The following is a 72089-nucleotide window of genomic DNA, read 5'->3' on the forward strand; positions in this document are numbered from 1 at the left end:
TACGTTTAATGGATCACACATCCATGACACATCGTTTTGCTGCTTCAAGACCTTGTCTTTTGTGGAAACTAAATCTGAGTCAAAGGGCATACGTTGTTTTCTTCATTGTCTCTTTTTTTTGACTTTACATCTAATGACTATCAAATTTGTTATGATTTTCCTTTTTTAACGTAGTTTTTGGTAAATACGGCTAGTAAGATTTTATATTTTTACATGTTTTGAGTTTCTTTTTTATTTATATGCCACTTAGCTTGGAAGTCTTGAAATGGTGTTGGTTTTTTTTTTTTTTAATTTTCTTTTCTCGGTATTGTGTGATTTTCATACATCTTGAGAATGTGGAGACAAATGCATTTCAGTATTTTTTAAATTGTTAAAATCTAGTTTCCTAGCTCAAATCTATATAGTGAAATTATTTGATGTCATAAATTATATTTTAATTCATGTAAAAAGCAGATGATGGCTTCCTTTTAAACTGAACACATTTCTCTTCCGAGATTGTTTACATTATTAAACTGTAGAAACTGATCCTCATATACTGTAAAAAAAAAAAAAAAAGTACATATATTCATTGTTTTGCCTCCAAAAAATAAAATCCATAATAAACAACGTTCAACTTTGTGATTCATTCATGCACTTCATTACTATGTTATTTATGACAAATAAATACTGTGGTAAACTGCTATTAAACCTTCCGCAGAATCCAATGCTATTCTTGGAAGAAGTGCTGAATAGCAACCTGAGAAAGAGAATTTTTAAAAACCCAGCAGTACTTTCTTTAATTCCACAAGCTCCACATGACATTTCACATTGCATAAACAGAATGGCTCAGCTGGAAACTCTCTGATTGGTTGCTGCATTGAAATGCCAGCCAATGACAAATGGCATTCTGTGTTGTATCCATGCAGAGTGCCTACAATTTTAGATGGTGAAGCTAATTGTGGCGGTTCCTTTCACTGACGGTCTGTAGCAGAACATGCTGAATGAGAGCACTGTTAATGTGCCATTCGGAGAGCTGGTGGCAATTTGCTGCTCTGCTGGTTTGTGATTCAGATGTCAGTATAATCATTCCCTACGGCACTGTGTGTGTGGGGGGGGGGGGGGGGGGATGCACATCTATCTGAGCAGGTCTGGGCATTTGCTGTCACGCCAGAGCTAATTTTGGCTATTGCAGTGGTTGCAGATTTTCTCGACTCCACCTCTTTGCTGTGAGAGTGAGGTAAATGTAGCAGAAGACGTGACATCATAGCCATTGACGTGCAGTAACTGCGTCTGTGACATGACGTAAATGCTAGCATTGACCCCGCCTCTTTTTGCCATCCAGCCAATCGGCTCTCATCCTTCCCAGTTGATTAGGCCTACACCCCCTAGGTGTTATCCAATGCTTTTGTAAAACTGTTATGTAATCTATGTCCCAGGACAGTTAGCACTAGCGCGTACACACACACACACACACACACACTCTGTGCACTGCATCCTAGGGGCAGAGGTCTTAATTTGCACAGCAACACGGTTATAAAAGCTTAAAAATAAATAAATAAAACAAGACTAGGCTCAAAAATTCCTAATTTTATATTTATACATTTATACAAATAATGAAAAAAATTTAACGTGGATTTCCAAATGTATTCACACTGTACTCTCATGTACAAGCTTAGTATGTAAGAACGCTCTATTCTGTACATTTTAAGCCATTGTCACTAAAGTATGACTTTACAAAATCTGGTGTCACCCCTAAGACAATAAGGCAATAATCTGTTACACACACTAAACGTTTTCTTTACTTATAAATTTAAGACTAGTGCAAATAATTGTAAAAGGTCATCATGTGAAGAGAAATAATAAAAGCGATCCAAATGATGGGTACATTGTCATACATTCTTATTGTCTGTTTTTGTGCAGTTTGGCGTCTAGGAAATGACACAGGTCTTGGGCTGAGATGGGGCCGGGACCGCGTTTCCTGTAAGGAAAGAGAATTTGGATATGAAAAAGAAAATAAATGACATGTCAATTGTTTGTAAAGTGCATCCTTAATGGAACAGTTCATACATTTAAAATACATATATATTTATTCTTTACAAAATTGTTTACAGAAATCATTCCAAAACTGTTTTCTTCTGTGAAATACAAAAGGTGAAATTCTGAAGAATGGTCACGCTGCTTTTTTCCATACATTCAAAGCAAAAGGACAAATAAAGGACAAAAGCACAAAAGTAGTCCACATGAAATTGAACAGTAAATTTGTGCCAAGAATAAAGGTATAGTTAAATGAAAAAAATTTGTTTTTCTAAAAATGTACTCACCCTCGAGCCATCCAAGATGTAGATGAGTTTGCTGCTTCAACAGATTTGGAGAAATACTCCACATCTTTTGAATTAAAAAGCACCATATGGGGGGGGCCAAGATGGCGGCATAAGAAGTGGATGCTTTTGCTGATGCTCCTGCCTCACTCAATATAAAACTCATCATTTGTTCAGTTGAGTGCGTAATTTAATGCATGTTGGCAATGTAACCTGAGGTACTATGTCATTAGAAACTTTTTGGCCTGATTCTTTTGTGAAAATGCCGAAACCATCGAAGAAACTCGAGAAAAAGGATCTACCTGAGGGCGCAGCTAGCGAGGATTGCCACACGAGCGACGATGTTGGCCAACTTGATCCAGCGTTATCTAGGGCGCTACAGGAGATGACTGATAAAATCACAAAGGTGATTGACGAAAGGCTTGGGTCGCTTGCGCAGACTATTCAAGCCCATTCGCAACAACTTGAGCAAACGACGGGTAGACTTAATGAAGCCGAGAACAGAATTGCTGAGGCCGAGTTGTCGGTTGATACCGCGAACGCGCGGCTTCAGTCTCTCGCGCGCCAAGTTTCGTCACTCGCCGAACACCTGGATGATATAGAAAATCGAGGGCGGAGGAAAAATTTACGTATCATTGGCCTCCCTGAAAATGCTGAAGGAACTAATCTGACCGCATTTCTTCAGACCTGGATCCCAGAGTTCCTCGGCATTGAGACAAAGTCGGGGATGCTTAAGCTGGAGAGAGCCCATCGCATCTCTATGCCGAAAGCCGACGCCAAGGGTAGGCCTCGTCCGCTTATTGTTCGCTTCCACAACTTTCAAGATAAGCAGCGGGTTGTGGATGCCAGCAGACGCGAGGCACAAAAGGGAGATCTGATGTACAACAGCTGTAAAATATCGTTTTATCAGGATTTTTCCGCTGATGTTCAACGCAAGCGAAAGGAGTTTTATGCGGCGCGGCAAAAGCTACAGCAGATGGGAGCTCAATATGTCATGCTTTACCCAGCCAAACTCCGAGTTACCATCGGTAAAGTTACTAAAGTTTGTGAGTCCCCTGATGAAGTTCTGGCCTTTATTGACTCGACAAAGTGATCATTTTGTCTTGAATGGAGGTGGACTGTACCTGATGGTTTTAGGTAGGCTTAAATAATTTTATGGATCGTTTTGTTTCCCGCCTGCCTTAGTGGTATGTCTAAAAAAGTAGGCCTATCCTAATTTTTGTGCTTGATTTCGTACTCTCTGATCTGTCAATGAGTGAGACAGGTTGCGTTAAAGTGCATGGTTTCTTGAGTTGTTCAGTGTTTATCAAGTAGCCATATCTCTTTGAGGTTTGCAAGAGCCTTTTGCGCTGAACGGCGCTTTGTTGGTGCGCATCGTTCCCCTTGTTATGGGGGAAATACCCCTTGTAAAAGTATTGTTCACTGTTTTTTCTGGTTTTTTTTGTTTCTTTTTGTTTTTTGATGATATTTGTTATAATGTTCACTGTTGAAGCTTGGGCAGGCTCTTTTTCATTTGAGTACTTAATCTGTTACTTTATATAGAGGGAGGAGCACTTCCATATATCTGCATTTGCTCTATACATTAAAATTTGCTCTATAGATTAATGTTGGGTAGTAAATTAAGAATATGCACTTGGAATGTTAGGGGTTTGCATGGAACACTAAAATTAAGGAGGGTTATGTCTGTTCTTGTTAAGGAAAGGGTAGATATTGCTCTACTACAGGAAACACATCTGGATGATGAGGCACATTTAAAGTTAAAACACAATTGGATTGGCCAAATCTTTTTTTCATCATTCACAACTAGTAGTAGAGGGGTTGCTATACTTATTAATAAGAACATCCCTTTTAATGTTGTAAAGAGTGACAAAGACCGATTTGGTAGATATGTTTATCTTAATGGGGTTCTTTATGGGGAAGAGGTATCGCTGCTAAATGTGTATTTTCCTCCAAATTTTTCCCCTGAATTTCTCATCTCAACCCTTGTTAAATTCTCTGTATATCCCTCTGAAACACTTATAATAGGAGGGGATTTTAACTGCCTGATGAACCCTTTGATGGACAAATGGCCTGTTAGAAATCCCTTTCATACTAAGCAGTCAAAGGCATTAGTAGCTATCTGTGAAGAACTAGACTATTTGGATGTTTGGCGAACTTTAAACCCGACACAAAGGGACTTTACCTTCTATTCTGCCCCGCACAAATGCCATACAAGAATTGACTATTTTTTAATTAATAAGCTGTTTTTGCAATCGGTCGCTTGCTGTGAGCTGGGTAACATTCTGGTATCAGATCATGCCGCTGTATATTTAGATCTATTAGTTCAGGGAGCCCCACAACGAACAAGAAGGTGGCGTTTCAACACTAGCTTACTTAAGGACTCGGCTTTTCTCTCTTTTTTCTGTACAGAACTCAAAATTTATCTTTCAATTAACTCTACTGATTCAGTGAGCCCATCTTTAGTATGGGAAACTTGCAAAGCATATATTAGAGGGCTGATTATTTCATATTTGTCTAGCAAGCGACACAGACAATTGGCAAAACAAAAACTTCTTGAAACTGAACTTGATAATACTAAGAAGGAATTTAATGCAACTTCAGATTCTAAAATGCTTGAAAAAAATATCTAACATTAGGACCTCTTTGGATTTGTTATTAACACAAAAAGCTAATACAAATTATTTATTTTCGAAGCAGAAATTGTATGAGCATGGTAACAAACCAAGTAAATATCTTGCTCAGCTGACCAAGGTTAGGGCAAAACAACAATTAATTACCTCTGTGTTGGACACATCTGGCAAACGACATTTTGATAATCCTTCAATTAATGATGTGTTCAGGGAATTTTATTCAGATTTATATAAATCTGAAAAATGTGTGGACAGTGCAGAGCGAATGTATTCATTTTTTAATAATTTACCCTTGAAAACTCTCCCACAAACTTATAAGCAGAGGTGGAAAGAGTACAAAAATATTCTACTCAAGTAAAAGTACCATTACATTAATGAAATTTTACTTAAGTACAAGTAAAAGTACCAGTCTAAAAATCAACTCAAGTAAAAGTAAAATGTAGCTCATTTAAAATTTACTCAGAGTAAAAATTACTTAGTTACATTTTAACAGTGGGAGGGAGTCAAAAATGGGACAGGCCAAGGGTGTCAAACTCAGTTCCTGGAGGGCCACAGTCCTGCACAGTTTAGATTTAACCCTAATTAAACACACCTGATCCAGCTAATCTAATCATTTAGGTTTATTTGAAAACTACATGATATGTGTGCTGGAGCAGGGTTAGAACTAAACTCTGCAGGGCTACGGCCCTCCAGGAACTGAGTTTGACACCCCTGGGATAGGTCTATTAATCTCAAACTAGTTGTTTTTAATTAAAGGAATCAGTTATTTAGAATAATAAAACATTTGGGCTGTTACCAGGCAAATCAGTATCAACAAACTCATCTTTTAATGCAGAGGAAATGCAGAAGATTCATTGGAAGTGGCATTTAGATCTATTACACTAGTGCAGGACAAGAATGCATTTAACCTGCAGTTACAAATGCATGAATAATGTTTTGATATACAAAACATAAAATGTTGAATACTCATTTGAAATTATAAGAAATTAATTATTTAAAAAAATCAAAAGATACTTTAAATGTGATATTAAAATGGCCAGTATGTGTCAGCAAGTCACTGTTAATAAGTGAGTCATTGCGATTGAACCGAATCATTTAAACGGTTGATTCATTCAGGAACGAAACACTGTCACGTTGCTCAGAGACGCAAAACTGTGCTTTGGTGGCTGTGTTTGGAATTATTTTCTGTTTTAGAAATAGAGCTAAAAAAGGCAATATGGTGTCTAAAACGCAAGTCTCTTAATTAACTTGTTTACTGAACTGTTATATATATATGTATGTATGTATATATTCATGATGATTTTTGGAGGAAAAGACGGCATTCTTTGTGTGATTTTGATTTAATGTATGAAATTATATAAATATGTGAATTTTCTGCCCCTATATCTTCAATTTTGTGATCATTCTAAACATAGGCGCCGATTTATGTTTTTCTCCGTGGGTGCTCAAGGGCGCAAGCCATTTAAAAAATAAAAAAATAGACTAGGCTATTAAAAAAATATTGCATTTCAGAACCTTAGGCTAATGGACAGCGGCCGATACAAACAAACACAACAGCGTCACTTCTCAAAAATACAAACAGGATTGGAGATGAAAAGTTTAACTGACACGTAACCGCTAATGCGTTCAGCTTCTTGGGAAATTAATGTTTTGTAAATATTGATTAAAAGACTATTGCGAAAGTACAGCGTTTCCATTAACCGATTGTTGCGACTAAAATAATGAGTTTCTGGGAATGTCTACCTCATTTATGTTTCGAGGTTTCTTTTGATAGTGGCATGGCTTTTCTTTGAGGTTTCGAATCCATTATTCATATAGGCTAAAAAAATATTTTTTTATTTTATGTATTTAACAAAGAACTTGTATTCTGTCCAAAAGTAGGCTACTTTTGTGTCTATTAGTTTTTCCTCTTTTAAACCGTATATAGGCCTATACTTGAGCAGAAAAATGTTCCCATTTAAACCCTGTTACGAACTTTAAGGAGTCTAGGGAATGTACCGTAACATTTACATATTAACGTACTGCTGGGTATGAAATGAGGTGGAAGAACATGACAGACAAAACTTTGAAAGAGAAAAAATACTGGACGTTTATTCACAAAAAGCCAAAGCCACTAGATCCAGTAAAATAATGTCGATATATCAATATTAATAGGTTTGGCTTTTTTTATAACAAATCTGTCCATTTTAGTCTGATTAATGATTAGTGATTACGGAAAGCATTACATGATTACATACTCGCACGGCACTGTATAGTGGGGGATGGGACGTTTTCAGAAACGCTGTGATTGGTGGATAGGATATGGAACATGCATGCGACTGGTTATGTCACTGTCACTGACAACAACATAACCAATCACAGTGTGGCAGACGCTTCATAGCGCCAACTGCAATGTTTAATTTTAAATAAATGTAGCCTACTGGCAGTCTGGCACTGGCACACGTGGGTGCTCATTTTCCGTGGGTGCTCGGTATTTTCCGTGGGTGCTCCACGGTATCGGCGCCTATGATTCTAAATGCATTTTAGGAGACTGAATCACACAGTGAAAGAACGCACTATAAGCGCGCACATCATTAAAACAAAAAATATGATATTATCGCAGATGATATATATAGCACACTCCTCACCACTGTCTTTTTGGCTAATTTGTGCAAAACCTCTTGCTAAAATGTCAAAGCTTCATTTTAACCACCAATGCAACGATGCAATTATTTAGCTTACCTCTACATTCTTGCGAAGGGTTGATGTCTTGTCGAGATTTTATAAGCTGCTAGTTTGGTCTTCCTAAGCAAGTACAGCTTACACAGCATAATAGAGCATACATATGGCCAGGGGTTCACTTCATTTCCTTCGAGTTCAACTTCAGAATATGACGGGGTTTCGTTTTCAGCGGTGTCTGCACCACTAACGCCTGTTTTGACCGTCTGCATCTTTCTTGTGATCTTAGCGCCAGTTTGCCCTCCTGCCCATTATTTACTGACGTAGTTTCCAGGGAGCGATTTTTTTTTTTTTTTTTTTTTTTTTTTTACTCAGTAATTAATGTGTTTTAAAATGTAGCGAAGTACAATACTTTAAACAAAATATACTTAAGTAAAAGTAAAATTACAGATTTAAAAAAATACTTTAAAAAGTATTAGTACACAAAAAAGCTACTCAATTACAGTAACGCGAGTAAATGTAATTCGTTACTTTCCACCTCTGCTTATAAGGACCTTCTTGATGCCCCAATCAGTAGAGAAGAGGCTATGCAGGCACTTCAGAGTCTCCAGGCCGGTAAAGCACCTGGCCCGGATGGCATAAGTTCTGAATTATATAAGGAATTCCATTATGTCCTGCTGGATCCCTTTCTTGAGATGTTAAACCACTCTTTTGAAAAAGGATTGCTACCTGATTCACTAAGAGAGGCTGATATCTCACTAATTTTAAAAAAAGGGAAAGATCCAGAGGACTGTGGATCTTACAGGCCGATAGCACTGCTCAATTCGGATTTGAAACTGTTATCCAAAATACTTGCACTTAGATTAGAGCAGGTATTGCCAATATTAGTCTGTGAGGACCAGACTGGTTTTATTAAAGGAAGGAGTTCTAGCCACAATGTCAGAAGGCTTTTAAACATAATTAATATCTCACAAAATCAAAAACTTGATACTTTAGTTATTTCATTAGATGCCGAAAAGGCTTTTGATCGTGTTGAGTGGCCCTATTTAGTTTACACTTTGCAGAAATTTGGGTTTGGAGATACGTTTTTGAGGTGGGTGCAGCTGCTCTATAATAAACCCTCATCTGCTGTCATCACTAACAGCATTAGATCTAAAACATTTCTTCTGGGTAGAGGCACTAGGCAAGGCTGCCCACTTTCACCATTATTGTATGCCCTTGCCATTGAACCCTTGGCAGAAGCAATAAGATATGATTCGGTGATTAGAGGGGTTACAATAAATGACAGACAACATAAGATTTCACTTTATGCAGACGACATTCTGCTATTTTTGTCGGATGCAAATACATCAGTTCCACGATTATTAGATGTTATACACTTCTTTGGAGAATTTTCTGGTTATAAGATTAATTTAACAAAATCTGTTGCTTTACCATTGGGCAGCCTTACCTCGGAAACACAAATGCTCTCCTCTTTCCCTGTTAAATATTCCATGTCAGGTTTTACCTATCTAGGGCTTCACATAACCCCAACATTCCAACTTTTATTTAAAAGTAATTTTGATCCTCTTTTAAAAAAAATTCATAGTGATTTGCAGAGGTGGAATGCTCTTCCCGTATCCTTTTTGGGAAGAATTGCTATAATCAAAATGAACATTTTACCTCGTTTAATGTACCCTTTAATGATGCTGCCTATTTTACTTTCTAGCAAAGTCATTAAGGAGCTTAATGGATGGCTTTCTTGTTTTATATGGAGTAAAAGGAAACCAAAGTTAAAAATGAGCAAACTACAGCTTCCTAGTCATAAGGGTGGTCTAGATGTTCCCAATATCAGACTGTATCAGCTGGCGTGTCAGCTTCGTTTTGTGGCGGATTGGTTGAAGAATGATCCAGGTTCTATTTGGCTTGATCTTGAAGCCTCACAATCTCTGTGCCCTCTTCAGAATCTTTTGTTTGTTGTCAACCCTAAAAAGTTAAAAGTTCTATATGATAGCCCAATCGTACGGAACACTCTTAAAGCTTGGGCGCAGTCGCGCAAGTTAGAGGGTAGGTTTAATTTGTCATCAGCTCTTACACCAATTCAAAATAATCCAGATTTTCCTCCTGGTACTGATGACTCTGGGTTCAACCTCTGGAATTCTTTAGGTATTGTGAGGCTGAAAGATACATTTGAGGGTTCATCACTTATGTCTTTTGAACAGTTGTCTGCTAAATTTAATCTGCCAAGACATCATTTTTTTAGGTACTTACAGCTAAGGGACTTCATTGGTAAAAAGACCACTTTGCATACTGATAGTTCCAGGACCGAAATTGAGAAAATACTACTAGAAGACACGAGACAAAAAAAGATATCTCATATCTATGTTACACTGAGTTTGACTCTCCCAGGGGACACAGATAATCTTAGACAGATGTGGGAAAATGATTTTGTAGTAAATATCTCCAGAGAGGATTGGGATTTAGTCTGGGATCATGCTAAAAGAATATCAGTGTGTAACAGAGCACGTGCTATTCAATTCAAAATAATACGTCGGCTACATATCACCCCTTTTATCAGGAATAAAATGGACCCAAAACTTTCCCCCAATTGCTCAAAATGTAAAATATCAGTTGGTAATTATATTCATTGTATTTGGTCTTGTCACAAAATTCAGTTGTTTTGGAAGAAAATCGCAGACCACATTGGCAACATTCTGGGAATGACAATTGATGTTGATCCTTGTTCATTTATTCTAGGTCTGCCAGCTGGTATTGTTTTGAATAAATATCATAAAAGGCTTTTTAGTATTTTAACTTTTGCTGCAAGAAAGAACATTTTGATGTTCTGGATAAGTGAGAAGACTCCTTCAATTAAAAAATGGCATGGCCTTGTGAAAGAGCTCATCCCAATGGAATTTTTAACATGCATACTACATTCTTCTACAGACGTTTTCAAACGAATATGGACACCCTATTTAGACTATGTTTCTCTTACTTTGGACAATTGCTTATATTTTTCTTGAAAACTGTTGTAATGGCTCACGACAAGAAGCCTATTCCTGTGAGTATTGATGTATCTTCCCTTGTAACCTATTTATTTTATTAATAATTGATTTGAGAATTGTGTATTTAAGATCTGCCTGAACTGTTGTTCTTTTTTTTTTTTTTTTTTTTTTTTTTTTTATTTATTTTTTTTATGCCTTGTCTATTCTGTTGGAAAAAAAATGGAAAATTTCAATAAAAATATTTGAAAGAAAAAAAAAAAAAAGCACCATATGTTAATTTATAGACTGGAGTGGTGTGCATTACTTGTGGATTATGATTATTATGATCAGCTCTTATTCTGATGGCACCCATTCAGTGCATAGCATCCATTGGTGAGCAAGTGACATATCTCCAAATATGATGAAGAGACAAACTTGTATGGCCTGAGGGGGAGTAAATTTGGAGCTAATTTTCATTTTTGGGTGAACTAAGTGTTTAAATATTATTCCTGAGAATCTTGTCCTCCTCAGTAGATGTGAACTTTTATGATTCTATTGTGCCATTTTACACCCACTTTAAGTAAAAGAACAAATCATCTGTGTTGCACATTTTAGGGTGAACTATTGCTTTAAGAGACTGTGAGACTCCATTTCAGTTACTATCTACCTTGTTTAGCAGCTGAGCCGACACCATCTGCTTCCTCTCTAGCTTTTTTAGCCTCTTCCAGTGTGGCTACCTTGGCCTCATGAGTTTCCTTCATTTCCACTCCTTCCTGTTGTTCAGCAGACGCTCTAGCATGAGTGTGAGTTCTCCACGTGGAAGCGAAAGAATTCCTGCAAGAGGGGTTGGACATGAGTAAAGTGAGAGTATTGTGGGCGTAATGTTGAGTGAATAAAGATCTACTAAGACATGCTAGATGTTGTATTATTGCATTTTTATTTTAAAGATTAATGCAGCTCTGGGGTGGCATGAATGCATTTGCATTGAAATTAAAATTGCATAGAATCCTATGTGAATCCATGTTTCCTCAAGCCCTTCTCTACTTCCAGCAGGCCTGCATTGTGACGTTCATGGTCGATAAAACTCAAGTATACAGACATCTGATCAAGACCAGCACTGTACATTTATGCTGATGACTATGTATCTGCTTCCTGATGGACTCTCGTCTGGATCCTGTGAACATTTAGAAGTGTAGATCAATGAAGTCCCATATGTCGTTTTGTTTACTAATCGAAATGGAGAACCTCACCTTGTAAACGAAAGAACAGACGAAATCAATAAAACCAGACTGCAGCTTGGGAAGTTCGTCCACTTTGTTCTGGTCCATCATGGGCTGGAAAGGAAACAGCATGTTCTTAACTCAGTATCAAAAATGAAACCACAACCTACCGATTCCCAGCAGATTGCTTACAAATTGTAGTCTGTAACATTCATTCATTATAAATTATTTTTGTATTATTTTAAGAAATGTATTCTGGCTACTTTTAACCTCACATATTGATTTGAATGGGATTATTGTTATGAAAAGCAAAGAGCAAACTAAACTCAGTTCCATTCTTTGTTGTCAACATCATGAAATGCATTAAATATTACATTACTCCAGGGTATAATTGACTGAGAGGTTCTTTTGTCCTCACACATTCATTTATATTACATTTACATGGCTGTTCAATACTGTGAATATTTAAAGATAAATTATATAACACACGAAGGGCCATGCAACTAAAGTAGAAAGTTCGGAGACACTTTTCAAAAGTTGACAATAGGCCTATATTCTTGCATTTCCAATCACAGCTAAGGAAAATGGGGAGCTTGGGAGCGGTCTGTTTGACTGGGCCATTGTGACCGCTCTTTCTGATTCACTGCACCGCATAATAGGCAGTACATCACGACATGACCCATGGGTACTTTTCATTCTTATTCCCTTCTCTCAGCCCCCTCCCATCCCTTCATTCCAGGCGCTTTCTCACAATAGACTGCCTCTCCAGCACTTTCCTCTCCAGGTCACCCTGCTCCCAGAATTCAGCAGCGACAGACAACGCCACCTACAGGACACAGTCAGTCTTTATAGATGCATTTGGAGAGATGCAAATATGGATTTTTACATGTAACTAGATTTCAAATATATTAACTGTGCATTAGAAGCCATTAATGACATAAACAAAGCAGAAATCGCTACATAACGATTCTCACTGAGACAGAGCTGGCACATGTCCCATTTGCAACTATAAAATTTGGCTCGGTCATTGTTCTTGGATCCACTTCCAAGAATATAATAACAACATTACCAAAAAACCATCTAAAAGATGTATGTTGATTTTTTAAAAATGCATGACATCCGGCAGAATATAATCTCACACATGTGAGATGATCTACATTACCTTCTGCTGTGAAACGCATATAATAATGAGTGTTAAACAATGCATGTAAATAACCCATCCATGGATACATTATCATATGAATGGAGTTTCAGACCCATTATGCCGGCTGAGAGCCAAGCGAATTAATTTTCCTATGAAGTCACACCCTTGGCTGCCCTACATGTTTGAATACTCAGGCCTTGCATGTGACATTGCATTATGCATTAGGAATATCTATCCTTGCTCTGAATCTCCCATGGCTTGGCAATAGCTGACAAATCGCAGGCAGTCATCATCATAGCCCTGCAGTGAAGAAAAGCAAAACTCCATGCCGTGAATTCATATTTATGTACCTTAAAAGGCACCAAATTCAAGCTGCTGCATATTATCTTCTGTAGAAGCAGCTTATTGAGCAAACAGCTATTATAGGTGATATTAGTCATTTAACAGGTTATTTTTGCACAACACTTACATGACAATCTCTTTATGAGTTGTTTCGTACATCATGTATTTGGTCCAAGCGTCCCAGCTCTCGCAGGTCTTGGACTGATCTACGATCTTCTGAAACATGGCCCTTTTCCTGCAGAGGCACATCATGATTAAATTCATGTAAATCACGCTTATGCAGCTCTGACTGCAAGACTAAATGATTCACAAAGCCAAGCACATCCCACACTGCGAAAAAAAAAAAATGAAAAGGCCAAGTCTGTTGCTATGATAGCTATGTCTATCAAATGGGTGATGGTTTTGTGCTGTCTTCGGCTCAGATTCTGGTAGATATTTAAGGCCTTGGAAAACAATTTATTTCAGTGAGGAAACTGCTTGCTGTGAGTGAGGAGGCAGTTATTTATGGGCTTATCTACTAAATACACATTCTCAATGGTCTGCAGAGTTCAAAAATGTAATGATAAAAAAATTGTTCAGAAATTGAATTAATTTTCAGCATTACCTCATCTATAAGCAGTTTTCTTTACAAACTCCAGATGGTGCCTCTCGAGAATGGAGGAACCGTGCAGCTTTGCCAATGGATTCCCAGACTTGGCAAAGTCAACACAGAAACGGAATCTTAAAACCTAGAAGGTCACAGACTTTTGATAAAAATTAACTCAAATAGGCATAAATTAATGTGCTATGCAGTTTGCATAAATTTAACGATTGAAATAATTCAAATGTTAACGTTGGCTTCTTAAATCTTTGATTAGGGTATATTTTGAATGCAAATAAAAATGCATCTAAAACCACTAAATTACATGATTATTGTACTACTAGGCATGATAACTTATGCCATCCTCTACCCCCTATCGTTTCATTTCAATGCACTTTTTTTCTCAGTGGAGGACAAAATATATATTTTTCTCAAAATGTCTGCATACAGTGAAAACGTTGTTCAGTAGCTGTCAATTTGCAATTTTCTCAGTTAATGCATGTTAGGTCAGGTTTTTAACCCATCTGTTTGCACACTAAACAAAAATGGTGCTACAACAATTGTCTTACATCTAAATAAAGTACTATTAAGTTATATTGATTTAGATAAATGTGTTTTTTAGTCACATGTTATCTTGCATAGTGACTCACTGGTGCATGACACCCCTGGTAGTGGATGTTGGCAATATAAAAGTGAGAATGTCTACATTCTGTATTTCCGAATATTGTCTCTAGGTCCGTATAATAGCGCTTCAGGTCACCTGTCTGAGACACAATAGAGCAGGTTTAATAGGCTTCAAGGCGGAGCCTCCTTAAGACACACCCCCTACTCTTGTAGAGCAAGAGGCTGACTAGTGAGGGCTCATTAGGCTCAGTGAAGCATGGGAGTAGTGCTGAGAAAGGCTCATTATCAGCCTGGCCTGTGTTTCATCCAGCCCTCCAACACTCGGCCAGCTCGCTGTGATTCCACATGACTTCACCAGGAGCAGGTTTACACTCGGCTGATTAATTAGACGGGGCCATCTGCCATTTCAGAAAAAGCATGCTGGAGATGGGCCGTATTATTAAACTTATTCCATAATAAAGGCCCACAACTCTAGCACCAACTAAAAAGAGAGGGGCAAATATATCAAATGCTCTGTTGCAAGGCTAACATAGCTGGTTTGTTGATTTGTTTGAGTTTGTTGTTTGCAGGGTGAGAACAGTAAATGTATTAATAGCTAGGACTTCACCTTTGCTGAGCAAAATGAGGTGTTGTCTCTGAAGCGAGAGCTGATTTGGAGAGTGGTTGAGATGAGATTTGTAAGGCCCCATAACAGCGTGTTTGAAATGTCATTCTGAGAAGTTTTTCTCTTACCATGAGCAGTGTTAAACATGGTCTGGCCCACATTGAATCCATGCCTCCAGTTGTGGTAGGTGATCAATCAATTTCAGCTAAGTCTTACAAGGCATAGCAATGATTGTATTTACTTTGTCTGTACAGTGTACATTTTTAGACGAATTGTAGCAGCAGTAGTTAGTGATGCTTGGTAGGACGAATGTAAATAAATCAGTGATAACTATAAAATTCAAAATGGGTGCATATCACGTTTGTGTTGTAGACATGAATTACATCTCGTTTTGAAAATGATAAAATGGGTAAAAAATTAATTGAAGGAGGGACCCAAGCCATCTAGAGACCAGGGCCAGATTTAAATCTTCCTATGGAAGAAATGTCATTATTTATATTATCGCGCACTATAGTGTTACTTCAGAGTATGAAACTCTTTCAACATTAATATAGTAAAGTCACGTGAAGAGATACATTGTATAGCAAATCTCAACTGTCTGTTTTTTTTTTTTTCCATTGCAAAATGTAACTATTGTCGTCCAATTGTTTATATAATTTTGGATATCCAAGTGTGTTCAACTATATCTGCATCCATAAGTGATATATATACTATATAGCATGTTTCAACTGCTTGATTCCTTGTATTGTCTCAAAATGTAAACTCGGTTATCGGCCATCTAAATCTGAAGCTGCTTTGAAACAAAGCGTTTTGTGAAACGGCTATAAATTTGATTTGTCAGTTTACCTTTGGGTATTTAAGACAAGTTAAAGGTTTCAGTTATTAATATAGCTGCAAGCAGCGATGGCGGGCTCAAGCCGTCAGTGCAAACGCCACCCCGGTGGCATCGGGAAAACTGTGCCCAGCAGGCATAAGCATTTACAGTAACCCTCTGGCAATCAAGTTTTAAGGGATATGGCAGTTAAAGGGTTAATCCGACCCATCTAGACTTTGAAATCACATACACAGAACAATATATATAACTTTAGTAACACTTTATTTTAATATATATAAAAAATGTATAAGGTGTGCATTGTAGCTGACACCTAAATGAACACATTACAATTGTTTTATGACTGCAAGTCTTTCTTCTCAAATGCTATTGAGCTACAAAAATTTGCGTTTGAGCCCATGTGAAAAAGTAGCATAATTTACATATGACTTACAGTTTGTTTTAATAAATATCAAACATTCAATTTAATTGTGCATTATAGCGGTCACCTAGATGAACAATTACAGTTGTTTTTATGACTGTAATTCATTCTCTTCAAATGCTACTGAAGTTAGAAAAGTGTATAACAATATCACATGTAACTTTAGAGACGGTCCCTAAATTTGAGACTCTCGAATGTCCAATGTCAAGCCAACTTTATGCCTGTTTTTGTTTTGTTTCTTACTTTTTTTCTTTTTTTTTTCTCTGTGCCGGATTGCTGATGTCTTTTACATGGGCATAGATGTCCATCCATCAATAACGAACATTCATCCGCAAACATGAGGTGCGAGCGGTCGCGAGCGCAGATGGGAGAATGGAGCATGTTTTTTTTTTTTTTTGAGCAACTGGGATGATGCCCCCTCTGGGAGTTGGTGCCCTACGAAGACTGCGTACTCTGCATATAGGGAGCGGCGGTACTATCTGAAAGATATATTCCTCAAACCGTCGTACAAGAGGAGGTGATGCTAGTCCTTCAAGAATCACTCAAAACCTATCTGTTCATAAAGCCTACATATAAGGTCTTAATAAATAATATTCCACAATACGTCATGCTATTCTAATTAAGTCATTTTTTGGGATCTTTTACGTCTCTCAGAACCTGACACATTGTAATTCTGAGTAGGGGTGCTCCGATCACGATCGGCCGATCGTTAATGCGCATCTCATCAGTAAAGCTGGTTCTAATCAGCGGTAAATTCCCTCAGGTGCGTGATTTCACATAGAGCCGCTGTTACTACACAGAGCCGTTGTTAAATGAGAAGATGCGCAAATAAACGCTGATAATGAACGTGGATTTGCGCATCTTCTCAGTTAACAATGGCTCTGTGTAGTAACAGCTGCTCTATGTGAAATCACGCACCTGATGGAATTGACAGCTGATTAGAGAACCGGAGAACTGACGAGATGCGCATAACGATCGGCCGATCGTGATCGGGGCACCCCTAATTCTGAGACTCCAGGAAAGTTGCAGTTCTGGAAAATGGTGGCACTGTTGACTAAATGCTCCCTGATTGTTTCACACCTAATTCTTCACTTTAATTCTTAATTATTTTGCAGTTTACATGTTTCTGTTCTTCTCCACCTGTTTTTTTTCTGACCCTTTTGACCCAGTAAGCATTTTGCTGTCCAGTGGTCATGTCTTTACTTTGCAATTAATGTAGTGATCTAATTTTTAATATTTCTCATGAGGATCTAATAATTTAGTTTTTTTTCAGTCTGAGTGAAATGTCTTTTTTTGGCTCATTTTATCAGTAAAGGAAAAAGTGGCTAATAATTCTGCACACCTGAATATAAGGAGACTGTTTTTCTCTTCCAGTCTTCATGGTCAACTACATATATATCACACTCGTTGCCTTCTCTAGTGCAGCTCAACCAATTCACATCCCATTCATCCATATTTGTGATATCACAAATCCCGGAAAATGCTTGTTGTAGTCCAAACAATTTGTTCGTTGTAGTTTTTAAAAAGTGATTTTTGTTAAATAAAATATCTCCTTTTGAATTGGACTTTGAGCTTCCTAACTGTGCAGAACTTTTTATGCTGAAACAGCAACATTACAGACTAACTAAAGTTGAAAAAGTGAAAAAGCATAATAGCACTCCTTTAATAGGCATTATTAAGCAGTACATAAATACAGCTATAAATATTTTGTTATTGAGCATATCTATAAAGTTCAATCATTGTTTTTTCACACTTTAAGGATCAATTTATCATTTATAAATTATTGCATTATTTACAAACCAGTTATTAAGGAGTTGTCAGTGGTTCATGAGATCATTAAGAAAGTGAAATTAAATGATTGGTGAACTATTTTAGTGTAAATATATAAATCTTATTATTTAGACACATGATAACAGTTGGTCAGTTTTTTAATAACTGCTTTATTGACATATATTCCAGCTGTAATTCATAAAAACGTCAGGTTTTTATAAAACATTTAGTAATAGCCAGCTATCTTTTTTTGTGAGCTCATCTAAAGTGAAGACTATTTATACATTTAAAGCATTCACAAAGGAGATTTAAAGAATAATTGATCTTCCAAACTGAAAAGTTAAACACAACACAGAGGGATAAAGAACACAGAAATATTTTTTCAAGAGGCAAAAACTTAAGCTGTACAGCTGTACACTTGTTAAAAAAAATTAAATATAAACTTATGCAATTATTTATTATATAATAATTTAATTATTTATTTATATATATATATATAGTACCAACACACACACACATGTTGGTCAGGTGCTCTAATTAAACATAGCCACAGCACCACCCAGTGGACGAAACCTTTACCCCCATAAAAAAAAAAATTGTAAAAAAATAATATATATAAAAACATTCAAGTGTACAGTTTCCTTTTATTGCATCTTGAAATAAATATTTCTGAGTTCTGTATCTATCTGTGTTGTGTTTGTTTATTTTTATTTTTTTAGGAAGATTGCAGCCTTTAATCTCATCAAAATAAATGTGCATATAAACCATGAACAATTGAATTATAGCTGTATTTATAAAATGCTTACTAATGACTATTAATTTTGGGAGAAGGCTATATAAAGCATGAACTGACTATTTACTAATGCTTACCTAATGAGTGCAGCTATTATGAAGTGTTACCAATGCATTTACTAATGTTAAAAAATGAGACATTATTTTAAAGTGTTACCAAATCCTTAAATAATTAAAAGTGTTTTGTTATAATTTTATTGACCTGTAAGCATTTGTTAAATAGTTCTGCTTGCATCACAGCTTGGTCTTCATCTGTGAGCTGAACAGTTTTACTGTTACATCCATGTGATTATGTCAATTCAGATAAAATGTCACAGGGTGGCAGAGGTCAGTATCAAATTAGTCTATTATTTGCAGCACAAATAAGTATTTTTAGAATTTTTTTTTAATTCCTGAAACTGTCAGAAAAGGATAAGGCCTAAGAGATTTCTTAAGCTGTAATGAAAACAGTGCACTTAGCAACAACAACAAAAAAATAACAATTTAAAATAAAGTTTTTTTTCTTCTGGTGATTAAAGAGATGTTAAATTCTCTCTCTCTCTCTCTCTCTCGCTGTCTGTCTGCCACTCAGCTCATGCCCATCCCCCACTCACACTCACACACACACACACACACACACACACACACACACACACACACACACACACAGTCAGTCAGCACACATACATTCCTCAAACAGAGGGACAGAGTGAGTTGAGATGTCTGACAGTTTTTTAATTTTCTTTTAATCATACAGTGTTGTAAAGTCATGAAACGTTGCATATTTCCTCAGAATGATTTGATCTCTGTATGAAAAAATGCTTTTAAGTGTTTGGAAGCTGCAATTTAAAAATACAAGACAATTAATGATTCCCTTTTTACTGTCATTTCAAAAAATCACCACGACAAAACCGTTCAAGCTAACCAAAATCCATTCGTAATTTAAGTTCCTCAATGTTTTTTCAACATGTAAACAAAGTTTGGTGTGACAAGTGTACTTCTCCTCTGAGCAGTATGCATTAATTCACATGGGAATCTTCCTAAAAATCAATATTCAAGTCAAAATAGCCAACTTCCTGTTGGTCGTAGCTGATGACTGTGAATTAGAAAGTTGTCCGTCTTGATAAGACCAATATATGTACTGAGTTTGGTGTCTGTAGCTAAAACTAACCCCCCCACTTTTGACAAAAGGTGGTGCTATAGAGTGCCTCCTTCACACCCTTTTAAAAGCTTTTGACATTGTCTAGCTGTCACTAATACTGATATGTGTTTTGAATTTCGTGAAATTCTAAGTATGTTATATGCCTCAAAATCACATTTTGATTTGTTGCCACGGCAACAATATTTTTAGATATCAATATCCCCCCAGCTGATTTATATCGGCTGTATTTTAACATTATTATGATGAAGTTTGAAGCAAATCGAGTAAAAATAAGATGCTGAATTCAAAGCATTTTGAAAATGACACACTTCCTGCTGCCAGTTGGTGGCGCTATAACTTTGACTCCTAATAGTCACATATATGCGATCGAAATCATACAACGAATAATCTGATGAAGTTTGATTAAAATCAGGAAATGTATGTGGATGGTATTAGACACTTCCTGTTTCTCATTTCTCGCCATAATTTCAACACCTCGCCACGAGCAAACCGTTCGAGATATCAAAAATCCCCTGGCAATTTTTCATCCCCAATGTCTTGAGATCAAGTTGACTGAGTTTGGTGGCAATCGGGTAAAAACCCTATGACAAGTATATCAAATTCCAGAGCATGTGATTTTTACATAGCTCTAAATAGCTGACTTCCTGTTGGGCGGAGCCTATGACATGCAATACGAAAGTTGTTCGGCACAATGAGATCTATATGTGTAATTAGTTTCCTATGAATATGTGCAAGTATGTGTGAGCTATACATCAACATTTCTGACTATGTTCCAGGGGGCGCTGTAGAGCCCCTGTACCACGCCCGGGTTTCAGCCTCTGCGGGCTCCTAAAGGCCACAGATTCCAAGGTGTGTGCAAATTTTCAAGAGTTTTTGAGCATGTTGAGGGCCCCAAAAGCCCCCACAACTTCGACGAAAAATATGAACACTAAACCCTAAATATCCAACTTCCTGTTGGGCGGAGCCGATGACATGCAGTACGAAAGTTGTTTGGTTTGATGAGATCTACATGTGTACCGAGTTTCGTGTGTCTACGTGCAAGTATGTATGATATATGGCTCTCAGTATTCCAGGGGGCGCTGTAGAGCCCCTGTGCCACGCCCGAGTATCAGTCTCTGCCCGGCCCTAATGGCCGCAGGTTCCAAGGTGTGTGCCAATTTTCAAGAGTTTTCGAGCATGTTAAGGACCCCAAAAGCCCCCGTAACGTTAGAAAAAAAAAATAATAATAATAAAAAATAATCCTAAGGAAAACAATAGGGCTCTCTCCCTCCAGGCTTGAGCCCTAAAAATGCATTGTAAGTATTACAATGAGTTTTTTCAGGTATTCAAATTCTTCTTAGGTTTTGACTTTAGAATAATCTTAAAAGAAAACAAAAGAACATTCTTAAGAAATGTTGCTTGGAAATATTCTTAACTTTAAGTTAGAAAATAGAAAGAAAATAGCATTAAGAAGAATTGTATTTTGCATTTTTTGTGAGTCTGGCCCCAGGAATATTAATGTGGCTTGTTTTGTCTTATAAAATAAGCAAACATCATCTCAGAACAACCATAACCTCTTACATTTTCTTTAGATACAGTATATAGTCAAAATATACCAACAGGATTTGAGTTACCATTATCACTCACCTCACATGGTATATGAACTTGACTACGACAACGAGTTCATAGTACATCTTGATGCCACACTTTACCAGGTCCAACTCACACACAGCTATAAAACAACTAGACTTTAAACTATGTTTTCATTTTTTGTGTTTTACCAGAATATCCTCCAGCTCATCCTCATCACATTCATCAGGTTCTTTGTCATACACCTCTTGTGTGTTCTGAACATGAAAAAAAAAATCAGTTTTACAAGGTTGTATTCCATGACTATTTTTCTATGCTCATACAACCTATTTTAATCAGGCAATCAGTCATACTGTCATATATGACAGAACTGCTTTTCCACATGATCAAGATACTTTATACCATAGGATATCCTGCTATAACCAGCTTTACCAATGTAGTGTAATTCATTTTAATTAGTGCACACTAGGGACTAAGTCCTGTCAAGTTGGAGAATCATATTAGATTCGCATTTACATTCATGTTCACAAATAGGTTGATATTCAGATTCATGTTTAGGTTCAGATTCACGTTTACATTCGGGTTCAGAATTGCTGTACAGTAGGTTGAGATTCAGGTTTAGATTCCTATTTACATTCAAGTTTACAATTATGTTCAGATTTGTGTTCACATTCACATTTAATTTAGATTGAGATTCCGGTTTAGATTCACCGTTATGTTTATATTCACAATTAGGTTGAGATTCAGATTCATGTTCAGGTTCACATTTAATGTAGATTTAGATTTCGGATCAGATTTAGATTCACATTTACATGCAGGTTTATTACTGTAAGATGAGATTCAGGTTTAGATTCACACTTTCATTCAGGTTCACATTTAATACAGGTTGAGATTCAGGTTCAGATTCACATTTAGATTAAAAGGTTCACAAATACTGGAGGTTAAGATTCAAGTTTAGATTCAAATTTTATTTCACATTTACTGTGGGTCGAAAATCAACTTCAGATTCAAATTGAGATTCATATTTACATTTAAGTTCACATTTAGAATGGGATTCATCCTCAGATTCACACCAAAATAAAATTCTGAGTCTGAAACTGACTGAAATAACAAGAGAGCAAGAAGATTAAAACATTCTGCTAGTCAAATCAGATGGAAATTAATGAGAAAACTAAAAAACCATAATCTCCACAGGGAACCTGACTGAACTGAACTGAGAGTCTATAAGATAAAGATAAAGATAAAACAGACACATTTGATCAAAGTTATTTTTAGAGGCTTTAGATATTTGGCTTAGCAGTTTAGTTAAATCCAACCAACCGAGCATAATAAACTGAAAACAGGGTAAACTTTCACTACATTATGAATTTGTTCTTGATGAAATGTTCAAACATAAATGATGCGGAGTCTGCTGATCTATCCATTACTATATATTTAGCTATGACACACTACTGGTCTATCATGTGGCCTCAAATACCTCCATTAGTGTTTCGCACATGTCATCAAAAGGCTTTCCATCTTTCCTGTTATAGAACAATTTCCTCTTTCTTGTTTACTATGGGCAAAGAGAGTACATTCTTTATTGTCCATCCAGAGGCTCTTTCTGGCAGGACAAAAACAAACTTTAACCAAAATACATTTCAGTAAAAAATTCTATTAAATTTTGTGGATATACAAAAATATGAGGTGTACAGCTTTTATTTTTGAAACACTGCCAATTAAATTGCATGAATTATTATTACTATATGGGGCTTTTATAGGTGCGTAAGTTAAGGTGAGCTCACTTGAAAGTCAAAGAATTCATTTTCAGCAGCGTTCATGATGTTACAGATCTGTGAGACAGAGTGAAGAGAAAGCAGCAGTCACGCTCACTGAGAAGGGGCATTGCTTTCTGATTAAATACCATTCACAAAATTACAATTATCCATCATTTCAGTGTGGGAGCACATTCTATTCCCCCTCGCTGTGCACATGAGAGGAACATTATAAACCATAATAGCTTCCAACTTGTCTGACTACTGTGGCGTCGGGAGAGGAGGATGGAGGTCTAGACTCTCACCAGGCCGTTCTTTGCAACGTAGGTGGGAAGGCCACTTACTAATGCCCAGTGGTCAGCTGGAGGGTTACTGTAACGACAATGCATATGTGTCTGACCAATCCAGCACTTTTCTTTAAATGGATCCCATTTTTATTTTCTAGGTAGTCTAGAAAAATCTAATATATATGCATTAAAAGTTGTAAAAGATGTTTTTAATAACATTTTAAAAATACTCTCTCTTATGTTAATCAAGGCTGTATTTATTTGAAACAGTAAAAAATATTACAATTTGTAATAACTTTTCTTTTTAAATATTTTTTTTAAATGTCATTTATTCCTGTGATGCGAAGCTGAAATATCAGCATCATTACTCCAGTCTTCAGTGTCACATGATCTCATTTGAATATGCTGATTTGATGCTTAATAAACAATATTATTATTATAATTACAGTTGAACTGATGAGTTGTGCTTGTTTTGTTTTTTTGGAAACAGTGATATGTTTTTTTTTTTTTACCCAAATGATTAATTAATTAACAGAAAGTTCAAATATTTTAACAATTTAAATGTCTTAACTGTCACTATTGATCAGTTTAATGCATCCTTGCTAAATAAAACTATTTAAAACACATTTTGAATGGTGGTGTATAGGATTATGAAGATTTGTACTTTTAAATAATTATGTTTAGGCCTGGCTCAACAGGAGGGCCCAATAGTTTGGCCCACCCTTGCAAACACCCAGAACTGTCGGACCCACCTCACATCTCAGAGCTGGAGATCCAGACATGCTATTTCTTGATACAGTATGTTTATAATTACAATGCATGTAATGTAGAATGATGCATGACAATGCATGTGGCAATACTGGGCTTAATTAAATGCCAAGTAGAAGCTCAAATTTAACAAGAAATATAAAATGCATTAACTTATGGAATGACTTTGATGTCCTCCTTTCCATGCAATTTGTAATCAATCACTTTGTAGAAAATCACTTCCAGGAGCAGAATTAATACCGTAAGTCAAACATGTGACAGCATGTAAGAATTCATTCACGGCAGTTTTTGGAAATTATGTTTCTCTAACATGACTAACTAAACACATATTCCCTATTTATTCGATGTTTCACTCACTCTGGCATCAGGGGTCTTTGGTCCGCTGTAAGGGGGCACCTCTTCCATCAAAAAACTCCTACAGACCAATAAACAAAAATTTAATTATTTCAATACTCTTCAACAGACAAATTACACATTACAAATCCAGCTGTATATTTGATGCAATAAATAAATAATGAATCACTTTAGGTTTAGTCATGTCGAGGAGGGAAACTCCACCCCAAAATGAAAATAGAGAAACAGTTACCTTGAAAAAACAGTGCTGGTCATGAGCCCAAGAAGCCAGCCTGAACGGCAGAATTCATACGCCATAACACTAAAAACAGCGTAATCAATCATTTTTTTTATCAACCTGTTACGATGACATTCATCCACGCATTGCCACAGCAGGGTTGAGAGGTTCAGAACTGAACAGAGAGTGTCTTTTAAATTTAAATTCAGTTATCCGAATTGTAACAGAATTTAAACGGATGCTGCAAACTCATTCTAAATCTGTAATTCAAGTTTGAAATCAAATAGTTTTTAAGTTCCATTTTCATATGAATTATATATATACTATATATACACACACATTTCAAAATATTACTACAACTAAAAATAACTATATTCTATTTAAATATATAAATGTGGAAAGCAGTTATGCTGGAAACCGCGGTACATTTTTCTTTGATGAACAAAGTGTTTATAATTTTACAAAAGGTTTCTATTTCAAATAAAGTGTCTTTACTGTCATTTTTCTCAATTTAATGCATTCCTCCTGAATGAAAGTATCAATTAACTGTGAATAAAGTTAATAAATGAGTAGTGTAATTAATATGATTATTTTGTGTATTTCATCTGTTGTGTGACTGTATAACAAGGACTTATATTATGAAATGTGTTTTGAATTGCAGTACAGTAAATTCCTCTTCCTGGCATTTAAACTCCAATGAATATTTAAAGAGGCAAGTGTTTAGCACAACCCTGCTCCAAAGACACCATTCTGAATGAAGATGATTTTAGTCCTTTGAAGGAAATAATTCTACAGCTACTTCTTGAACATTAATGTATCACTCTGACCATAGAAGAGTCTGAGGGTTTCCAGGCTCAAGAAGAGGAGCAGCAGGACAACATCCAATATCAGATTGGCTTGTGGGTAAGGGAGGATCACCCCAGCAACAACAGAGAAGCACTGAATACAACACATACAATCTCAACCTCTAGATGCTTTACTGAGCCCATACATCACCTTTATAGCTAAACATAAGAATCTCAGCGATGAAGAACGCTGCAAAATACCAGCCATTCAGATGAAACAGGATCTGCAGCGGTTTGGAGGACAACGGAGATGAAAAAAAAGAAATTAATGACCATAATGGATCCCTAAAAGTAGAGAGGAGACTGGGAATTTTGACTCCTTTTGTCTCTGGCTGTTTTGGTGCTGAAATTCTCAAATTGCCTACCCACATCTGATCACTAGAAGTTTCAGCCATTTACAGATCTAAAGCTATCATAAAGTAAACTAAGAAATTATGCTGATTATTTTTAATGATGTCATCTGCAAACATTAAATTCATATTCTCATGGAATCCATTTAAATATAACACTGATTTTCAATAAAATAAGGAAATAAATCTGATCCACCACTGAAGGAATGAATGAATGAAGGGGGTAATTGTGATTTTTTTATTTCATGTTTAATTCTGGCCAGTTTTCATCTGGGAATTCCGACTTCTTAAATATGAGAGATAATTGAGATCTCTAAGACACAAATGTAAACATAACGCTTTTGGAGTTCTCCTCAGAAAGCAAAGTTTTGTTGAATCCTCTGAAGTGACTATAAGAAAGTAGCAACACAACTCTCACTCACATTTTTGAACATAGACCTGAAAGTGCATGATCCAAACCTACATTTTTGTAATTCATGACTGAAAACATTTTGTAACATGATTTTGAGGTACCATTTTCATTGTAATGCAATGTTTGATTTTAAAATGGGTTTCAACAGATGCATTTTGAGATTTTAAGTTTTTTTTAAGTGATATTTAATATCTGATGATTTCTAAAGTGTGATAGAGAAAAAGACAACGAAGACGACTTTTTTTTTTGACAAAGGTCAAAACTCCTGTTATGATCTAGGTTTTTGAGTTGCACTCTTGCCATATATTATATCTATTACTTTTCCTACATTTTTAACAAAAAAGATTGGTAAAATATCTATTCAAGAGTCTTAGACCTTTCCAACGATATATAGTTTGTCATGATTAGATTAGGATTTAATTACTTACCGTGTGCGTTCATGTTGAGTTGTCATGGAAACGGCATACTGTGGGCGGAGACAACCATCAGCCGTCCAATCAAAACCAGCGTCAAGAAAACAAGCGCACTTATTTGATAACTGTACGTGTCTTTATTTGAAAGGGAATGATTTTATGGCATTCTGTTTTACAGTACAGTGCAGGAAAACACATGCTTTTGAAGAAAACATTAAAGTTTTTTGTTGATCACCAGATAAAACCATTCATGAAATAAAAGGACAACAGAACAAACATGCTACAATAATAAAATAAAAAAAGCATTAGTACTAAATCTCTTAACGACTAAACATATATTATGATGTGAATTAGCTACAGTATGTCATCATCATGAGAGTCCATGAATGATTTGTGAATTTTGTTAAATCATCTCATGGTTTATGTTGAACGCTCTTTGTGCTCCTAAGAGAAAAGAAAAGAATGAGAACATATGTCAGTCTTGTATAATTTCTACCACACTAAAGATAGATATGCAAAATCATCATGCAAATAAGAAGTCTGTGAAGGTTTGCCTTCAGCTTTTGATGATGCATTGGGGTTCTGCAGTGTTCGTCCTTGGCCTCTTCCTCACTGGCATAAATGGTATTACACAAGCTACAGAAGTAACCCACCACGGGCCGAATGAACTCTGCGCCTGTTGGTAACGTACAAAAGATAAGTTGTGCAGAAGCTGAGTACTGTCCATATAAGTGCCTTAATTAAGTGCTACTTAATTCCCAGAGGATTTGCATGAGCGTTAGAAGCTCTCACAGCTCAGGTTTGTTAAGCATCATGTTTTCAGAGGGCTGTGAAGCACGCTCTTACCCACTGGATCCATCACAGGTGTTTGCGTCTCTGACACAGCGTCTGAATTTTCCGCCTTTGTTACACTTCCATCATCAGCTGCAGAAACCTTCTTCTCATCTCCCTTTGAGTTGTCATCTTGATTATCTTTCGAAGACTCCTAAGACCATCAAACACACAGTATCAGTTGATATGCTGCACAGCTGTATCTGACAGCTTAACATTAAGGGTTTTGACCAAAGAAAGTACAATAAGTGAGAATGATCTACCTCGACATTCGCAGATGTCTGGACAGACGCCTGCTGCTCAGAAATAGTGTTTTGTGTCTCGGATTCATCATTTTCCTCCTCGAAATCAGAAGATGGGTGTACAGAACCCTCACTAGGTCCATGTAGAAAGTACCTAGCAAACAATATAAAACGGATAAGAGTACATTTGGTGTAGGGATGCAGTAAGTGACTTTCATAGTTGATTATTCAGCTCATAAACTGATCAAATGTGATCGGTCTTATAAAAATATACATTGTTAACATTTGAAAAATGTGCAAATTGAAAACTATACAAATATGATGAAGATCATGCTAAGCATACCATGTGCTAAAATGTTACAAAAAAAAGAAGAAAGTGCACAACATATATGCTTTACAACATAAGATTTGTCCAGTTTTCAATAGGAGGAACAGCAATATCCTATTATATGTTTTAATCCCATTGCATTTACTGTTCTCATAAAAATAGCATTAACGGTGTTAGATGTAGGATTCAATTAAACAATGGTGCATTTAAAACCTAAATTGGTAGCACTTTATTTTACAGTCCTGTTCCTCATGTACATACTATGTACTTATTATAGTAATTACAATAACTATGTAATAACTAGGTACTAACCCTGAACCTACCCCTAAACCTAACCCTACCCCATGTAGTTACCTTGTATTACCAGAACTTTCTTAGATAAATACACTGTAAGTACATGTTAGTACACATATTGTAAAATAAAGTGCAACCCCTAAATTTAACATCCCAAAAATATTTAATAAGAATAACAGGTTTTCTCCATTGCACTCCAGCTAGTTGATATAAAGTTTGTGCTCATTAACATTTAATGGGGACTTATAATAATGATGAGCCTTGTAGCAAAACACTAAAGAGCACACTCATCTGACAAAGGCAATCCAAATCAAAGCCTATACTACAAAAAAGTTGTGTGCTCTGGACAGTTTGGGGTTGTGCACTTTTTGTCTAGCATTTTTACCCATGTTTCACTAATATAAACGGACATCAATTGACTAATTGTTAATAATGCAGGCTATAATCAATTTTGCAGGTCTTGAGGCCCTGACACTGTGTTTGACATCAAGAAACAATGACTGCTTACGACACACTATAAAGACGACAAAGTAGTAATTAGCACTGCTATTTTGAATTTGCATTTCAGCACATACAAATCAAGTGCATAATTACCTTTTATTTAAATGAGCATGCTTGGTAGACACTAAAATCTTGGGATGTATTCCAGCAACTGTAATTTTATTCATGTTGGCCGCAGCTACAACTTTTTCAGCATCAGAGGCATTTTTCATTTCAATCAGTCCCTGGTGGGTGGGGTGGGGGGTAGAACAACATTTTAAGATTTCATTGATGGAAGCACTGAATCTATTTGATATATATATATATATACACATACACACACACACGGCAGTTATAGCTACTAACCGTTCGATGAAGGCGAAACATCCAATGGCGCACTACTTTACCATATGGTTCTGCGATGTTCAGAAATTCTGCATCCGTGTACTCATCAGGCATTGGAAGGTTTCTGATCCGGAGAACTCTGCCATACCCTTCCTGAAGTATTGGAAAGCAACAGACACCGTGTTAGCTGAGCTGTGTACCATCAATGCCACGGCAGTTTATTTCCATGGGTTTTCTGATCTCCATAAAAATACATTATATTTGAGATTCATTTTGTGAAATTTCTTGATTTGACCTCCTCATCACTAGACGTTTGCACGACTATGTCCATGTTGGTTTCCTTTGATTCCTGAGCCTCAGCATCTTCTTCAGAGATATCAGACATTACTACTGGACTCTCCTCACTGGAAGCCAGTGTGCTTGACGGCTCCTTATTGTTCTCTTCAGTATCTTCCTTAACTTTCTCTGAGTCAGCTTCAATATTTTGCCTAAAGCAGAATCAAATATTATCTCGTATGTTCTTCAGAACACAAACTACAGAAAAGTAATGCAAGTTACCCCTCGTTCAGTTGGCTGTATGTCTTTGACACGGTTATCCTCAAGTTTCTGCCACCTAGCTTAATGTGTTGCTTTTTACACTCGGCTTCGAGTTTTGCAGCATCGGCAGCATTCACCATCTCAATTAATGCCTTCTCCGTCTACGATGAAAACAAAATTAACATAATTCTACATATATGATATAAACAGATACTGCATATCACGTATCATGAACACTGATAAATAGAGCTGTAAGGAATTCTCTTGAAGACTTGCTTAACTATTGCTTACTTTTGCATAGACAATATCCTTCCATTAATGTTAAAATTACGCTTTATTTTGATCATTTTACCTTTCGACTGCTGCGAACCAGACAGCAGTTTGCCACTTCTCCGTATTTTTTCCCAATTTTCATCAAATCTGCTTCACTGTATTTTTTAGCCACTGGAAAACCTGCCACCTCAAGAACCTTGCCAAACTGTTCCTTAAATTGAAGGGGAAATTATAAAGAATTCAAAATGCCTTTAGCATAATTAATAGAAGACACCATAATGTGTGTTCCATATACACACAATCACAAACCCTTTAAAGGGATAAACAGACTAACCTCAGTGCTTGAAGTCGAGATCTCCATTTCATCATCTAAAACAAAATGGACATACTTCTTCAATTATCTTTGATTAAAGCAAACTACAAAAATGGTTTTAAGAAAGCATACAGCAGAACTTTATTGCTTTAACTGTTGAATAATTTAATAACAGTGTAAAATAAATACCTTTTTCTGTCAACACTCCCTCCTTGTCTAGATTCTCTGAAAAATCTGCCGCCTCCTACACAGACAAAACAGGACAGATGTAATAGGCTATATCTTTTTTAAATATGGAATACAATATTATGAACTGTGTACCATACTCTACCATCTGAAATACTTAAATTGTGTACATTCCATTCAAAAGGGGATCAGGAAATGACGCAAGCAGGACTTTTTTCTTTACCTCCATCTCCACCGTATTGTCTTTTTGCTCCCCTTGTTGCTCGCTTTTTTCTCCTTGTTGAAGCTCGTTTTGCTCTTGTTTATTTTCGTGAAGCTCTTTTTGATCTCCTTGTTGAAGCTCTTCTTTCTTTTCTAGAAGCTCTTGTTGCTCTCCTTGTTGAAGCTCTTGGGCTTCCTTACAATCGCTCGATCCTTCTGAAGTAGTAGCAGTTGGTACACACTCTGAGATCTCTGGCTGTATGCTCGTTGTGCCCACGTCTGAAGGTTTGGTATGATCATCTGACTTGTTCACAGCTTGGACATGTTCAGATGTATCCGGTTCCTGTTCATCTGAGGTTTGATGCGCCTCATCATCCATCTCTTCATCTACCGTGTGCTCATCTTCTGAATTCAGTGCCTCACCATCATCTGCGATAACTGCCACTCCTTCAAGATCACTATCATCAGCCATGACGTCAGACTGATTGTTGTCGCCTTCAACGGTCTTCTTCACACTATCTTCTGTTTTGATTTTTCGCTTCTGGTCTTTTGAAGGAGAGCTTCTTTTAGAACGGGATTTGGATGAGCTGTCCGGTCTAGAGCTCTCTTTGGTTCTCTCCCGTGAGCGTCCACTTTCTTCTCGTCTCTTAGAGTCTTGACTCATGCGAGACCTGGACCTCTCTTCAGAGGCTCTTCGTTTGGGGCTGGGAGAGTCTCTGTGGGATCTCCTCCTTGGGCTGCAACTCCTCCGTCTTCTCCTGCTGCTGCTGCTATAAGAAACTGGTGACTTTTCTTTGTCAGCATCCGTCGTTCTAGACCATGAAGAGAAATATCAAGCATGTTATTTTAAAAGCAGAATGGAAAAACGCACACCAAATTAGGATCAAAATGTAACGTCTCTAGTGTTACCCAACAAAACAGAATAAAAATATCCAAATGCAAAAATATGGTGTCTTTACAAGCCAACATAAGATCAGCAAAACAGGCTTACTCAAGCGTCTGGTACTCAGTTGAGGAGCAAACGGTAATGGTTTTTCCTTTTATTTTAAGAGAATGGGTTGAATAGTGCTCCACCAATTTATCAGCCTCTTCTGCACTGCTCATCTCCACATAACCCTGCAAAAAGACACAAAGTCTTAATACAACATAGATGACTGCAGAGAAAAAAAATGCCATAAGATAAGTAAAAAAACTATATTTTCTATATCCTACCCGGCCTGGGAGAAACTGAGAATTTTTTACGGATCCGAAACGCTTAGCAATGGCCGTCAACTCCGAGCGTATGCCATCACCAGAAGGTAACGGTGAAAAGCTCACTACACGAGAAGTCTGTAAAACAGGAAGGAACTCTTTCAATTACCATTGGTGGCATACTGAAACAAATAAAATAGATGCAGTCATTTTTGAAGGTGTCACGGGTAAAATCTTTTGAATGGCACTTGGAAAATATCTCTGATCCCCTTCCTGACATAACTAACTTGGATGCCCGACAGAAAAGCAGATAGCTGAGTAAATGTAGCTGAAGTGGATCATTTTGTCAAGTGTGTCATTTTGCTTATCAAGCCTTTGACAACACAGATAAAGCACTGTTGCACTCCTGCTCCATCTCTGACTTCAAAGTCTCAACCATATTTTTAGGATGGGGTTTTGTAAAGTAGGGGAGAGTCTTATTCAGGGACAAGTCTGGCAGAAGATTCAAAATGTTTAACATCGCTAACAAGCAGGGGTTTTGAATCTGGTTCATTGAAAATTTGGAGAAAAACTGTGTTTACCATTTGATTCTTCTTTCTAAAACTAGTAAAATAAATCATGAGCTTAACTACATATTTTATAATAATTTCTATTATTATTACTATAGTGACAATACAATGCCTAATTCATTTGGATAACAACATGTTGTCTTTGTAACATCACTTAATATTCTGGGTTCACACAGGAAAATATGTGGTTGTACTTGTAGGGCTGTGACGGTTGCCGTGACAACTGTTGTCTACTGCCACCGGCGGTAGTGCACGTGACGTCACAAGCATAATACAAAGTTTTGTATATGTGTAATAAGTGTAATAACTGTAATAGTTGCAAATTCTAAGTCTATTGTTATTAACAAATTACCTCAAACACAGCGTTTCCTTTAGATTGGCAGATTTGAGCGCAGGAAAATACAGTTTATACATTCAGCAAATTAATTTAGTGTTGGGCGATGGATCTTGTTGGGAAAGCAAATACCACATCGCCGATCTGGAGTCATCTGCATTCATGTCACCCATCAGCGTTTGCACGAGTTCTCGTGATCGCAAACGCTGGCTGGTCAGGTTTGGTGAGGCTTTCTCCAAACTGGCCAAATACAAACGAGACAGCGATAAATAAAAGATGGTAAAAAGAAATATGGCAACGATTCCTATTTCAAAGAGAGCGCATGCAGATGAAGAGTTACTGAGCTTGCTTGGTGGCGGAAAAGTAAACCGGACGCAACACAACCGCGTTGCGAACTCTGGGTCAGTACCTCACAGACCGGACAGGGATTTATCATGTCTTGTCGTGCAGCTTCCAGTGTAGCATCACTGATTATAATGAGTATTTTGTCACGCTGCGTCGCTCGCGTCCGTTAGAGTGGGTATTTAACTTTCTTATTTAGGCTACTTTCTTGTTTAACTGCATTATTTCTTTGATATTTATTTTAGTGTTTTGCAGGCGGCGTTCACTGACAAGTGCTCAAATGAGTGAGACAGTGCTGTCTGATTTCATAGACATGTGCATACATGTATATATAAATATATCCTGTATATAATATATATAAAATATATTACATGCATGCACAGTTTTATGTCAGCTTTAATCACCTTTTTTGGCACCGGCGCCTTTGAGCACAGGACCGTTTCCGCGCTCGCTTAACTTGCACCTGATAAAAGAGTGAAGTGGAGCGCGTGTCTGAAACGTCTCCTGTTCAGTCATTCTGCGACTGAATAAATGCACTTCTTGCCATGAGAAAAAGTGACAGAAGCAGCAGTTGTGAGTGTCTGGCCATCCCCGCCCCTACGTTAAACATTTAAAAATAACATTTTTTTTTTTTTTTTTATCAACACAGCGCCACCGGCGGTTGTTAGTCCATGACTACCGCGGTGGTAAAAATCAGCTACCGTCACAGCCCTATGTACTTGTATTTTTGGAAAAAGGTCCTCATATTTGGTTGTCCTCTGCATCAAAAAGTATTGGCTTGACATAAAATTGTACTCACCTGTAGGAAATTGAATGCTGCAGACAGAGTAAATACAATCAGTTCTCCTCTGATCCTCAAAGGGTTTTGGTAGAAATATTTTACTATATCCTCTGCCTGGCCTGCTGTTCCCATATTCACAAAAGCCTAGAAAAATATTACAAGAAAAAAGTATTACAGCCCATTTAAAAATCAGATTCATATATTTTTTAAAGGAGTTATATATATATATATATATATATATAAATAAAATGCCATACCATTCTAGGTAACATGATAATTTTGACAATAGCCCCAAACTGGCCAAGCAATTTTTTCAGGTAAGCTTCATCCACATCATCCACTTCAAACTTGACACACACCACTTTGCACTGTAATCAGATTTAGTTAAATAAATATAACAATGTCTGAACTTTAAACCAGCAGTGAAACAGAACATCACAAATAAAAATCCACCTTCGTTGTTGCTTCAGTGTTCTTGCGCTTCTGGCTACTTGATGTTTGACTTTTACTGCTCGACGCTGCACTTTTGCTGCCTGACGATACATTTCTACTGTTTGAGGTTCCACCTGAAAAAAGAACAACATCTGTATATCTAAAATATCTAGAAGATAGATAGCTTGAATCACTACGAAGAGGAATAAAGACGTTACCTCGTTCCTGTGTTGTTCTGGACGTGTGTCGGTCAGGTTGGGCCTCATTTCTGTTAAAGTGTGTACAAAAATGTAATCTAACACATTTTTTGGATAGGTGCGGTTTTACAAATATAACGAGGGAATGATTCTACCTTCGAGCAGATTGGATTGTCTGATCCCACGCTGGATATCTAATGAAAAGGATATTTGTGGAAAACTTTTATTAACGTTTGAGCATTTTGGCAGTTGCTTTTAACACATTCAAGGCCTGCATTTTATCAGTATGTGAGCAGAACTGAACCCATGCAACTGTTAGTATCATGCTACTGATAACCTGGTTTACCATATAAAACAATAAGATGGTAAATACATAACACTTTTACTTTAATAAAAATGTGTCGTAAAGAATTGCACACGCTTTGTTTGTACACTGTGTTATGTTTCATGTTAAATCTGTATGACTACTGGCAATAAATCTGTATAAAATGTAGCTAAATCTCTTAAATCATCCTTGCCATCACCAAATATGTTTCTTAAACTTCTTGACTTTCATGTTTGACAGAAATACTTATTTAGCAACAGCATGAGTTTAAGAACAAAATTAAAGATAAAGTTGAAGATACTTACTTTTCCACAAGACTAAGTTGACTATTAGCATGTTGGGCTCCTTTTATATGCAAAGACCAGTCCTAAAACACAAGTTATATCTCTAAATATTCATTCATGAGACACTAAAATGTATAATATGACAGAGTACATGCATAGTCCATATGATTAAGACAGACTTCCATCTACTTTAAATGAAAAGGACTGTACTGAAAAGAAAGAAAAAAAATCACGTATACTGTTATGCTTATAAAAACTGCATATGCTATCAAAATTAACAGATCTAACATTTTGGTTGTTTCAGACAAAAACGATCTTATCAAGAAATGACAAGTCAATTTTCAAGTCATTATGCAGTGAGAATCTTCCTTTCTATTATAGGCCTTAAATCTCATTCTAACTAGCGCATATTCATACTTTTTGCATCAAGATGAATTCGATCCAAGTATGACTTCATTGCTCAGTGACTCCATTGGTTCTGGTATGTCTTGTGACCGAATATGATGCAGCGTATTTGCATATGCAGAAGCAGGAATGAGATTTGAGGACTATGGCAGTGGGATAGTGACTTCATACAGCGCATGAGTTGAGTGGACTGCTTTAAATGTTACTTTCTGTCTTTATTAGGTTCAGAACAACATGACAGAATTTCCACTTTGGGGTAAACTCTACCTTTAACGCATTAGTCATAAAAAATGCTACTTGGACTTACCTCATATGCCACAGTACGCTCATGTGTATTTTGCCTGCAACTGTCTGGTAAATAGCTGGTAATGTAGAATCTGTAAGAGCGAAGATAAGCTACTTACCTTGTTAGAGAGGACAGTGATTTCGCAGAGCACACATGCGTAGGGAAATACTGGAGGAATTTTCCCGTGGAAATCTGACGCCTCCTTCCTGGTGGGCACTCTAGGAGCTGACTCTGTCCTCCGTTGGTGTGAAGATTGACCAATGTCTCTGCCGGCCAGGTGCGAGGGTGGAGCAAGGTCTCTGATGGACAGGAGCGAGGGCAGACCGACGTCTCTGCTGGACAGGAGATTCGGTGGAGCGATGCCTCTGTTTGACAGGAGCGAGGTTGGAGCGGTGTCTCTGCTCAACAGATGTGAGGACTGGCCAATGTCTCTACCAGACAGGTGTGAGGACTGGCCATTGTCTCTTCCAGACAGATGTGAGGACTGGCCAATGTCTCTACTGGACAGATATGAGGGCTGGCCAATGTCTCTTCCGGACAGATGTGAGGACTGGCCAATGTCTCTCCCGGACAGATGTGAGGACTGGACAATGTCTCTCCCAGACAGATGTGAGGTCTGACCAATGTCTCTCCCAGACAGATGTAAGGAGTGACTGACGTCTCTGCTAGAGCGATGCGAGGACTGACTGACGTCTCTATTGGACAGATAAGAGGATTGACTGACATCTCTGCTAGAGCGATGGGAGGATTGACTTGCATCTCTAGTGGACAGAGGAGAGGATTGACTAACGTCTCTGCTGTGGCTAGAGTAAGACTGCGGGATGATGGATGTTTTCTGCCTCGATGGTTCTGTGGCATGAGATGCTTTTTCAAAGTAAGACTGTTTGTCTTTCAAATGGTTGTACTCAACCACATAGTTCGAGTCAGAACTGGTGTACGTGCATGTTGGAGCGCTTGTTTGTTGGGCATTTTCCCAGCGGTCGTCCCAGGTTGGAAACGGCTCTCGAGGAATGGAATATGACTGACGCGCAGGGAAATCCAATGGATACTCAACCAGCTGTGTGTGGCTCCTGTCGTCCCAGGAGCGAGATGACGAACTGGCTTGGAGCGCGCTGGACCTAGATGAAGAAGGGTTGGACGCTTTCTTACTTTTGATCTGCGCGAGAAGGTCAGGAAGGGTATCGGCTGCGATGAGATGCTCAGGAAGCTGGGCAAGAGTTTGAAGGTCTTCAGCATCCAATCCACAGCTATGCAGAAAAGACAAAGCCTTAGCAGACGAGAGGACAGGTTCTGATGAGGATGGAGACGTCCGCTCTGGAGACCCACTCCTTATTCGCGACCTGTAAGCGGTAGACTCCCGGTGATAAATTCGTTGCGAGTCTTTGTACTTGTCACTGCTTGTGCTGTAATCATCAGCTGGGTTTCGGTATGGTTGATTGTAAGACATGTCCCAAAGTTGTCAAATATGTGCAGAACCTTAAAAACAATCAGCTCTTGCAGGGGCAGCTGTTGCTCACCTGTCAAATGTTGATTAGGAAAAATTGTTCTGCTTGTATTAATGTTACAATAGTGAAGAGATCAGCTTTAGGTGGAAGATCTGCTGGTGAATCCGGATGACTGGTGTCACCTGTATCAGTCTTACCTTGAGATGAAAAATCAAATCATTCACACTTTGTGGATGTCTCTGGATTTGTTTTATAAAACTTCAGCTGTATCAGACCAGTAATATCACAACTAATAATCTAATTAAAGTAGTAGATATAAAATGTCCATTTGTTAGAGGATATGTTTAAAGGAAAGCAACTTTAACTGGAACACTTCATCTTTACTATCGCTTTCATTTCAACATGCATTTATAATACACGTAAATTATTATACAAGAAAAAATAATAGCTTGTAACAGCTTGAAATTAAATTTAAACTACCTCAATGGAGGTGGAGTTTGTTTTCAGCTTAAAAATGAAGAATAATTTGAGTTTTCCCTGAAAGGTTGATCTCTTGTGTTTTGGCCCGATGCTGCTAAGCGCCATGTTCCGTTTGTCTTTGGCCCTGATGCTATCCGCCATATTCTCGCCGATACAATAACATTATATGACGCGTAGTCACATTATATTACGAAGGAAATAACCAGTTTGTACTGACTTATAAAAAAAACTTACCTTAAACGCTGGAATAAATCAACTGATCGCCAAAACGATGCAAAATAGCGGTTGTGGTGAAAGCGTTCTTCTTGTCTCCGTGTCTAAACCGGAAATGTGATATTACAAAATAAAAGTCACGACGGATGTATCGTTTGAATATGTGTGAAAATTAAAAATGACATTACATTTTATTCAGAAAAAACAAAACAAATACATTATAGCATTAATTGGTTAGAACGGACCTTAAAAATTTATCTCTGATAATGCAAATGTTTGATCAATATTGTTACAGTAGAAACAACTTTACCAGCTAAAGTGACAGAGAAAAATTATGGTTAAAATTTAAAACTATGTAAACACAATTGTCTTCTCTCGGTTCCCAAATCCTTAAACTCTTGTTAATACTGGCGTTTACATATGCCTATTTTTCCAGATTTTTATTGCCAGTAGTGACCTGCTATACTTGCTATATTACAAAGCCTTTTTAGCAATACAAAGAGAGAGCGAGAGAGGGGGGGGGAGTGGGGGGGGAGGTGTTTACTGTAAGGTGATCTGAGCATGACTGATTAATAACATTACAATATTAAAATAAAATGATCTCTCTTTTGCATTTTGTGAAAGATATAATTCAATACCTTTGTATTAATAAAACAACATAAAATGAAAACATCGTAGCAGCAGTTAAGTGTGAGGCAAATTCGACATTTAAATCATTATAACAGAACAGCTATGACTTGCTTCTGAATTCATAGGCTTTTACTACATTAAATAGAGAAAATATTTGTTAATTTAAAACATAGTACAAATAAATATAGGCTATATATTAAAAGATGTTCCAGCATGAGTGGTTCATTTCTTCACCCCATTTCTCTGTGCTTTGGCTTCTGCCTCTTCCAAATATTCTAGATGAGGAAAAAATAAAATAAAAATAGAACATTTGTTTCAGAAACATATCACATACACATAACATAACATTTCACAATTTAGTGAATCCTCATTACAACAAATAATTGTAAATACTAAATACGATTTACGTTGTACAGTGTAATCATCTTTTCTTTTTTGTAGAACTGTAATTTTCAGACTTCAGAACGCAGTTCTGATAGCAGTTTTTTGCACACTTCTTCTAATACAAACCAAGTCAAATGACTGGCTTCGTAAAACTATTTATTAGCTAAATAAAATCAATCTTACCAACTGGGACATCACCAAGAGCAGCGCTTCTAGATTCTAGCTTTATTTGAGGTGCTCTTCTCTGATACAACAACAGCAGCCTACTGTGGTCAAAGGAAAGCAGTGGATAAATCTTTGTTTTGCTCTATAGGGTTCCTGTCTGGGCTGAGAGGGATCAGTCCGAGTCTCCTGAAACACTGACTGTAAATCAGATTTAGTGCACACTGTCTTGGTATGTGCACTACACAACACATATTAAAATGACTGTGATATAGTTATATAGTGATAGGGTTAATACTACAGTAATGTTTTCACTCTAACCATTTATGCACAATACATTTATTAGTTTGTATCTCCTCATTTGTATGACGATATTTTTATATTTACAAAATGTAACAGGAGTTAGGTCTCGTATTAAGGAAACATGGCTATGGCTATGACTTTATTAATACAGTTGTCCAATTTATTTTATAATCTCAATCATTCAGAAATCATGCAAAAGAAAATTAAGCAGTTTTACTATGATAAAACCATGGTTCATTTTTGTAAGGGTTGTGATGTCCACGTGTTTCTTTTATTTATTTTTTTGACAAATTATAGGGGCTGTGTCAAAGCAAAAAGGTGGCAAAAAATGAAAGATTAAGTAAATATTTGAACAAATGCAAATATTTACAATTTATTTTAATAGATATATTTTTAAAAAAAATGTGCCTTCCTTCTCAAATGCTATTGAGCTTTAACGTTCCAAAACATTAGAAAAAGTAGCAGAATTTACATAGGAGTTACAGTTTAATACATATAAAAAATGTAAAAGGTGTGCATTATAGTTGACACCTAGATGAACAGTTTATGGTTTTTATGACTAAGTCATTCTCCTGAAATGCTATTCACCTTAGAAAAAAAGTGTATACCAATATCGCATGTAACTTTAGAGACAGTGAGCCTTTATTCACCCCCTGGAGCTGTGTGAGGTACATTTCATTTCAGATGCGTGACCTTTATTTCACGTCTTCTTAACTGCTGACAACAGACACCAGCTTACCCAATCGAAAAGCTTGGAAGAGCAAGGACAATTTTTAATACAACTCCGATTGGATTCGACTGAAAGAAAAGTCACATACATCTACGATGCTTCGAGGGCGAGTAAAACATGGACGAATTTTCATTTTTGGGTGAACTAACCCTTTAAATTATATACCAGAGAAATTGAGTTTCACAAAAGGGTTTACGTTTTAAAACTTCTTGTGACTAACTCATTAGCAGATTCACTTCATGCTCTGACTACATAAATGGAGCCATGAATAGGTTCTCCTTTCACAGAATACTAAATAGAAAAAAACAAATATTAAAGAGTCAAAGCCTGAGGAATGCTGAAATTTAATAAAAGGGAAAAAATACAGCTGTAGTAGTAGCGATTAAGGTGTAAAATGTGTTAAAACTACACATCTAAATCTCTATAACAGAACAGGCAGGTATATGATTTATGAATGTGTCATCTTTCATTACTACTTTAAAAAGAGCGAAACCTCAGTCTAATCTTTGTTAGAAAAAAACAAACAAAAATTCACAGAAAACACAAAAATAGTACGAGGGACATATTAAGAGATGTTCCAGCTGAACGGTTCATTTCTTCGCTCCATTACTCTGTGCTTTGGCCTTCTCCTTTTCCAGATATTTCTGTTGATAAAAAAAAAAAAAAGAATCAAAAATGTCAATGTAATAATTCTGATATTTACTACTAAAAAAGTAAAAGTAATACATAATCTAGACCTGTCCTTTTCTGACATCTTAAGTTTTTACAGTTAGTGCATTACAAGTGATGTGATGATGAGATGAAAAGAAATGGTCACCTTTAGCTTATCGTAGTGTGCTTGGCTGCTGCAGTGGATCTTCTTTGCAGTGTCTTCATTCGAGTAAAACAGGAAGCAGACTCTGCAGTAATATCCCATCTTCACAAACTCCACACCTGAGACGGGTCGAACGGGATTCATTAATGAGACTCCTTACAAGCGATCTATCAGGACTATATTACACAAATAGTGACTAAAAAAAAAAGTCAGGGCACATCGGGTTTTCATAAGACATACATTGATTCATTTAAAGCATTTAGCAGCAAATCCCAACTGATTTATTGCCATATATTAGTGTGATTTTTTCATTTCACGTTCTTGAACAAGACTCGATCCACAGGTTTGTTACGTCAAACTTATTTCTTTGCAAAAACCAAAGCCATCTTACCCACTGGGACCTTAGGATCATATGGCTCAAGAGTAGCATGGCAAGTGTCAAGCTTCATTTCAGATGGTGTTGTTGTAATGGGTTTTTCTTCAGTCGTCTTCTCTGATTCAGGGGGAGTAGTCTCTTCATCTTGTGGCTCCTGGGCAAAGGAAAGCAGTAGATAAATCAAGTACATCCTGTAGGGAGCATTTTGAAAAAAAGTAGGTAAAAGAGTTATCTATTTTATCAAAATATGACCCCATAATCTATAAAAAGCCAATCCCTGTTGTTCTCTGATATCAAAATCCACCCATATATTTGTTCATAACGATTTTGGCTTATAAACACTGCTTTGAGATGTGCATATTTTTCTCTTGTTGCAGATGCGACAACTTTTTAACTGGAGGAAGAGTTATTATGGATTATGGACCATAATAAAGTGGTAATTACGTTTTGATGGATTTGTTTTTTGCAAGCAAGAAGCTTTTGCTTTACAAGGTGTTAATTGATGAAGTGGAGTGATGTTTTTATCAGCTGTTTGCACTCTCATTCTGACGGCACCCATTCACTGCAAAGGATCCAATTGTGAGCTAGTGATGTAATGCTAAATTACTGCACATCAGTTCCCATGAAAAAACAAACTCATATACCTTTTAAATGTCCTGAGAGTGTGTTTCAGTAAATTTTCATTCTATTAAAGGCAGAGCTCATTCATAAATAAGAATGCTAACCTCATCCAAAAGGGAAGGACTAATGAGGTCACTCACAGTCTCCATATTCTGGTGCTCTGAGGTTTCTTTGATTTGTTGTTCCTCTGGCTCGCTCATCACTTCAGGAACAGTTTCTGTTGGAACATTTTGGCTTTCCTTCTCTTCCTGGCTCTCCTCTTTCTCAGCTTTATCAGTGACAGGCTCTTCCACCTTCATCTTCTTGACAGAAGGCTCTTCCTCTCTCTTATTCTTACTTTTGCCAGAGGAGTTGCTCTGTGTCTCAGACTCTCTGGAGCGCTCCCTCTTGAGCGGCCGTTTCTCCTCAGGCTCTGGGTTTGGAGGTCTGTGTCTGGGAGAAGATTATATTGTCAAAACAGATGCCATGCAACATTCTTTGAGAAAAAAAAAAGGAATCTGAATTTACAACTGACCCATTTTTTAGTTGCTTGTATTTCCTGCTCATGTAGACAAGCAGTCGTTTGCCTTCAAATTTAGGTCGATTTTCCTTGTAGGTTTCTGCCATTTTCTCAGCATCTTCCCATCTTTCCATCTCAATGAAGCACTGAGCAAAAATACCACAGATATTTTGAACACCATATTTATTTTGATTATGTATCCGCCAGAAAGTGTCAAATTTTTACATTACCTCATTGCGTATTCGGTTCAGAAAGTATCTCTTAACTTTTCCAAATGGTTCTGCGATTTTCAGAATTAAGGCATCTGAGCCTTTGAAGGATGGAATATTACGAACGTAGATGACTCTGCCGCTCTGTAGACATTACACATAAACAGTGTTAGATTCTGCTCCTTTTAGATTCAGTATTCCCCGAGAGTTACAGGGATAGTTCACCCAAAAATGTATATTTGCGGTTGATTTTCTCACCCCCAGGAAATCAAAAATGTAGTTTTTTTTTCTCAATTGAGCATTAAAGATTTTTTTTTTTTGCTGAAATGTGCAAGGTAGGGGCTGCCCATTTTTTGAGTATTAAAAAAAAAAACAATACAAAAATCAGGAAACGCAAAATTAATAGTCAAGGCTCATGACAATATATTGAGATCTTATGAAGTGGAACGATCAGTCTGTTCAAGAAATTGATCATTATTTACAACACTATTACCTGTAATACAGAGCCTCAGGAAACAGGGAAATCTGATTATTTTCCACAAATACTACTCATATTTTGCAGAGACTGTACAATGTTCACGCTATTACACTGTAAATGGTCTAACGTTGTTACTGTACAATGCACAGTAAACTATTTCTATAAAAATATTTTTGCACTACTGATATTTTGTATAGGATACATTTACAATGCTATTGTACACTCAGCCAACTTTATTTCCAGTTCTTACGTTGCTGCTGTTCATAATGTATATATACAATCCTTCATTGCAATCCTATTCATATTCTGCTTAATATTGTTTATAGCAACTCCACTGTACATTCTGTAAATCATAGCTTCACTTACTCTGCAGTTAGTTTGATGCTAACTGCATTTCATTAGCTCTGTAGCTGTACTCTGCATATTGACTATAATAAAGTTGAATCTGATCTAAGAAATCTAATCTTTCTTGAAGTCGGTTTCGTTGATTTGTTTCAGTTGACTTGCTTGCTCACCTAATCATGCAATGAAGCCACGTATACCTAATTACCATTAAAGTACCCACCAGTGATGTGAAATGTGGATGTTTGAACACATGAAGTCAATAAACTGTTCTTCAACAGCTCACCTTTTTCAAAAAAAAATTAATTTTTCCCTTTCATTTGAGTGCTTAGTTCATTCATGCGCATATGAGCGGCTCACTGGTCTTCAGTCCAAGACAAACTATTTTCTCAGTTCAGTGACTTTTGGAGGAACCGGAGCGCTGAATGATTCATACATCAGAGGGCCAGATATGCCTGTATTTTGGCTCATTTCCAGTCGGAGTGACTGTCAGGCATCTGGAAGTGAGTTTTGGATAACTAACTTGTACATCTGTGCTGCTTGTACCGCAAACGGTTTCAGATGATTTGACTTGATGAACTGGTTTGACAAGTCCAGGTTAAGAGGTTAAAAAAAATGACTCTTGCAACCAGACATCACTCCAGAACATTTACCTGAGGCTCTGGATTACAGATATTAATGTAAATAGTGATCAGTTTCTTGCACAGACAGATTCATAAGAATTAAATATATCGTAATTAGCCAGGGGTATTAGTTTGGTTTCCCTTGATTTGCTTTTCTTATTCTTAAAGACAGGCAGCAGCTGACTTGAACGCTATGAATCAGCAAGGAGCACAGTTATAGCTAAACATCTTTACTGTTCTACTGAATAAAAAAAAAAAAAAACACTTACCAACATCTTGGATGGTCTAAAGGGTGAGTAAATTAACAGCAAGTTTTAATTTTGGGTAAACTATCCCTTTAATAAGCCCAAGTCTTACCTGGATGGTTGGATAGGATTGTGAATGATAGACCTTCACAGGCTTTCCACACACAGATGGCATGACATTTCCACTGTAGAAACTAGCCATCGCTTTTGCCTCTTGTTCACTGGAGAGCTCCAGAAAGGCCTAACACAGAGCACCAAAAAACAACAACCTTCAGGCTATTTGAGCATAATTCATTGAACACAGACTGTTCTTTGCTTTATAGCCGAGAGGAATGACAAAAACATTCTCTCCAGCCAAATTGCACTATATTACACAGCCTTTCAATGCATAATAAACACTTATACACATTTAATAATCTAGCATTGATTTTTGGATAGCACAAATTTTGGGAAAGCTACAGCAAAGCTGCGGTCAGTGAGGTGTCCTGAACAGTACATCTGGGAGCGGTTACCTCAGGCCTCACATCCAAAACCAGGTGCCGCACCACTTTACCAAATGGCTTTGCAAGAGCAAGGACTTCATCCAGATAACCGTAGCCACGTTTAAACCCAACGACATTCACAACTCTCAATCCCTACAATTAGAGGACATACATTAATATCCAACAAAATCAGTACATCAATGTACAGACAAGTTGCAAATTAATTTTCAAGTATATGCAAGCTTACTCCATTATCCTTGTAGCTTCCTGAAACATACAAGATAAGATGCATCATTTAAATGGACTTACTACACACAAAAAAACTGTTTAATCTTTCATTTAACAACTTATAACTAATTTAACACTAAAGCCACTGTCATTGCTCAAGAGCAGTACCTGATGTGTTTTTAGCTTTGGACTTTGAGTCTTGTTTGTCAGCGTCCTCGTCCTCTGCTAACTCATCAAGGGTCACAAACTCATCTATGTTCTCAGGAAAATCGGTTTCGCTTTGACCCTCCTACAAGCAAATACACAGAGTCAACAGAAATGCAGGTCAAATGAGTGTAAAACATGCAATTTATATTAAAGGAGTATTTCAACCTAAAAAAGAATATATATGCTGTGATGAATAGTGATCAGGACTGTCAAGCTCCAAAGACGACCAAAAAGAATAAAAGTGGTTCATACAACTGTACAGCTGTAGAAGACTTGGAAAACAGCAGATGAGAGGTATGGACTATAAAAAATACAAATAAGAAATGGTTGAAAGTGCAATAAGCTGCTGAAAGTGGATCAGACTGAGCGCCACTTGTAGCCAATCACCAGTAAGGGGCGTGTCCACTCATCAAGGGGGAGGTGCCTGATATGGTGGAAAAGCAGTAAAATTACATTCCCGGAGTCCCCTGAAGTTAAAATGCAGATTTTGCAAATTCAAGAAGATTGGTATATTATCATTTCATTTAAAATATAAAGTAATAAGTTGTAAAATATACAACTACCAAAATGCCATTCTGTAAAACCGTAAACACTGTGACAGTATTTTTAGTCATTTCTGACAACCACAGGGGCAAGCTTTTTCCCGTAAATGTAACACGGTTTTTTACTGCATACTTTTAATAAAGCTGTTTTTGGTCCTTTTTGGAGACTGACAACCACTGGAAACTGTACGCTTTTGTCGTGTGGAATATATCTACATGAATACTTCTTCACGTTTAAGAGTAAACAACAATTTGAATTTTTTAAGAACCATCCAAGCAACAAAGAATTAGACAGAGGCATTTCAGAATATGTGCCAAAGGTCCTGCCTGCTCTGCATTGTCCTCTTCAGCACCCTCATCTTCAGGCTGTTCTTCATTCTGTTCCTCGAGGTCTTTAGGATGATCAGAGGTGTCCTCCTTCTGCTCTGCTTCAGATGCTGCAGGTTCCTCCACCTCAGTCTCTTCTTGTTTTTCATCAGAGTCCTCTTGGTTTTCTGCGGTCTCGGCATCATGGGAGTCATCTCTGGCTTGCTGCGCTTCAGGGTCCTCCCCCACCTCATTCTCATTCTCCTCCTCCTCTACATTGGTGTCATCAATATCTTCTTGCTGTTGGGTGGCTTGCTCTGGATCACAGGAGGTTTCGACATCTCCTGCATCTGCTTCTTCAAAACCCTCTTCATCTCCATCACGTGCTTCCATAACATCAGCATCTTCATCTCCAGACCCACCGCCTAGGGCTTCGGCTTCCTCAGGCTTTGGTTGCTCTTCTTTCTCAACAGAGCTTCCTTTGGATTTGGATGTAGAGGAGGACCTCTGGGTCTTCGATGAAGGTTTATCACTTGTTCTGCTGCTAGTGCTGCTCTTACGGGGAGGTGCTTCCCTTGGTTGATCGCCTTTGCCTGGTGGGACCCTGGAACATCAAGCACATTTACAGCACATTTGGTTTGGTTTTCTTTTTAAAGCTGTAAGTGGTTTCTCTGGACAGGAAGGATAACTTACGTTAGAGTCTTATACTTTGTGCAGATGTTCAGTCGAATGGATCTTTTACTGATAGTCAAAGGATTGATGGTGTAGTACTTCACCAACATCTCTGCATCCTCAGGATTGCTCAGTTGCACAAATGCCTGTTTTAAAATAAGTCGAAGTGAGAAAAAGCTCAGAACTGAGTGTGAATGTCAAATATCCAGTGTTTTTGCAATATAAGGCCAAAATCTTTTCATGGGAGTTTTCGGTGTGTAATCTGATTAGTTTTGCAATCCCTCCATGCCCTGTCACTTGCAAGCAGGAGATTACTAGGTCAGAGATGTTAATAAACACCCTATAAATAAATTAGATTTCTTTAAATCAGCTCAATAAAAAAAATAAAAATCTGTTAATTCTGATTTGTTAATACTCAAAATAAGTTCACAAAAGTCCTTGTGTCACAGCTGCAACTAAAATATTGGTCACGCTTTATTTTAAGGTCCAATTTGTCACTATTTATTAACTATTCACTACTACTTCTGCTTCAATAAACTCTTCATTTGGAGTCTAAAATATAGTCATGCAGAATAAGGCATTAGTATATGCTTTCAAGTACTAATAAATAGCCATTATGCTATTAAAATGTTAATGGTAAGAATTGGTTTTTAAAATCAAGTGTTCCCAAAATGTTTTAGTAAGAATATGTACATAACTACCATTTATAACTAACTATATACTGTTAAAACGTATATTGGAACGCAAATTGCACAAAAATAATTATTCTTCAATATTTTCTTCATTCACAAAATGAATGACAATGAACAAAACAATGTGGAGAACTTGCCTGGATTATTTTTTAACTTGACGTTTACTGTATTTTACATGATTTCTGTAGCTCAAACATTAGAGCATAATGCTAGCAACTCATGGATTTCATTATTGATGTTCCTTTTAATGCAATGCAAGTCGTTTTGGATAAAAGCATCTGCCAAATGCATAATATTAATGTTTAACAATCTGAATGGAGTTTTTGCTGACTCTTTTGTTTGAAAAATATGGTTCCTTTGTTATAAAAACAAATGACTGCTATAGCCGTTTATAATATATATATATATCTTTTTTTTTTTTTGGTGGATAAATTTGGGTAGGCCCTAAAAGAAACCCATGAAACGGGACATATTTTAAAGATGCATGCTGCATATGTAACTTACCTCATCATTCAGAAAGAGATGCTTCTCAACCGTGCCAAATCTACGAGCTATTGTGAGGAGCTCCATTTTCTTCTCACCACCTCGTGGTAAATTGGAGAAAAACACCACCTGGCTGACGCCTCTCTTCATGGGCCTAGTTTCTCTGTCCGACCTTCCACTTTTCTTTATCGATAAAGCAAATAAGATTTAGCTGACTGCTTGATTTGTATAACTTGTATAACTAAGAAACATTCTTACCTCAATAGCCATCAGTTCCTTTGACAAATAAATGTGTATCTCTTTCCCATGCAAAATGGCAGGTTTACGCTGGTAATAATTGGCCATGGCCAAAGCCTCCTCATGAGTCTGCATCTCTAGGAAAGCCTTTGAAAAATACAAATAATGAATGTAATAAACATTATGCACTCAGAACAGATACTAATTATGGACATTCACATTCCAAAATGAGGTAAAATGACTTATGATCTTCAATGACCATTCAAATATGTACAGTTACTACCTTGTTCTTCAGTATCAAATGTTCACAGATGGTGCCAAAGGGTTTTGCCAGGGCAAACAGGCTGTTTGGAGACATCGGCTTCCTTTCGTATTTTGCGACAACCACCCTACTTCTTATCTAAAACAAAAACATTAATAAGTGTACAAACACTATTCACTTAATCAAAAGACCTAAAAAAATGTCCTGTTTATATATACACCAGTATGTTAATTGCAGATACATTTCAATGCTACACAGTTTTAAAGGGGCAGTATTTAATAGACATCTAGTTGAAATGGGTACATCATTCCAAATTCAAAGCACTAAAGAGTCATTTCTCCTGCACCCTCCTCCTCAGACACGACACTTACACAGGTTGCTAGATTGAGGACGCTCTAAAGAAATTAGCGCAACTGACAGCGAAAGGCAACAAGTCTTGTACTGTAACTTGAGTTGATTTAACCACATAATATTCAACTGGTCATAGAGATTTTTAGATGTATGCAGAGACCTTTTAGGTTGGCTAGAATCTGTGATCTCTGACCCAGTTTGTTTAGAAAGCTTCCATGGGTGCAATACCCTGTGTTTTTAGCGAACTGGCAGCACAGTGTGTTGAAATACTACTGATTAAATTGGCAGTGGGCGGAGTCACACAGACCAAAACAAAAACAGTCATTCCGACACAGAACACACATTTTCAAAAATAGAATAACTGACTGTAGCATTGTTTTTCAGAGAAACAAGTATGTGAACTTAATATGTATCCTAAATATCTGATACCATATGGTATTTGTATGCTTTAGCACAATTATATTCTATACAGCACCTTTAACATCACAACAAAAACAAATAACTTTCAGTACATTATTACCTTGGGTGGTACTGTTGAATACGACGTCATTTTACTTGTCATTCCCATACTGGAATCAGGTCCTGAAACATTTTTGAGACTCATTTAAACGACCCAAATTAGCCAGTGCATCACAAGAAAATGTTTTGTCATCTTCAAGTTCACTGTACTGTTTTTGTTAATCAGTGAAACCCACAGAAGACATTTACATTACAGACTGCTCTCAAAGACACAGAATAAAAGTAGATTGCTGATTCAGGAAAGAGATAGTTGAAAGTAATTGTTTTAGACCAGACTGCATCCTCTCTCACAGATTTATTTACCCCAGCTGGAGCTCATCCCTGTTCTTTGTAGACTGGCAGCAATTGGAGCCGCCCCCAACAAGCCATCCGATCGACTTTTTGTTTCAAGGGAAAGGGATGTTGACCTGAGAAGAATGTATTTTTAATGCTCTAATGCAACTATTTTATTCATTAAAAGCAGGGTGCATCACACTTATGAAAGTACTACTTACTTGCGACTGGAGGGCAATTGAGGGTCCCAGTCTGGGTACCTATTAAAACAACAGGAAACAGTTTTCAGGTCCTTTTGAATTGCTGAGCTCTAAATGTTAACACTGCAAAAGCAACCATGTGTAGAAGTCTTACATGGCAACTTAATGCACTAGAATTCGATTAAGATATCGAAGGCTACATTCAAAACAACAACAAAAAAGTAATAGGTTCTTTATATTTGCTTTTTATATTACGAGTAGGCTGATGAATGCATTTAAATATCTACAATGTTAGAGTCACTATCTTTATGAATTTGAAGGGGTTTACTTTGATTGATTCGTGGTGACACACTGAATTGCTTCATAATTTCTTTTAACCCTCTGGTGTTGTTACATGTTACAAACTTACATTTGCAGAAGGAGTTTGCGGTTTTCAGAGTGACGAATCCCATTCGTGTGTTGAGTCCATTCCTTCACAAATACAGGAAAAGAGGAAACAAATTATCTTAATGTAATTTAACAACATTGCTTGCACATGCTGTGAGATCTAAACAATTCAAGGCTTGACAAAGTGGCTCAGAGCTAGCTTGACAAGTTACCCTTTTTTGACTAGAAGTACGAGCAACAAAGGAGTACTGGTATGGAGCAGAAAAGAGATCTACATACTATCTTTCCTAACTGAAGCCAAGCATAAAGACCAAGAAGTCAGTAATACAGCTAACGACAGTTCATGTCCAATTTTGTTTATTTAAATGCAACAAATGATGTTTAAAGAGGGTCTTCTTCAATAAGCAGGACTCAAGAAGAAAGAAGTGTGTGTGCAGAAGACAAACGGCTTGAATTACTCACCATGACAGAGTGCACATCAAAATCGCAAAGGGAGCACAGATGGGGAAACATGAGGGGCATGACTCCCAAGAAATCCTGCACTTTTCCCTGAGACGGGGTGCCCATTCTTCTCTGCATGAACATGTCGTCAGATGGCGATGACGTCGACATGCCAAGGCTGCGGTAGGACTCATGGGAAAGACCAGAATACTGGCGGTCTCTGCCGCTACCGCTGCTGTAATCTAACATGTCGTATCCACGACCGGACGAGTCTTGTGTGGAGGTATAACCGAAGTCGCCTTGCGAGCGGCTTTGAGTCTGTCCTCCGGAACGGTCCAATCTTCCACCCTGCGAGCCGCCCCAATCGTCTCGGCCGCCTCTATATGAAGACTCAGAAGAAAGGGTAGACATGTCACCAGACATGCGGCGGCCGGCTTCCATCTTGCGGTTCTTTAGTTGCATGATAAGATGGGGCAAGGTCTCCACACTGATGTTCTCCTCTGGAACCTGCGCCAGCGCGTCTAGATCGGTGGGCGACAGGCCTAGGCTGGCGAACAGTTTCATGGTATTGCTAATGTGGCTGCCCGCTCGGCGGGAGAGCTGAGAGTCGTGGTCTTTTCCATCCCCTCCACCCGAACCAGACATGCCATGAGACTGGGAAGACGAGCCGTAGGGGTCCGAGTGCGTCTCACCCATACTAAAGTTCAAAGTCTCGGCGGCTGCCAAAAGCCCACGGCCAACAGCAAAGCCTTTCTGAGCATCATCACCGGTCAGTTTCTGGGACATGACGGCACTCTGGACGAGTAGAAAAAGAGAGGAACAAAAGCGAATCAAAAAGTCCCCAGAAGGACAATCCGTCGATTTAAGCCTGGATCGATAAAAGAGAGCTCCTCCAGAATGAAACAGGTCTGCAGAAACACAATGGAGCAATGATTTCTAGCATGCTCGCGAAATGATTAGCAGTGGCATAGGAAAGCAAGACAGTGAGCTCCACAAATCCATACAATGCAAGTAACAGAAGTCAAAATTATTTACAAATGACAGTGGATAGTTTGGTACACTGACCAAATAGACCATAAAATGAAGATTTATAAGTACCATGAAGAGTAATTTATTGGGAAAGTACAACAGAGCTTTGAAGGGGAATTTTTTTTTTAATTTAGATCCTTAAATGTGAATGGGAAAGACAGGGAAAGCATTGAAGTCTCTTGGTTAGGAGAGAACCAGGGAGAGATAGTGTTCATGCCTTTAAGTTGTACTGCATGACCAAAAACTACAAATCAGAAATCCATGAACGGAAACAAAGTTAACCGAATCAAAGCTAATCAACTTTAGCACTTAAATAATTTGGCATCAAGAGGTCTTGATAACAGCCAATAGTTGGGCTCAAGTGAAACACATGGGGTGCAAAGAGAGCACAGGATTTTCTGAACAAGATATGCATCTCCATCCAAAGAAAAGTGAAAATTTACACATTAACTGATTTCAAACTGTAGTGTTTGTAATGGAAAAGATGGTATAAAAATGTCAAAAATGGGAAATATATATATACACATAATGGTGTCTCACTTGACAAGCTATTTATATTTTTATTATTTTATTTAGAAGGTTGTCATCTCTGTTTTTGGAAAGCTGAAATGAGAAAAGTGTGTCGTATAAGACAGGCAGAAATGTACAGTATCAGTATTAGTATAAAACCAGTGGTTACTGTGCGGCCAAAAACCAAAAATAGACCAATTAACAAAAGAAAAACAGGAAAGCATACGTTTTGATGAATCGTATAAATAAAAGTTTCACATGGACATGAACAAATCAAAAACAGCAGGCACTATATGTGAGAAAAAGGTAATAGAAAAAGTTTAAAAAAAGAAGAGCAAGTCTTAACTTGCACTTATATTTGTTACTCTTCCAATTACAAAAATTAAAGTCCTTACATCTGATTGGTCAGTACAGTTTCAGCCATGTATCACCCACCGTGTAGTAACCAATGAAAATTGCTGTTTTTGTGGCAACAATTTGTTATGGAAGAATATCACATAAAACTGCATTAAATATGCCTAATGTGTTTTAATCATTTGTAATATTTTGTAATCATTTTATAAAAGCAATACAACATTCAGGTTGATGAGGTAGATTTTAAGTCTAATGCAATCTAGAATTTAATTTTTTAGTTTTGCCAAATCTTAGAAAATAGAAGATTTTATCTTTTAAAGTTGGAGGAAAGGAATTGGGTTCCAGAAGTGAAAATCCCATTGAAAAAAATGAAAGGGAATTAATTTGTAAAGATAACTTACAAACTGTTAAAAACAAACCTACTTAAATATTTCATTTTATATTATTATTATTTCATTTTCATACTGGTTTTGCGGTAATTCATAGGATTACATTTCATTCCCTCTTTAAAGCCTGTAAATACAAAGTCGTGTACCTTTTTGCCCGTTTGTCAAATCCTGTTCTGCTTCAAATCAAAGTTTGTAATGCTGTTGTTCACCTCGTTTGTTTAATTCATGGCAAGAGGGAAAAAACTATTCCTTAACAATGGCCGCTGAAAGAGAGGACAGGAACTACTTTCACATTCTAATCATGAGAAGTGGAAAGGGTCTGTATGCATGTATTCTTATGTTTTAAGACTTTCGGAGCTGTAATGCAATGCAAACTGATGACAAGACCAGAGAGGATTGGTGGAAAGATAAGAACAATATGGTACAACTAGGCATTAAAATAGCAACAGCTGATAGGATTTGAACGTTTTATGGCATTACTGAAGACTGATTAAGTTAGTTTGAAATTATATGCATTAGTAAAGAAAATATATCAGCTCAGTGGAAGTCAGAACTGGAATGAGGCATTTAAAAAAAAGAGAGTATGAATACAACACAAATGTGTAAATATGACAATAGCCCTACTTGCTACTATACAGCTTCAGTGCAGATGAAAGAAATACAGAGAATGTCTTGGACAGAAACCTTACAAGTGTTTAAGAAATATATCAGAAAACACATCAAAACAATGTCTTTTACCGCTTTAGATAAGGAAAGTGTCCGCTGAGCGTCAGTCCGATGCTACGATTATAACATTCTTCTCGTTTTAGGACCGCTAACCAACATTAAGCGCGAAACTGAGTAAAAACGTTTTTTAGGTGAATCACGTAACTTTAAACTAAAATCCAAGCAAACATTCGCCTTTAAACATAACACATGGACGAATTATCTTGATTAAAAAAACTAACAAAAACAAAAAGAAAACCAAAAAAGGCCACTGGTCTACGTTGACGTTAAACGTGCACAAGGCCCTAACGTTACACCGCGACCTTTAAACGAGTAACTCTGCAGCTCGAGTTTACTATAGTCTGTACTTAAAACACAAATCGTATAACATCATATCTGTCATTAAAATGCACCGTGTTTCTACTTACATTTTTTTTTTTTTTTCCCAACCTCTGGGTTGAAGTCCTTTACGGCGAACGGAGTGAAACGCGAACAACTGCGCACAACGTGAAGGCGGAAATGACTACGGAGTTCCTCACTTCCGATAAGAATTGCAAAATAAAAGCCCTAAATAGTTTTCGTTAAAACGAAAACCACACTTCTAATTTATTAACTTCTAATTTGCTAGCATTTATTATATCATAACACTAAAATCCCCTTAATTGTTTTTACTCGTGAACCATAAAGCTCTGGATGTCACATGGCATATGATGTCAGTGCCATGACGTAATCAGATTTCAGAATATTCAGAGACTGGAACAAAAAAGACAGAAGAAAGGACTAGTCTCATGGGTTTGGTTTTGTAACCCTTGAATAATGTCATGAAACAGAAAATGTGACTCTTTAACATTTTTGGAGCTTATGGGCACACCAATGGACATCATTTGTGTCCAGTACATGAATGGGATAGACCTAATAGAACAGCTCTAAGCTCTAACCAAAGTCATTGCTTGTTAAAATTCAAGTCGGCAGTACAAATTATTAATTTGTGCTATAATGTAATTTAATAATTGCATTACACAATGAATTGTTTTTTTTTTTTGGTTATTCCGTGATATGTACAATTATTATTGTACTATTTACGTTCATGTACCATCAATATTATGGTAAATACTAATGTTAGGTTAGAACTTCCATAGTTAATTTTGCAGGGATGTGAACATTCTAGATGTTTCTGTAATATTCTAGTGGAACATTCCAGAACACAGTGAGACCAGTCATAAAAATAATAATAACAGATTATAAGCTTTTATTAATTTTCAACATATTTTTCGTTTTCATGACAGATTGTTCAGAGGAGATTGATACATTCCTGATATTCCTGATACATCTCACTTTCAAATATGTGAAGGGACATCTTTAATTTCCAAGGCATTGAGTGTGTTTTGGATAATCATATACAATTTTTTTCAGCTCTTTTTCATCCTTGTGGCTGGTCTAAGGTTTCTTTATTTTCAGCCTGGGGTTCGCTTCATAAAGCCCTTGAACCAGTAATAGCCTGCCCCTTGCTTCTCTTCTGAAAACCCTCAGATGCCATTTATCTTGGCAAGCTCAAAAGCAAGAGACTGATCATCAGCCTTCCTCAATGCGAAGCCTATCTCTGAAAGCAAGGTGAGAAGGAGCACAAACTCCTGCTCAGATTCAACAGAGATGGATGGCTTTCTTCCAGATGCATGCTCAGATCCCACGACACGTCTTTGAAGGGTCGTTTTTGAAACGTTTCCACTTCCTTGCCATCATTTTTAATGATTTTTAAAGAAGTCTCTCACGCTCACCAAGGCTGTATTTATTTGATAAGAAGTACAGAAAAAACAGTAATACTGTAAAGTATTCATTACCATTTTAAATAACTGTTCGCTAGTTTAAAATGCTGTAAAATATAATTTATTCTGTGATGCAAAGCTGAACTTTTATCAGCTTTTACTCCAGCCACACAATCTACAATTTTGCTGCTTAATATTCTTTGGAACCTGCACTTTTTTCAGGACTCTTTGATGAATTAAAAGTTAAAAAGAACAGCATTTATTCAAAATGGAAATCTTTTCAAACAATATAAGTCTTTACTGTCACGTTTTATCAATTTATCAAACATATCCTTGCTGGATAAAAATAGCAATCAGTTAAAATAAAAGAAATAAAGAAAATTTACTGAACACAAACTTTGATCTGCAAATCTTCAGACAGCAAAATAGAAACATTTGACATTACATAAACATCCAGTTTAGTAGCTTCAATGGGATTATTAGAAAACCCCAGGCTTCTGACATGATCCCTGACATGATAGATCATGTAAGATGATGAATAATCAAGGTGCGATTTGATGTGGGGAGGATGCGTGGGATTTCCCCCTTTCTAGTCAATGTATCCCTGCCTCTGCTTAATTATTTTTATCCCCAATATATATTTTATAAATTTAACCCCCCCCCCAAGCGATCACTGCGACTACACTAGTGGCGATACGGATCACAAAACTTATCACGATTTCTGTGGTTTAATTAAAGTCAATTTTATCTTAAAATGTGCTACTTTGGCTGGCTGCCGCGCAGTCTCTCTGTATGCACCACTCTGCAGACTTGCTCAATGTCCCGCCCACGACGCTATCTGATTGGTTACACCTCACGAGTAATAGCGGGTCCGCTGTGGAGTTGCCAACTTGGAGTCTTCGTCGCTACATTTAGCGACTTTGTTTTTTTGTTTTGTTTTAAAACGACTAGCGACAAATCTAGCGACTTTTTGGGCAATCATTATTTAGTCTCTGAGACTCTCTGGTGCTGCCGCACGAGCGCGAGGTCTCTCTTTCCCAGCGCGAGCCTCTCTCGCTGCATCTGCTGTGTTCAGCGAGTGCAGAGAGGAGCAGTATTTCAGTTAAAAAAATATTATGTTGCTTCTAACTCTATTTTAGAAGCAAATATAGCCGACATCAGTCACAGCACAACCACTGACTTTATCGTATGTGTATTTGATTTCATTAGTGCAGATTAATGTTTGAGAGCTGGTTATGTAGTCTTAATGGACCGCGTTTCGGTCATTATAATATTCATTTCGTTGTCTGACAACAGAAACATTAAAATATAGTAATAAACACAGTTTTATTGAGAATTTAATTAAATGGCTAAATTAAATTGCAGTATGTGAGCATAGATACAGACGGTTGGTCTGGGAAGTGATGTGAATTTAGCCCGTGGCCGTGGGGGAAAACATTGCCTTGGCGCCAATTGAAATACATGGGACAATCACGCGAGGAGTTGCTGTGTCGTTTTCTGTACCTCCAATAAACTAACAAATTATTAATTAAAGTTCTACATCCTTCCTAATAAACATACAGAACCGGAAAGGAGGAAAAAAAGGCTACAAGCAATAAATTGTGAGGATGATCAAGGGAAGTTGTGGAATCCCAAGACTAAGCATGTGTATGTGTGTGCAGTCTGCCTTTCATCACAGGCAGACTATACATTGTGTTCATTATAACGTTATCAAAACTGTGTAAGGTTGTTTCAGAAAGTGGCATGCATATATAACTAGCCTTATTATTCTACCCGAAGCAAAACTATGTAACGTTAGCCTAATGTCGAACATAAACTCGCATGAAAACACATCTGCTAAGAGGTGTAGTCTACGTGATACCACTAGAAAAGACCAAGGATTGCCGTATACCCACTTAAAAAAGAGTGAGGATACGTAACAACTTGGTTTTGTGTCTGAACTTTAACACTTTCATTCATAAATTCACCCCGTCTGTGTTTACGAAGCGATTGAATCGCGGAATCCAGTCACAAATGGAACTGGCTATATAAAGCAGAACGTCACGGAATTTGGCTATTTTTGAATGAATACATCTACATTAGGGCTGTAAAATGAATCAAATATCGTGTATATGAATATTAAAGTTAAAAGAGACTAGAATTGTTCTACGCGTCTCTGGGAATGATCACTCAATATGTGCATTTTTGTCATTCAAATACACACGATGTTCGCAGTGTTTTCCCCCACGCCAACTCCGCCCCCAACTATGACAAGATGCCGACTGTATGTATAGGGAGGCAATACAATAGATACAGACGGTAGGTCTGGGAACTTCCCCGGGAACGCCCCGTCAGTTGATGTGAATTTAGCCCGTGGGGGGAAACAGTGCGTTGGCACCGTTTTTATACAGTCTATGGTTGGCACCAATTGAAATACACGGGACAATCACGCCGAAGAGTTGTTGTGTCGTTTTCTGTACCTCCAATAAACTAACAAATTATGAAATAAAGTTCTACATCCTTCCTAATAAACATACAGAACCGGAAAGAATGACAAAATGGCTACAAGCAATAAATTGTGAGGATGATCAAGGGAAGTTGTGGAAATCCCAAGACTAAGCATGTGTATGTGTGCAGTCGGCATTTCATCACAGACAGGCTACGTTAACATTGTGTTCATTTTTAACGCTATCAAAAATGTGTAAGGTTGTTTTAGAAAGTGGCATGTATATATAATCAGCATTATCATTCTACCTTAAGCAAAATTATGTAACGTTAGCCTAATGTCGAACATAAACCCGTTTTATATATATACTGTATATATATATATATATATATATATTTTATATATATATATAGTTTTTTTTCAAGTGGGGGTAACTGCAGCCTGGAGCAATGGGCGGGGCAAAAGGTGGGCATGCCGAAAGGTTTCTCATTGGTGGAAAGAACGGTAGGGGGCGTGACAAAAGGTTTAGCGAAAACTGGCTGTTCTGCCATACTCTTAATCGCTATTGGCCTATAGATTAATAGAAAGTGATAAATTAAACACATAATCCTATTAAACCAATTGAAATTCATCCAATGTAAAAACAGCGTTAATGATGTAAATAATATTATTTTAAATTACTTTGGAAAGTACCCTCAAAACGGCTTACTGACGTAATCACCACCGCACGTTTAGGTCTTAGTTTTTCAATAATCAAAATAGATTACAATTATTTTTGAGAATACAAACGTCTCTTAACACGGTTAGTCGCACTTGCTGTTCTTAAGTTAAAGTCATTTAAAGTCAGCTGTATTTGTTAACATTAGTGAACTAACAAGAACAAACAACGTACAGCATTATTTTTATTAACTAACAAAGCTTAATAAATACTGTATCAAATGTATTGCTCATAGTTAATGTTAGTTAATACATCAGTCAACAAATGAAACTTTATTGTAAAGTGTTACACTAGAAAACTAGGTTTTGCCTGATAGAGAAAAAGTAGTAAAAATTTGTCAGAAGAGTTTAGTAACCTTGTTTTAAGTGACATTAACCAATTAAGCAAACAGACACAGCTTTATCCACTAAAACATTTATTTAGCTTTCAGTTTCAGTCACCAATTCAAGTAAAAAGATAGATAGATAAACCACTCATTCATTAATTCATTCTGTAGTAGCAGTAGAACAGAATCCAGCAAACTCTTTGTTTGAATAGAAAGCTGTGAAGATGCCCTTCTTTCCAAGACCACATTATCTACAGCCATCACACATTTGCTGAGCTCCAACCCCACTCTGTGTGTCCTCCTCACATCTGGACTGACAGACTTTCAGTCAACCATACCTACACAAGTATGGAAGCATATGAGTAGCATTATACAATTTGGGATGTAATATTCAAAATGACAATGCAATATGTAAAATGGCAATGCATTTCTGTATTTACATTTACATTTTCCAATACATTTGTGCAACGTTTGGTGCAAAATGAAAATGAAATTACATAATTTTCATTTGCCATTTCATACACCAGTTTTAATATGTAAAATGAATACTAATTGTAATGCTTTATAAGTTGCAAAATTAAAATGAAAATGTATTACAGAAATGATAAGATATGTATAACATGTTCAAGCAAAAGCTGTGGCAAAAATATCATTTAAATGCTATTTTTCTTAAATGCATTAACACTCACAGTCAAGACACTTACGATTGCATTTTCATTCAGTGTCCCGCAATGAATGTAGCAAAATTCAATGTGCACATTGAAAATGCATTCCGAGCCGATCACGTCTCCGCCCCCTCCCACCATGTCAATCACTGCGTGAACAAGGCGGGGCTTGCAGAAGACCAAGAGAAAACATTACCGTCTACAGCCGCGAGAGGGCGCTCTGGGGTAGGCTACAGGAGCACTGAGCAGCATAGAGCTGATTTTACTATTTTTATTTAGAAATGTAACTATATTAATTTTTACAATTATTTATTAATGTCACACACACATACCTAGTGCCTTATGACTTAAAAGATGAGAGTGGTAAATGTTACAGACAACTGTTCAGTCTATTATTGATTTTTATTTCCACTTCACTGTTATCCAAGGAGACAGAACTATTTGCACTGTATTTATCAGTGGGACAATATTCATACAATACTACAACCTATAATTTGCAGGTCGCAGCAGCACGAATTATGTGCCCAGCTACATCTGATTCAAATATTATGCTAATGAACAGTGAGTGTAGTTTCAGACATTACAGTGCTTCACTCGCACTGACTCTTATTCTGTCTGAAAGAATGAAAAGACCGAGCTGAAGGCGGAGCGATTCGACCAATCAGATGAAAGCAGCGTTTCAGCTCCGCCCACAAGTGCGAATGAAATATTGAAGCCATAAACCGAGATGATCAAAACGTACACGGGCCAACTGTCTTGTCCATGTTCTCTCACTTGAATCCACTTCTTGAGATTTGAGTCTCTGACCTTCTGCAAGCCCCGCCTTGTTCACGCAGTGATTGACATGGCGCGAGCGGGCGGAGACGTGATCGGCTCGGAATGCATTTTCAATGTGCACATTGAATTTTGCTACATTCATTGCGGGACACTGAATGAAAATGCAATCGTAAGTGTCTTGACTGTGAGTGTTAATGCATTTAAGAAAAATAGCATTTAAATGATAATTTTGCCACAGGTTTTTGCTTCAACATGTTAGACATATCTAATCATTTCTGTAATACATTTTCATTTTGATTTTGCAACTTATAAAGCGTTAAAATTAGTATTCATTTTACATATTAAAACTGGTGTATGAAATGGCAAAATGAAAATTATGTAGTTTAATTTTCATTTTGCACCAAACGTTGCACAAATGTATTGGAAAATGTAAATGTAAATACAGAAATGCATTGTCATTTTACATATTGCATTGTCATTTTGCATATTACATTCCAAATTGAATAATGCTACCCATATGCTTCCATACACAAGAGAAAAACAAATATTGAGAGATTCAAACAAGTAGTAACCAATAAGTAGAATAAAATATCCAATAAAAAAAGAAGCGCAAGTGTCTGAGAGTGCAAGTCTGCAGCCAGACCCTTCTCCATTATATTATAATACAACTGTACTACTGACTCTTCACTGAGTACCAAAAGTACCAATGCCTCCGGTGCATGGTTTCTAAAAGAATGGATTCAGAAAAAAGTTGACTGGCACTCATCTATACCACAGGTTATACTAATATTTACATTAATTCATTTAGCAGACGCTTTTATTCAAATCGACTTACAAATGAGGACAGAGTTGAAGCAATCAAAAACAACAAAAAGAGCAATGATATATAAGAGCTATAACAAGTCTCAGTTAGCTTAACACAGTACACGTAATAAGGGCTTTTAAATAAAAAAATAAAAAGAAAACAGATAGAATAGAAAAAGAATAGAGCAAGCTATTTGGTTCATGTGCATGTACCACTCCAACATGTTGGGTTAACTTCAAAAGAGTGGATGTCCTTCGAGTGCACTTTGGGCAATGGTACAGTCAAGGCATGAGGATCTAATAAGAGGCAAATCATTCAGAGTAAAGTTACTGACGGTGCTTGTCTCCATCTTCCAATGTTGACAATGTGCCTCTGAAGGAAGTCAATGTCTTTCTCAGGTGTGGTGGATATGCAATGTTGAAAGCAAAATACATCCACAAGGCTGTTATGAAGGCTTCATCAAGGCTAGTGCACTGGCACACATCTGTTCCATCTTCTGTCACCACACTGAGCCCTCGAACTAGGATTGCCATTTTACAGTCAGTATCCATCAGGTGTATGGTAGGAAAGATGTAGCCGGGTCACCCTTTCATAAAATAAATAAATAAAAAGAATAATAACAGCAATAATAACAATAATAATAATAACGAGAAAAAAAAGAAAACACTTTTCAGATTCATCAGATTCTGTTCCATTCTCTTTGGCTCAGACAGTGTGTAGCTACATACACTGCAGAAACAATCAGACGCTAATGTATAAGAGTCACAATATACCATGCATTTCATGTTCTTGTATAGACTGATTAATCTTACATTGTTTTCTAAAACTATTGCTTTAAATTTTAAACAGATGGGCTTAAAAAGGTACAGAAGAATAAAATATTACCTAAAAAGATTTGAAACAAGATATTTTACAGTTGATGAGTTTTTTTCTTTAATATACTCACTCCAGCAGGTGTCCTGAAGTATGTGTATTTTTTGAGTACATCCTACACAGACATTCCTTCCCTGCTTTCTCAGCGTCTCCAGGAGCATGTTCCTGCCGTGTGGTCTTTGACAGTCCATGTGTCTGGATGTCTTTCTGAAACTCACTTTATAGCACATTCACATGTGCCTCAACAGACACTGAATCCTCCCCAACACAAGCTTCCTTCATCAGATCAACAGAAACAGATCATGCTTAGACCGTGACAGATATGAAAGACATCTAAATACTTACTGTACAAGATGTTTTAGATATACACATTTTTAAAAACATTGAACTTCAAAAACATTAAGATGATGGTCAGGCAGTGAAGAAGTGGAGTACATACTAAACGGATTTAAATATCTGTAGTACATTATCTTCCTTATATTACCCTGCACTAAGTGAAAATGTAAAATTGATTAACAGTGCAAAAATAAATTATGCATATGGCAGTGTGCTTACATATTCTACAATAACCTTCAAGTGGAGCACGTTCTGCTTTACATGTGTCAGATGTGCTTAAAACACAAACTTGACTGATTGTCATTTTCCAGCAAATAAAGATTACAACATCTTGTTATTACAATATTGTGTGTGATTATGTTGATAGAGATAAACCAATGGTTTAAAAACAATTTAACTTACACAGTCATTTCTTTCTATATTTCTCTGGAGAGGGTTCTTTAAAACCAGTTTGTTGGCAGCTTGAATATACTCTGCATTAGTTGGACACCTGGCAGAAAGGTAGAAACAAACTCTAAATTAGAGTTTTTTTATTTTGTCTAATCGTCTTCAGATTGTGAATTGATCATAGTACAGTTGTAATAGCAGAGGTGGTAATAATTATTATACTTACAGGATGTATGTAGTACTCTATTGTACAAAAAGGACGCAGATATAAACTATCATCTCTGAAGGATTCGCCGTCGATGCGGTCATCGTTTTGTCTCACTGTACATATGTCTGTCAACAACAAAGGGGGGTGTCTGCGGTCTTGGGTGACGGGATGGGGGGCTTATGATATTAGACTTCGTAGCCTATAATAATAATAATAATAAAAACAATGACTGTTGTAACAGTGCGTAAATCAGACCTTTCTGTAACGCTAACGCTAATGAGCTTAAAACTTATTTTGTTGTACACAGTGCCGCGAACTGTCAATCACTCCTGTACACGTGCATCACTGTCCTCCTCGCAGCTGCAGCAACTTGCGCTCTCTTCATCAAGCTTTAAAACAAAAAGGGGACAAAAATGTCGTATTGTCTTTGTGCATATAGATTAATTAGATAAATGAATATCTAAATTCGTGCCTAGCCGCCCACGGCAGAGAGCTGCACGGGTCCGATTTTGTAAATCCGCACCCGCAGTGCTTAAAACCGCATCCGACCCGTTTTCCGACAGCAGCACTAATTAAAATCCGCACCCGACCCGCTTAAAATAGAACCGACACCCGACCCGCACCCGAAATCAAATCAGTTAAGCCAATCACATTAGACACACTTTTTTCAAATTTCATTGCCAGCTTATACAGAAGTTATTACACGGCCTTTGGCATTAACACAAGGACAACCTCAGCCGAAGCTGTCAAAAAGCCGGTACATAAAGAACATGGCCAACGTTACCACAAAACTGAGTAACGCAATTTCGTCTAGCCTACATCAGACAATTTTGGGTGTAGGCCTATAGTAGGCTGTGTTATGCATCCTGATTGACTTCATGATTAGTTAAATCTGTTTTGCACATGCTTCGCCACAGAGTTAGCAATTTCAGACAGTACTACAGGACAGCATCTGTCTGATTCACTTCACGTCTGTGGGCATACGCACAGCTCAGTGTGGCCCAGGCACGGCGCCAGGATTCCAGTTTTGGATGGGCCAGACCAATTGTGGGTGGGCCTTAAATTAAAAACGTAAAAACGTAAAAAAAATCCAATCACTGCTTAACCTAATAAAAATATTGACTAATATAGCCTACTGTTATATTATCTGTGCGTAAACATAATATAGATTTTGATAGCTTGATGCTATTTAAATATTTTGTTGCATTGTTAAAAATTTCGGTGCAGGAAAGACCTATCCGCAATCGCTATCCATGGTTCTGACAAAAGAAGAGCGCTTTGGAATCTCCGTTACGCATGAAACGCAACATACCTGGGCGGCGTTTCCCGATAACATTTCTCTTAACGCGATACCAAGACTCTTAAGGTATAACTTAACTAAAGGTGTACTACCACTAAAGGTATCATTGCTAGGCGTCTTCAGGGCTATCATCCACTCGCGAGGCGCTGGCGCCCTCTAGCAACGGCGCTGTTTTTGGTAAAACATGATTTCATTAAGTTTTGTTTTATGGAAAACTCTTTTTAAAAGATATTCGTTTTTTATAAATTTTATCTTAATTTTGATCAATGTTTTATCAATCAATTGCCCGTATTTAATAAATAAGAAGCAAATATATAGCAGACAATGTAATGACCTTAAAAAATATTTTGCTACCTAAAAGTTAAAGATTTTTTGTGTCACGCATGCATGCATGTCTATTTCCCTCATATTAAATATAAAACGCATGTGGACTGATATTTTTCCAATGTCTGGGCTCCTTTATTAATGGAGTATATAAACAGACGTTTCAATATATTGGTATTAAATGCATTTTCTGAGAATTTATATTTCACATTTTGACTGCAAATGTCGAAATACGTGCTCTTTGGTCCATCAGTGCTTGAGTCACTGATCACATTAGAATAAAATATCTCATAATAAAATACAAAATTGACTGATTTATGAATGTATATAGTTATCATCAGTCGGGAATACAGATAAACGCTTTCATTTGTTGTATTTTTAATCCTGAAAGAAAACAGAACAACAGAAAAGAGCGAATCATACCACCGTCTGAGGTTGTGCTTCAGGTCGAACGGTTCACAGCTGAGCATCGCGAGAGGCGGATCTGCGCCAGAGCGCACATGTGAATGAGCTGCACAAAGTCATTTTCAGATGCAATAAAAAAAAAAAAAACCCTGGATAGCCTAGATTAGGCCCATATTCACAAATGTGTTAGCTATGGAATGAAATATCTGATATTCCGATTGTCAAATATATGCAAGTGGAAGTGTATTGTTGTTTAAACACCTTTAGCTATAACGATCGCGTTATGGAGCTTAGGCTATGCAAGATATAATTTTATGACACAAATTTTGAAATGTAGGCCTAAATCAAACACATTTTTAATTCAGATTCTGTATATTTATATATATATATATATATATATATATATATATATATATAAACGGACAAACCAGTTGGCTGATCTTTTACGTCTGTTAACTAATGACTCATGCAGCCGTTCGCGCAGTTGTGATTTTTTTAAAGTGGAAAGTAGGCCTATTTTTACGTTTGCACGTGACTGTTTTGAACCTGTGTTTAGACCCGTGTTTCCCCTGTGTCAGACCTGACCCGCACCTGTAACCGACACAGTTGGATATTTTTCACCCGTTTCAGCCAAATTTGCGGGTCACCCGTGGGTACCCGAACCCGTGCAGGACTCTATCTACGGTATTTTTTTAGAACTTAGAAAAAAGATGCTGCAGCCAATGAGCAGCTGGCGGGGGCTGGTTGCAGGACGACTCAACCTCACCAGACAGTTTTTAATGTTTATCAGACTATAACTACTCAAGATTTTGCTTTAGTATAATTTTCGGGACAATTAGGGCCAGATTCGGGATTCGGGACAACAGTTTAGATTTTGGGACTGTCACCCTTCCTGAAAGAGCTACTTCATTACTTCATTAGCTTGCGTCTGACCTGCAACGATAACATTCAGGCTTGGTATAGCATTCAGGCTTGGTTGGGTGGGGTGTCAGCCAACGACTCATCTGATTCTGATCGTGTTGTTGTAGTACTGAGAGTCTGAAACCAGAGGAGCATTTTAAGTGTTGTTCGTATGGTTGTTCACCGTTATTGATATTATACCGAGCCGAGCTTGCGCGTATCACACACCCTCTCCGGCCACGTTGAGTTATGAATGTTCCTGACAGCGGCAAAAGCGACGCATGTGCTTTATACTTGTAAAACTCAAGGGTGTACGGGTAATATAGTCTCTGCTTTGATAGTGAAGGGCGCTCTGAAAAGCGGCAGCGCAGGCAAGAGATTGAAACCACTATTAAAACAGATGTCCAAGTTCTGGGCGCACGGAGAGGTGGCGGTACGCTCACGACCTATATTTTGGAAGTGGCTTTTACTGAGTACCTGTGCGTACCGGATAACTTAAAGCACTGATGAATACATCTATATTAGGGCTGTAAAATGAATCAAATATCGATATGGACTTGTGTATATGAATATTAAAGTTAAAAGAGACAAAAATTGTTCTACGCGTCTCTGGGAATGAGCGCTCAATATGTGCATTTTTGTCATTCAGATACACACGATGTTCGCAGTGTTTCCCCCCACGCCGACTCCGCCCTCGCCACGCCCCCAGCTATGACTAGATCATAGACTGCATGGACTAGATGCCGACTGTATGTATACGACGCACTTACGTCATACATATGCTAATTAGCATGTTCATGTTCAATTCATGTTCATGTTCAATTCATGTTCTCATGATTTATTTTTATGAATTAAAATGTTTCAAAACATCCTCCCTTCTGTTTTTTTCACAAATCGCACCTTGTGAAAAATCATACTTAATCTGAATAGTGTTGTGTCCTACTTTACCTAACACGTTTATTTAGGCTAAGTGGGTCATTACTTTAAATATCCTTACAAATAAACACACGCAATTTTGATTTTTTTTTGGGGGTCAATTGCACATTCAATTAGAATGAATTTTTTTTTTAAATGAATGGTAATTATTTTCATTTAAAAGGAGTATTTGTCAGCGCACTTACCATGTTCTGATTGGTTATGTTTAAGCTTGACCACGCCCACCAAAGTGATGTCAGGCAAATAAGAACGGTGTGATATAGTAATTATTCATGACTGTTACAATATGATTGGCTCTTGATATTTAAAGGGCACTACAGCTGAAAATGAGTTTGACCCACTTTTTCTGATGTCCCACTCTTGGACATAACTCTAAATATAGTTCTGAAATGCAAAGATCTGTTTTCCTGAGGTAACTGCAAAACTGGTTTGCATTAAAGGTTATGAAATATACCCTTATTAACAAGCATTCAATAATAGACGATAGAAAGGCCATGCAGAAGGTTTCTAAATGCCACAATCAATTTACAGGCCCTGACATTTCTTATTTACAAAGCATTTAGCAGACATTAACAGGCAAAAAACTTAAATAAAACTAGATGTTTCAAACACTTTATTTTGAATATTAAACTTTACACACTATCACAGACATTTTTAATAACACTTTTGTCTGTTGAAAATGTACCCTTTAACTTTGCCTACATCAGGCGCTTTATTTATTTGTTAAACCTTTCATTTTTACCCTGACCTTTTACTCAACTTAGTAGTTTTTGCTCTTCTGACCTTTAAATTATTGACTTAAACCGTAAGGACAAGTTTTCCTAATGACAGTGCAATGTCTAAAGTACAAACCTGTGAGACATGCATGTCAATGAGATAATTATTGATGTGTGAGTCAAGGCATCCTTGAAATTATACCAAAAACCTCAACAGCACTGTTTTATTTACTGGTAAACCATGTACATTTAGCTTTTTTTCAACGTAAACATAAGTCATCATGTGAAGTGAACCAGCAGAGGGCAGAATAACACTTCATATTCAGTTTAAAAGTCACTCCAGCTGGTTTGGTTAGTTATTGAGAATGTTTTTTAATTGGTCAATTCATTTATTCACTCAAGCAGCTCCAAAGGGTGCATCCTGGGATGCTTAAAATCATACTGAAAATTATAAGAATTTAAAGCTCATCAAGAAAAACATTAATTCAGTCAGGTGTGTTCAGACTCTTGACTGGTCGTGTAGGAGCTCCTCAGACTGCACAGGGCTACATTTAAACTAAGATTGATTTGGAAGGGTATAGTGGGTATATATGGGGACATAACTGCAAGCAACAGACATTCAATTAAATGTTTGATCAAAATGATTGCTAATGACAATTTAGTAGTCACTAGATATTGGTATGTCATGGTGTCCCTACTAAACTCCATACATCCAAACAAAAAACTGTTTCTAAACCTCTCTTTTCTTTATTCAAAGTTGATCTAGACAAGCTCTGTTAATCCTAAAGCAGTCAAACTGCCTCTCCATATATTTAGTGTCCTCTTAAGGTGGAACTGTATTACTTTTTTGTTTTGTTAACCTGCAACACGTCCCTTAGGAAAATTAACTATGGTTTTAAAACAAAAAACAAACAAACAAACAAAAAAAACATACTGCATAGTTAAACCTTGGTAACCTATTTGTAAACAAATATGGTTAGGCCTACACTTTTACAATATTTTTCTTAAGAGATTTGTATTTTTGTATAATTTAGCTGTCTTCTTTCATTGTTTTGTTTTTATAACTGCATTGTGGTTGGATGTTTTGTAGCGTTTAATAAGAAAAAGAAATCCGAAAAAAAAAAAATCCGAGGTCCCCATCTGATTCAAAAGATTCACGAACGCGCCCCGAAGTTCTAATTCAATGATTCGCGAATCATTTCAGATCAGCTGTTAGAAGAACGCGGACCACCAGTTATTCAATTTGCAAAATGATTCGCGAATCCGCTCTGAAGTTCCGATCTGAATCAAATGATTCGCGAACCATCATTTCAGACCAGCAGTCATTACATACACGTATGCTAAATTTAATAGTTTGATTTAAAATTATTGCTAGACACAATTTAGTGGTTGCTGGATATTATAGGTACATGTCCCAAGCGTCCCTTTTCTACTCCCTTGTTAATTTGACTGGCAAAAAGTGCTTCTCATCAGCACCTTTGTGGAGAAAAGCAAAGAAGAGTGCCAAAGAGCCTATCCTTCATCCTGATTCTTTCTGTAAATCTGGGGCATAAATCATCTCTCTGCCTCCTTTATAAATTATTTTTCTGCATGTTTATCTGATTCCATGTTGCTGATGATCTCCATTCATTCATTAAACATTATTTCTGATTGTGCCGCAAAGATCTGTCTCCCAGGAGTTCATCTCGTATTTCCATTTCAATGCACTGTTAACTATAAGCTATTTATACTGACTGTGAATATTGACTTACTCTCAACTCAAAAGACTAAAAAACGACTAAAAAGAAAGACCAAAATGAAGGCCATATATACCAATTATTAAAATATTTGTTTAAAATAGAAAAACATTACATTTATAATGTAAATATCTGTTTAATACAATTAGATAAATATATTATTATATAACATTATATGAAGTTATACAGTACATTGCAAAAATGTTACATTCCCCCCAAAAGTAAGTGACAAACTTTATGCAAAGAACATATATATTAACAGTGTATTAAATTAGTTGAAAATATAAAGAATAATATTTTGTGTATTGTACAGTATATTGAATAATACATAATACATAAGGAAATGCTGTTTTACATAATTTGAAGAAATGTGACATTTCTACTTATATATGTAATTTTATACTTAATACACTTCATAATATGATGTACATGTGATAAAATATGGTATTGTGTGTGTCTAAATATATTTGAACATATGTATTATATTCATTCACATTTATATGGGAACTTGTATATGCAATATATGTACACAATTATGAGGAAAATATTGTAATATTCATCCATATTTCTGTGTGTGAAATCTTATGGTACCATGACTTATCATGACTTTAACAAGACATCAAATTGTCCAAAAACTGCAAAAACTAAAGAAATAAATTCACCCCAATTCACACTAATTCACACTAATTCACACTAATAACTAGTTGCTTATCAGCATGCCTATTATTGGCTGTTTATTAGTGCTTATAAAGACATCCATAATCTTACCCAATACCCTAAATTACCTTATAAACTATTAATAAGCAGCAAATCAGGAGTTAATTGAGGCAAAAGACATAGTTAATGGTTAGTTAATAGTGTGCAGTTTTTTCTTCATTGCAATAGATTTTTTTTTAATATTTACCAGGACATAGCCATGTGAGTGTATCTATCTATATATATATATATATTGTCTAATATATTGCATTATAATTTCCAGTATTTTCCCATATATATTTTTTGCTTTATAGAGAAACCCGTCCCGCTTGAACAATGACTCATCAGTATGGGCTTCTCCATGACAATTCTTAAATTCTTAGATTTGCTCCAGTAAGTCACTTGATTCTCATTCAAAGTTTAAAAAAATTCAAATAACTAAATACTGTTTATTGTGTTGGAAATCAGTGTGAGAAAATCTTCAAAAGCCACTTCCCAGGAAAAAACGGATGGATTACACACCACATTTACATACAACATTTCAGACATGCATTGAGCTAACTGCGGGCACATTCAGAAGCTCTTTCACTTTTTCTCTCCCCATTCATTTTCACTACAGATGCTTACACAAACGTTTAAGATGCTCACTTGTTTGTGACCAGTTTTCTCCACACTGAAAGTGTGAACGGATGTCATTCCAGTGACTGATGTGGCCTTGGCCGACAGAAAAGAATATCACTATCTGATGCATCAAACAGCAGCCCCATAAAAAGACAAAAGCGAGATATGAAGAAAAACTGTTCAAGCTCAGGTCAAAGTTATAAACCTTCGAGAGGATAACAACCGCCTATTCAGTTTCCATTGCCGGTGTGCCATGCTGTGAAGTTACTCTTCCTAGAAAAATACCTCATTTATACAGAAAGCACTGAACAGAGGACGATATCTCAAACAAGTCTTGTATATCATTATGAGTCCAGAACAAAGGGCAAATGGCATGCGCTTTGTCTAAAACTCTGACAAGCCCTAGTAAATCATCTCATTACAGGCTTTCTCCACACACCTCCATCTACCTCCAGTGACTTTCTCAACTCTTCAGTCAGCACTTGACGTCAGAGTTAAGACTCGGGCTTAAGGCCTAAATTCTCCCTACATTTAAAGGTTAGATTCATTATTAGCATCCCACGAGGGACATGAAAGATTCAAATATGTAAAAAGGCCAACGCGAATGAGCAGAGGTCCCACAAGCACATTAAGAGAGGAGAAAATAAGCAAAATAACCTCATCGCTAAGTTGCATAAAAAATTAAAGGGCTGCAAAGCAAACACGGAATCACTAGCCCCTGTGTTCAAGTGCTAATTGCTATGTTCGATTTCCCGCTCTGCTCAGACTCTCAGACTTTGATTAAGCGAGAGCTCACTATGCACAAAGGCCATTATCACACTTGACATTTGAGTTGTGTAAATGAAGCATTTTGAGAATTTCCCCTAAAAAACGCCAAAGTCTGTTCTCCAGGAATGATGAGGCACTTAACTCAGCAAGTCACTCCAAAATGCAATCAGGGGAAAAGACATTCCTCAGCCATTCAGATAACGCCTCCTGCGATCAACCGCAAAGCTGAAAGGGGCTCTCGGGTCACTCAGATTTAGTGATAATAGCCAGAGTGATGTTTTTAAGACTGTGCGACTCGACTGCGTCATTATATCTGACAAAGTCTGAGAAAAACGGCCCGTTCTGCAATTCACAGAGAAGCTTTCCTTCTGACAGCACACCAACTTGGAGACGTTGACGCACAGGCTCGAAAATATCAA

At 37.0% G+C, this 72089-nt stretch overlaps 2 protein-coding genes and 1 pseudogene across 6 annotated transcripts; all 3 read right to left on the reverse strand.

Moving 5' to 3' along the window:
• Positions 1–10839: 10839 nt before the first annotated feature.
• Positions 10840–25047, reverse strand: LOC132109304 (rod cGMP-specific 3',5'-cyclic phosphodiesterase subunit alpha-like; annotated as a pseudogene).
• A 2054-nt stretch (positions 25048–27101) lies between these two features.
• On the reverse strand, positions 27102–38448 carry matr3l1.1 (matrin 3-like 1.1). 4 transcript variants are annotated; one of them, XM_059515469.1, is made up of 23 exons: positions 38323–38448; positions 36282–37805; positions 35494–35555; positions 35019–35057; positions 34885–34934; positions 34688–34800; positions 34492–34602; positions 34253–34378; positions 32230–32346; positions 32009–32133; positions 31143–31829; positions 31040–31088; positions 30820–30874; positions 30652–30686; positions 30397–30528; positions 30066–30205; positions 29803–29995; positions 29529–29660; positions 29277–29407; positions 28082–28214; positions 27834–27972; positions 27542–27663; positions 27102–27431 (listed from the first exon to the last, which is right to left on the reverse strand). In XM_059515469.1, exons 2-23 carry the CDS (start codon positions 37608–37610, stop codon positions 27408–27410), a joined length of 4044 nt encoding a protein of 1347 aa, XP_059371452.1. In that variant the 5' UTR covers positions 37611–37805; positions 38323–38448; the 3' UTR covers positions 27102–27407. The 4 variants fall into 4 exon arrangements, with proteins under 4 accessions (XP_059371452.1, XP_059371451.1, XP_059371449.1 ...); XM_059515468.1 differs by having other exon boundaries at positions 30397–30522; positions 31040–31829; XM_059515466.1 differs by having other exon boundaries at positions 31040–31829.
• Positions 38449–40837: 2389 nt separating this feature from the next.
• On the reverse strand, positions 40838–54545 carry LOC132109418 (matrin-3-like). 2 transcript variants are annotated; one of them, XM_059515471.1, is made up of 21 exons: positions 54415–54545; positions 51021–51907; positions 50581–50642; positions 50193–50231; positions 50002–50105; positions 49700–49761; positions 48850–48966; positions 48588–48713; positions 48351–48512; positions 47176–47300; positions 46504–47086; positions 45596–45716; positions 45447–45466; positions 45230–45352; positions 44830–44958; positions 43051–43173; positions 42836–42966; positions 42462–42753; positions 41716–41854; positions 41328–41443; positions 40838–41154 (listed from the first exon to the last, which is right to left on the reverse strand). In XM_059515471.1, the coding sequence occupies exons 2-21, from the start codon at positions 51783–51785 to the stop codon at positions 41101–41103; spliced, it is 3393 nt and encodes a 1130-aa protein (XP_059371454.1). In that variant the 5' UTR covers positions 51786–51907; positions 54415–54545; the 3' UTR covers positions 40838–41100. The 2 variants fall into 2 exon arrangements, with proteins under 2 accessions (XP_059371454.1, XP_059371453.1); XM_059515470.1 differs by having other exon boundaries at positions 42426–42753.
• Between the last annotated feature and the right edge of the window lie 17544 nt (positions 54546–72089).

The sequence above is a fragment of the Carassius carassius genome, chromosome 29, assembly GCF_963082965.1.
Source record: "Carassius carassius chromosome 29, fCarCar2.1, whole genome shotgun sequence".
Classification (NCBI taxonomy): domain Eukaryota; kingdom Metazoa; phylum Chordata; class Actinopteri; order Cypriniformes; family Cyprinidae; genus Carassius; species Carassius carassius.

Bases quoted from the DNA above. Each gene is read 5' to 3' on its own strand.
- matr3l1.1 (XM_059515466.1), bottom strand. From the start codon at position 37,610: ATGTCTTACAATCAACCATACCGAAACCCAGCTGATGATTACAGCACA. The intron at 35,058-35,493 runs GTAAGTATCTTC...CCTTTTCATTAG, and splicing joins CAACTTAGTCTTGTGGAAAA to ATATCCAGCGTGGGATCAGA. The intron at 32,347-34,252 runs GTGAGTACAATT...CCTGTTTTACAG, and splicing joins CAGCATTCAATTTCCTACAG to ACTTCTCGTGTAGTGAGCTT.
- LOC132109418 (XM_059515470.1), bottom strand. From the start codon at position 51,785: ATGTCCCAGAAACTGACCGGTGATGATGCTCAGAAAGGCTTTGCTGTT. The intron at 48,513-48,587 runs GTAAGAATGTTT...TTATCGATAAAG, and splicing joins AGGAACTGATGGCTATTGAG to AAAAGTGGAAGGTCGGACAG. The intron at 45,353-45,446 runs GTAAGCTTGCAT...CTCTAATTGTAG, and splicing joins GAAGCTACAAGGATAATGGA to GGATTGAGAGTTGTGAATGT.